Source organism: Homarus americanus, unplaced genomic scaffold, assembly GCF_018991925.1.
Source record: "Homarus americanus isolate GMGI-L3 unplaced genomic scaffold, GMGI_Hamer_2.0 scaffold11022, whole genome shotgun sequence".
Lineage (NCBI taxonomy): Eukaryota > Metazoa > Arthropoda > Malacostraca > Decapoda > Nephropidae > Homarus > Homarus americanus.
The window spans coordinates 6,648,492-6,710,961 of NW_024737068.1; the positions used below are offsets into that span (position 1 = coordinate 6,648,492).

At 40.2% G+C, this 62,470-nt stretch overlaps 1 protein-coding gene across 2 annotated transcripts; it reads left to right on the forward strand.

The window, feature by feature from the left end:
• The first annotated feature begins 1,365 nt into the window (after positions 1-1,365).
• Positions 1,366-33,113, forward strand: LOC121872926 (zwei Ig domain protein zig-8-like). 2 transcript variants are annotated; one of them, XM_042376056.1, is made up of 7 exons: positions 1,366-1,496; positions 8,477-8,649; positions 11,834-11,911; positions 21,862-22,072; positions 23,355-23,479; positions 32,360-32,528; positions 32,936-33,113. In XM_042376056.1, the coding sequence occupies exons 1-7, from the start codon at positions 1,448-1,450 to the stop codon at positions 33,058-33,060; spliced, it is 930 nt and encodes a 309-aa protein (XP_042231990.1). In that variant the 5' UTR covers positions 1,366-1,447; the 3' UTR covers positions 33,061-33,113. The 2 variants fall into 2 exon arrangements, with proteins under 2 accessions (XP_042231990.1, XP_042231991.1); XM_042376057.1 differs by lacking the exon at positions 11,834-11,911 and having other exon boundaries at positions 32,936-33,110.
• The last annotated feature ends 29,357 nt before the right edge of the window (positions 33,114-62,470 follow it).

Sequence of the window (62,470 nt, forward strand, 5' to 3'; positions counted from 1 at the left end):
TGTGTGTGTGTGTGTGTGTGTTCGAAGCGAAGTGAGAGAAAATCTGTTTTTTTTTCTGTGAGAAGAAATCAGAAGTGGAAATGGAAGAGGGAGAGGAGGGAAGGTGGGAGAGAGCGAGAATGTGAGAGGGACTGTGAGAGGGAGTGAGAGGAGGTGGGAGAGTTTGAGAATGTGAGAGAAGGAGGGACTGTGAGAGGGAGGAGGGGAGGGTGGGAGAGAGCTTGAGAATGTGAGAGGAGGGACTGTGGAGGGACTGTGAGAGGAGGAGAGGGGAGGGTGGGAGAGAGTTGAGAATGTGAGAGAAGGAGGGATGTGAGAGGGGAGAGAGCTTGAGACTGTGAGAGAAGGAGGGACTGTGAGAGGGAGGGAGAGGGGAGGGTGGGAGAGAGCTTGAGAATGTGAGAGAAGGAGGGACTGTGAGAGGGAGTGAGAGGGGAGGGTGGGAGAGAGCTTGAGACTGTGAGAGAAGGAGGGACTGTGAGAGGGAGGGAGAGGGGAGGGTGGGAGAGAGCTTGAGACTGTGAGAGAAGGAGGGACTGTGAGAGGGAGGGAGAGGGGAGGGTGGGAGAGAGCTTGAGAATGTGAGAGAAGGAGGGACTGTGAGAGGGAGTGAGAGGGGAGGGTGGGAGAGAGCTTGAGAATGTGAGAGAAGGAGGGACTGTGAGAGGGAGTGAGAAGGAAGGAAGGGTAAGAGGAGAAAGAAGGTGTGAAGGACAGATTTAGAAAGTGAGAGAGAGATAGAGGGTTGGTGAGAGAATATGGGAGGAAAAAAATGAAAATACAAATTCCATCACCCAAAATGTCAATAAGGATGGTTTAAAAATTGGCCAAAGCTGCGTTAGTGCAGTACCTGTCCATACACCCACCAGCGTATATAAAGAGAAGAATATATATATATATACGGTATATAATAGTCAAAATCCCTTACTTAGGAGAGAAATTCACCAGTCAAGTCAGGTCAGGTCGATTTAGGTCAGGTCAGGTGGAGTTGGGTCAGGCCAAGCGGGTGGTGGATTGACTTTTGTGATATTTCGTTAAAGTGGAGAGAAATAGATAATCCTTAATAATAGCCTAAAATAAACTAACTCTGTTTCGGTATAAGAAGCACCAGAATTAGTAGACGAGATTTGGAATTAATCTACAGTGACAGGTGTTGGATAATTCTATAATTAGATGAGAATAAGTAAATTAATTCTGGTACAATAAACACCGGAATTAGGAGACGAAACATCGACAATTTAGTGAGTTATAATTAATTCCAGAGTTAAATTAACACGAGCACTTTTTTTTATGTTATTGGCATAATCTTGAGGAGATAATATTTTTAGGGTAATTTAGCATTTTCTTTCAAAGGAATTAATGTCATAGTGCCAGAGATGCCATCACAGTGCCATCACCTTAACACATTTCCTTCCATCGTTACAGAGAACACAGCCGGGTGAAGACAATGCGATTCTCCACGTTGGTCACGCTACTCGTCCCCATCCTGGCCTCTGGTAAGGACGATATCCATACCAGTTTTAATTGTAAATTCGTCTTTATTGAACCCAACCTAACTTGACCTAACCTAATCCAAGATAACCTTTACTTTATCTAAGCTAGCCTAAACTAACATAGAATTTAATCTAACCTAAACTAACATAGAATTTCATCTAATCTAACCTAACATAGAATCTAATCTAACCCAGCCTTACCTTACTTCACCTCACCAAACCTAACCTACACTAACGGAACCTAAGGCATTGATTTGAAAATATAGAGGAACAAGGTATATATATATATATATATATATATATATATATATATATATATATATATATATATATATATATATATATATATATATATATATATATATATATATATATATATATATAAAACCCTTGTCTCTTAATATTTATCATGCGTAAATTAATTAATTACAAGATAACGTGTAATTAGCCAGGCATCCTACTGCTACAATATTATAACTAAACCTTATATAATTACATTGTAAACCCCAAGCTTATATAACCTTAATTAATTATGTTGAAGGTAACTCAAAACAGTATCTTTTTAAGTACCGTAAATAAGTTTTATCTTTAAACAATAATGGTTTATTTTTTAATGTCATTTTAATAGTTCGGCTTTATTTGGCCAGTAATTTATCATATTTTATTGGTTTTACTAATGGTCGACTTTTGTTACTGTAATGGTTTATTTTTTAACACTTTACACATTTAATTTTGTCGGTTTTATTTCTGAGGATATACAGTAGTTATTTTATATCAGCCAATTACTTCATCTTCGCTCTTTTATCTTTGTTTTATTTCACCTTTATTTTGGTTTTATTACATTTAGCTTTCTTTATCATAATTATTATCTTATCTCTCTTTTCTCTATCTTTATTCTGTCTTTCTGCCTTTAATTATAATTACTATAATTCTAACGTGTCTTTATTCTTAATCTATTCTTTCTTTACTCTCAACTTTCTTCTATTCATCCAGATTTATCGTCAATTTACTCAATCACAACCATTTATACCCTAACTCTCTGACTCGTATAAATCTGACTCATATATAAATCTGACTCACATAAATTCTGACCCATATAAATCTAACTCATATAAATCTGACCCATAAATCTGACTCAAACCTGACTCATATAAATCTGACTCATAAACCTGACTCGCATAAATCTGTCTCATTAATCTGACCTTCCAATTCAACAACAATACATTAATAAGTCTGTATAATTCTGACCTCAAATTATCAGCTTAAATATTATGCCTCTAATGCTAAATACTTGATATAATTCCTGGGTATTTATTGTAGATTTGTATTATAAATTCATTTTCATCCCTGGATTATTAGTGTGTATTAATGGGTAGTCGAATTTGTCACTCTGAATATAATTGGATAAAATGTATGTATGTATGTGTGTGTGTGTGTGTGTGTGTGTGTGTGATTTAATGGTGGCGTGTTTTTCGATTTTTTTTATATTGTTCAATGATTATCTATCTATCTATCTATCTATCTATCTATCTATCTATCTATCTACGACACGCTTTCTACTTGTAAACGCTCCTTTCTTTTTTTTCGCTTACTTTCTTTATTTTTCTACACAAAATAACAGGAGACAGACAGATACATTTACAGGCCGAACTATTGTGGGCCTGACGGCACATAGCAACACAGGGTGAGATAGTCAGCCCAGGGTGTCAGTCACGTTGGCCTAGCGTCACATACTATACAGAGGGTGAGACAGAGTTGGTATATCTGTTCATTTATTTCCCCGTACGTGTATATATATGTAAACGTCGGTAATTTGCATACATTAAATGTTTTTGGTCCCATTAACACACATGTATTTATTAAAGTGATAAAGATGTGAGGATTTGGGTGATGTAAGTATTTCCATGTACGAATTAAAGTTGTACATTTGACTGTTTCTACCCATGAACACATGTATGTATTTCCACACGCAAAAGGCCATTACAAACATGAAGATATTTTCTCTGTGCGCATGTTTTACCATGAAGGAAAAAACAGTGTACGTTTTATCAATGCACGAGTGAAGGACGGACACGCATGACCGTCCTTACGCACGTACAGTACGTATCCTGTACCGTGGCTGTGTAGACGTCATTAAACTACGCAGTGTTATCTTAGTGTGCATGACTCACCCCACGCTAGCACAGTGCAGTACATATACACTACCTTACTATCTACTCTATGCTTGTGTTTGTCTGTGTTTGTGTCTGTGTTTGTCTGTGTACATCTGTGTCTACCTGTGTATGTATGTGTTTGTCTGTGTACATCTGTGTCTACCTGTGTATGTATGTGTTTGTCTGTGTACATCTGTGTCTACCTGTGTAAGTATGTCTGTCTGTATATATGTCTGTCTGTGTATGTTTGTCTATGTACGTATGTGTCTGCCTATGTATATCTGTATCTGACGGTGTATATGCTTGTCTGTGTGTGTCTCTGTATATGTATCTGCTTGTGTTTGTTTGTGTGTCTGTTCAACTGACAGAAATATAGAGGTGTTTTGAACATACAGTACATCTCTATGATAATGCGGTAAGTCTCGTCGCTAGTTTGTCTGTCTTTCTGTCAGTTCGTCTGTGTGTTTGGAATGTTTACCTCATCTGTGCTGCTCCTATGTTGGGTAGGAAGGATATAAGCGTGTTTATATTTACCTGTTTATCTTTCTATCTATCTTTATTTTACTGTCTGTCTGTCTGTCTGTCTGTCTGTCTGTCTGTCTGTCTGTCTGTCTGTCTGTCTGTCTGTCTATCTTTGTATATGTGGCTGTCTCTGTGTTTGTCTCTGTCTATTCATCTGTCTATCTACGTGTTTCTGTCTGTCCCTCTATCTTTCTGTCTAGGTCTGTCTGTCTGTCTGTCTGTCCCTCTATCGTTTTGCCTGTCTGTCTACCAGGGAAAACAAGAGATGGGTGCAATTATTTTTAACATTCGATACTGTAGCGAAGTAAATGGGTGTGTGTGTGTGTGTGTGTGTGTGTGTGTGTGTGTGTGTGTGTGTGTGTGTGTGTGTGTGTGTGTGTGTGTGTGTGTGTGTGTGTGTGTGTGGCGAGAATACTTGAAAGGAGTATTTTTAGCCATATTTTTTATATACTACGACTTGGAATAGACTTGAAATGTGTGGTGGTGTGTGTGTGTGTGTGTGTGTGTGTGTGTGTGTGTGTGTGTGTGTGTGTGTGTGTGTGTGTGTGTGTGTGTGTGTGTGTGTGTGTGTGTGTGTGTGTGTGTGTGTGTGTGTGTGTGAGAGAGAGAGAGAGAGAGAGAGAGAGAGAGAGAGAGAGAGAGAGAGAGAGAGAGAGAGAAACGGACTATTAGATCGAGAACGACGCCTTTAAAACATCATTTCAACCGTTTTTTTTCACCCTAGACAGACAGACACACCCCTCTCTCTTCTTTTCTCTCCCTCTCACCAAGCAAAACTTCTCACATTCCCAGTACAGGAACATCACGTCCAGTCTACCACATTTCTCATCCTGTACTAGACTGAGTGATGATGGCAGGGTTCATACCAGAGAGAGAGATTACACATAACGAGACAAATTGACATACAAGAGATAGATAACCGTAGATAAAGATAACGAGAGAGATATACATATTATACAGAAATACATACATATCTATCTACATATGTATTCAGAAGATATACACACAATCAACCAGACAACAATGATGTAATCAACAGACCCACAGTAACGGTAGGAGACGGTCTAGCATCGATCTTTGGCCAGTTGGGGAGAGTGTGGGGAAAGGGAATGAGAGGGAGGGAGAGTGAATGAGGAGGGAATGGGAGGAGGGAGAGAAGGGGAGGGAGAGAGGGAGGGAGAGGAATGAGAGGAATGGGAGGGGAGGAAGAGGGAAGGGAGGTATGAGAGGGAGGGAGAGGAGGGTAGAGATAAGAGAGGGGGGAGGAGTGAAGCAGGGGAATGAGAGGGAGGGAGGGAGGGAGGATGGAGGGAGGGGGGAGGGAGGGAGGGAGGGAGAGGAGGAAAAAGGGAGGGGAGAAGAGTGAAGGGAGGGGAATGAGAGGGAGGGAGAAAGGAGAGAGGATGGAGAGTGAAGGAGAGAGAGGGAGAGGGAAGGAGGGAGGGATGGAGAGTGGGAGAGGGAATGAGTGGAGAGTGAAGGAGAGAGGAGGAGAGGAGGAGGAGAGTGGGAGGAATAGAGAGAAAAAGAGAGGGAAAGAGGGAGAGAGGGGAGAGGAAGGAGAGGGGAAAAGGTAAGAGAGGAATGAGGGAAGTAGAAGAAGAGGGGAAGGAATGAAGGAAAAGGGGAGAGTGAAGGAGGAAGAATGAGAGGGAGGGAGAGTGAAGGGAGGGAATGAGAGGGAGGGAGGGGGAATTAGAGGGGGGAGAGTGAATGAGAGGGAATGAGTGGGAGGGAATTAGAGGGGGGAGAGTGAATGAGAGGGAATGAGTGGGAGGGAGGGTGGAGGAGAGGGGATGATAAGGAGGGATAGTGAAGGAGAGGGAATGGGAGGAAGGGAGAGGGAAGGAGAGGGTGGGAGAGGGAAGGAAGTGGAATAAGAGGGAAAGAGGGAATGAGAGGGAGGGAGGGAGAGTAAAGGAGAGGGAGGGAGAGTGAAAGAGAGTGGGGGAGAGCAAATTAGGACGGAGAGCTTGACAGAGAGAAAAGGAGAAAAATAATTCGGGAGAGAGAAACAAACATACAAATACAGATGAAATGGGAGACAGACAGACAGACAGAGAGACAGAGAGACAGACAGACAGACAGAGAGACACGGAGAGAGTCTAGTCAAGAGAAAAAGAGGGAGAGAAAGTGAGAGATAAAGAGAGTATAAAATTATGTCCTTATGAAAGAGAAAAAAAATTAGAAAGAAAAGGAGAGAGAATTTAGTCTCCTACCTTCAAAAACCTTTCGCCAGTGTTGACGAAGAATCGGCGAATAAATGCCAGGCGCAAATCCTACCAGGCGAAATCGTTTCTCTTATTTTATTACGTACAATAAAATAATGCCAGTTAAGGCAATGGGCGAGCGAACGTTAACCAGGCGTACCTTTCTTGTGGGTGGCATTGTAGGGTCTCTCTTCCATCTCTCTGTTCTCCCTTCCTTTCTTCCCTCTCATTCCTCTCCCTTTTTTTACTTTCCTCTTATTCCTCTCCCTTTGTCTCTTCCCTCTCCCATTCATCCCCTCCCTCCTCTTTTCTTCCCTCCCATTCCTCTCCCTTTTTCCTTTCCTTGTTACCCTGTCATTCCTCCTTTCCATCTTACTCCTCTCTCCTTTTACTCCTCCTCTCCCTCTTCCCTCTTACTCCTCCCCTCCCTTCTTATTCCTCCTTTCCCTCTCATCGCTCTCCCCTCTTACCCCTCTCCTCTCCCCTCTCATTCCCTCTCACACTTCTCCCCTCCCCTTCCCTCTCACACCTCTCCCCTCTCGGCACCCTACCAGCAGCTGCCGATTAAGATCTGTCAACAAAAATCCTCTGTCATGTCAACCAGGGCGGAGTGACAGTGTCAGTGTGTCAGCGAGGTGAGGAGGGGAGAGGTACACTGCTCACCCTACTCTCTCTCCCTCCCTCACTCCCTTCACCCTGATATGTAAGGGGGTCAAGGGAGAATAGGGTGGAAACATGCAATACTCACCCTAGACAACTTTCACATCTCAACTCTGACCTCTGATACTAAATACCACTAAAACGAAGATGACTCACAACTTAGCTCTAACCTTTGACCCAATGACCTAGAACTATCATGGATCACTTAAAACACTTGATTATGACCTTGACCTCTGATCTGGTTTCCTTAAGACTATCATAGGTCATTTAAACTACGTGAATCAGACCGTAAACTCTGACTTAAGTCCCTAAAGTCATCAGGGGTTACCAGGCAATTTGATTCTTATGGTGACCTCTGACCTGATATTCCTGTGTCACTGATGTACTTTATGAGAGAGAGAGAGAGAGAGAGAGAGAGAGAGAGAGAGAGAGAGAGAGAGAGAGAGAGAGAGAATCACTGAGAGGAATAAATAGTGAGAGAAAGACATACAGAGACAGGGAGATGGCAAAGGAGATGGAAGAAAACGAAAAAGTAGAGAGAGAAAGAGAAAAGAGTGAAAGAAAGACAAAGAGAGACAGAGAATGAGAGATAAAGAGATAGAATGAAAGAAAAAAAATACATATCCAGGTTCTCTGTAGAGCAGTTAAATTCATTTACCTTGTTGGACCTTTACAAAACTCTCTCTCTCTCTCTCTCTCTCTCTCTCTCTCTCTCTCTCTCTCTCTCTCTCTCTTCCACATTCCCTGTTTCCTTCTCCTTTCCATTACTTCCATCCTTCTTCCAGTCTCCTTCACACTCCCTTATTCTCTGCCCCCCACTCTCCCTCTCAGACACATTTATCACTCCCTCTCCCTCTTTCCTTCCCTCTCCTCCAAACCCTCTCATCCTCTCTCCTTCACGCTTCCTCCACTCTCCCTCCAATTCTCCCTTTTATCACTCACTTTCTCTCTCCCTCTCCTCCACACTCCCTCCCAGTCTCCCTCTTCTCACCACTCCGTCTTTTATCACTCATTATTCCACTTACAATTATTCATCCCGCTTGGTACATCTCACTTCCTTCCTTCAACTTTAATTTCATTTTCTCAACCTGTAGTTCTCTCTCTCTCTCTCTCTCTCTCTCTCTCTCACACACACACACACACACACACAGCTTTCTCCGTCCTTCTCCCATAGCCTCTATCTTTCCCACACAGCCCTGTCTCTCTCGTACACACAGCCTCTATCATGCATCTCTCAGTTCCTATCTCACAGTTCTCTCAGTCCCCCTCTCTCTCTCAGCCTCTCTCACACAGGTCAAGCAGGTCTCTCTCTCACAGCCTCTTTCACAGTTCTCTCAGTTCCTCTCTCAGTCCCTCTCTTTTTGTCAGTCTCTCTCACACAGGTCACATAAGTCTTACAGTCTCTCTCACAGTGTCTCCCTCTCTCTCCCTCCCACAGATCTGGTCCAGCAGGAGGGGGACCTGACCACAGAGGACCTACTATTCACAGACGGTCAGCAGTACGACCCTGACCAGCCCTTCTTCGACGTGGAGGAGTCGTCGAACGTGACAGCTCTCCTGGGCAAGACGGCCATCCTCAACTGCAGGGTTAAGAACATTGGCAATAGGACGGTAAGTGTGTGTGTTTGTGTGTGTGTGTGTGTGTGTGTGTGTTAAATTATCTATCTTTCTTATCAATCTATCTACTGTATATATTAAACTCTCTCACAGGTGAATTAAATAAATAATAAAATAAAATAAAATAAATACCCGTGAAAATTCCGTTGTGTAAAGGTACAGGTGAATAATTAATTTTTACCTCAACTCTTCCGAGAAACAATTACTCTGCTCAGGAATTTTATGATATGTTACTTCATACTTAATACAAGGAAGATTAAAGTCGATTTTTATCTTATGTTTAAAAATATCACGAACGTGGAGGAGGAGGGAGACGAAATGAGAAAAGATTAGCAAGGGAGAGTGAGAGAGAAAAGGAGAAAGACAAAGAGAATGATGAAGCGTGAGAGATGAATAGTGAGGAGGATAGAGTGATGGATACACAAAGATGGAGAGAGACGGGTGAGAGTAAATTAAAGAGAAGGCGAGAAAGAAACTGAAAGGAAATTAGAGAGGGAATGACAGAGGAGAGTGTGAGTGTGAACGAGACTAAAAGAAAGAGAGAGAGAGAGAGAGAGAGAGAGAGAGAGAGAGAGAGAGAGAGAGAGAGAGAGAGAGAGAGAGAGGTTGGGTATCACGATGCTCTTGTTTACTTTAATTTAGTTAGCATAGTGTCCTCCACTTCTGGTAACCAATAACAGATCTAGAATAGTATGGGGTTACTACTTTAACCAATGCTAATGGTCCTCTCTCCTACTTGTTGGCCAATCAGACACCTAGAATGGTATATAGGTTCCTGCCTAAACCAATTGCAATGCCACTCTCCTATCTGTTGGCCAATCAGAGACCTAGAATGGTATAGAGTTCCTGCCTTAAGCAATTGCAATGCCCCTCTCCTACCTGTTGGCCAATAAGAGATCTAGAATAGTATATAGGTTCCTGCCTAAACCAATTGCAATGCACTCTCCTATCTGTTAACCAACCAGAGAGGAGCTAAACCAAAACACGCTTAGTCGCTTTAAATTCGCTACCATGGTCCCTTCTCTCGTTAATTGGCCAGTCATAGTACCTGGTGGTGGTCACAAGGTGTTTATGATCAAATATTGAACACTAGGGCCAGGAGAGATGACGGTGTGCTTGGAAGCATTAAGTACTGAGGGCTGGAGAGGGGGAATTCATGCCTGGGAGCAAGCAATGAAAGCGAGAGAGAGAAGAGGTAAGTAAATGAATAACTATAGTACGATGGTAGGAGAGAGAGAGAGAGAGAGAGAGAGAGAGAGAGAGAGAGAGAGAGAGAGAGAGAGAGAGAGTGAGAGAGAGAGAGAGAGAGAGAGAGAAAAAAATGAAAAATAAAATGGAATAATGACAAAGACAGACAGAAAGAGGACGAGAAACAGAAATAAACGGAGAGACAAATAGAGAGAAGAGAGAAACAGAAAAGAGAGACAAACTGAATAAAAAGAGAGATAAACAAAGAGATGGAGAGAGATAAAGTGAAAAGAGAGACAGAAAAGAGAGAGAGAGGTATAATGAAAACAGATAGAAGAGAGAGAGAGAGGAGAAAGAAAGGAGAGAGAGAGAGAGAGAGAGAGAGAGAGAGAGAGAGAGAGAGAGAGAGAGAGAGAGAGAGAGAGAGAGAGAGAGAGAGAGAGAGAGAGAGAGAGAGAGAGAGAGAATGAGAGAGAAAAACAATGATCTCTTGGTCGTCTGGGAAATTATAGAACAGGAGACAAAAACACATTTCCTTCACCACACCAGGAAAATATTTCTCACTGCTAAATTCCCAAGGAAGAATTAAATTGGTGTTCCTATTTCAATCTATTTTCCTTTTCCTAGTACAAAATCGAATAGGAATAAGATGTTCCTATTTGATCTCTTATGTATCTCTCTTGTTTTGTTTACTATTTTCCTCTTTATCTCTATCTTTCTTTTTCTATCTTTCTTTGTTTATCTACGTACATTTCTATTCCTCTTGTAATGTCTTTCGTCTCTATTTAAATTATTGTATTGACCTCTCTAAACATCATCTTAACCAAAGCATCTTACAGAGTGTCTCAGAATTTGTCTTTAATTTGTTCCATGAAAGTACAAGTATACCACACACACACACACACACACACACACACACACACACACACACACACACACACAATCACATGATCGAAAGTGTACCTGAATCCATAATGACCAAAAGGTGTTCTGAACCAATATTGAGCACCTGGGAAAGGGAAGGATATCTGAGTGCTTGAGAGCATTAAACATTGGGGGAGAGAGAGGGGAATCAGTGTCTGTAGGAGAGAGAGAGAGAGAGAGAGAGAGAGAGAGAGAGAGAGAGAGAGAGAGAGATAGGTAGGTAGGTAGGTAGATAGATAGATAGATAGATAGATAGATAGATAGATAGATAGATAGATAGATAGATAGATAGATAGATAGATGGTTAAAGTGAGAGAGTCAGATAGAGCAGAAGAGAAGAGTAATTTGAAAGTAAACTAGATAATTAAAGAGAGAAAGAGAAACAGTAAGAGAAAAATAGAGCGAAAGTGTGAGATACAACGTCAGGAAGAGAAGGATTGATTAAGAGAAAATATGTGAATTAGAGACAGAGAGACAGACGAAGAGATTGATTAAATGAGAGAAAGTAAGAAAATGAGAGATCGAGAAAGAATAAACAAAATGAGAGAGAGAGAGAGAGAGAGAGAGAGAGAGAGAGAGAGAGAGAGAGAGAGAGAGCCATTATCCTCAGTATCAACACACTTCCTCTACCACACTTGAAATTAATTTTCATCTCATTTCACGGAAGAATTAAATTGGAATTTCTATTTAAACTATTTAATTTTTTCTCTCAAAAGATAATTAAATTGGAGTATGAAGTTCTCAGCTAATCTATCTAATTGTCAAATGCAAAATCTAATTATGTGGTTGCTGGTTCGTTCCTTCGTCCTGTGTCAGTACATGCGGGGACCTAGAGGTAGAGGAGGTGAGGTATGGGGGGGCGGGAGGTGTAAGGGTAGTACTAGAAGGTGTAGTGGCTGGGGGTGTAGCGAGTGTCTTGTTGTATACGAGGGATGCCAAGACCAGAGTATAACCAAAAAAATACCTCCTCTGAATTGCTATACAGAGTCATTGAGATAATTTACTTCGATGCTTTTGAGTCTCCGGTAGTTTCAGTGAGTTTAAAGCCCGGATTTTTTTTTCCCAGGATCTCCCAGACACTGTTATCTCAGGATCCAAGAGTCTCTCATCATACGGGGATTTGGATTATCACCTACAACAACAAGTAATAATAATATGATAAAAAAAACACTGAAGGAAGATGAAGACACTGATGAGTAAAAAGACATAAGAAAGAAGTAGTTAAATCCCACTAGACAAAATTTTCATATTATCCTGAGTGATATAATTATGTAAATATGTGTTGCGAATCATGCCCTCATTTCTAACACAATACACTCCGTATACAACAAAGACTTAACACGACACGGTAATAACACAACACAGACTTAACACGACACGGTAATAACACAACACAGACTTAACACGACACGGTAATAACACAACACAGACTTAACACGACACAGTGCCAACACAACACACACTTAACACAACACAAACTTAACACGACACAGTAATAACACAACACAGTGCCAACACAACACACACTTAACACAACACAGTGCCAACACAACACACACTTAACACAACACAGTGCCAACACAACACACACTTAACACAACACAGTGCCAACACAACACACACTTAACACAACACAGTGCCAACACAACACACACTTAACACAACACAGTGATAACACCACACAGTAATAACACAACACAGCACAGTAATAATATAATTAATATGGTACAACTTTAAAACAAGAGACAATATCAATTTCACTAAAACGAAATAATGAGATTACAGTAATAGTATAAACTGGTCCACAGCCCTCAGCCCCATACCCTGCAGTCCTCCCCTCACAGCCCTCAGCCCCATACCCTGCAGTCCTCCCCTCACAGCCCTTAACCCTTAGCCCTCAGCTCATACCCCACAGCCCTCAGCCCATACTCCGCAGCCCTCCAACAGCCCCTCACAGCCCTGGCTTACACCTGCACTACACACCTATGAAAGAGCAAAAGTATGTATATTCAACAGTTTAGAAGGGAATAAACTATAAAATGTACATATATTATTCATGCATGACCGACAGCTATAAGTAATGTAATATCATTTACATATCATACTCCGGTACAGTCACGGACAAAACTCCTTGGACACTTTAGTCAATATCTGGCACCATTTAAATGAGTGTTGTTTAGGTAATGTGAATAATGGCTTTAACATCTATTTACTTATTTTTTTATTATAGTGCGGATTTTTTTTTTTTTTTTACTCTAACGTGAATCCTAATGAAAAGCAGCGTTCACGAGCTCTAAACCACTCGCAGGCAGGTGCCAGATAATTCAAGTGTCCGGAGAACTTGGGGATGGCACTGCACCTGTTTCGAGCAATACAACATCTGTAACTGTCAGTACCGCGTGTATGAGTATTGTAATATACATGAGATGTAGTTGTCGACAGCCGCTCTGACATCTTACGTGGCTTATTTAAGGCTTCATTTGTCTGACTGGCAGTCTACATAAGTCCGGCTGACATTTAATGTGGCTGACAGTGTGACCTACTGCAAATTTAGCCAGTGTTTGGATCAATATAATAATTAAACACAGACATACGGGTAGTTTCTGAGTGTATCAATATTCAGTAACTCTTAATTAAGAGAAATTTATATCCGTCTTGTTACACGAATGTAAGCGTTCACTTCTCTCTATACACAGTTCCCTCCAGTAAGAAAACACATATGAGGAGAAAAAGAAGAAAACTGAGAGACAAGAGACAAGAACGAGTAAGTGAGAGAGACATGAAGAGATAAAGAAGAGCACTGAGACAAGAACGAATGTGTGTGAGAGAGAGAGAGAGAGAGAGAGAGAGAGACAGTATCATCATTATTTAAACTCCTAAACAAAGTCATGGGAAGTTGTCACATAATAATTAACTTGAATACTTAACGACTAAATACGACCTGAAATGAACAAGAATTTACAACCGGTGTGTGGAGGAGAGTTAAGATACATTGAACACTTGGAGTGATGAATGAAGTGTAAAATACAGATAACTGGTTCAATGTTTTCCTCTGACGTTGATGGCCATTTTGTAGGGATATAAAAAGATGTTTGTGAGGAGGTCAGACCAGTAGTGTTACCTTACCAATATAAACAAGACCAACAAGACCAAATATAGACTTATGGGTCCACCAAGATAGCCAAGACCAGTACCATGACCTTACCAATCAAAACAAGACCAAGAAGACCAAATATAGTCTTATGGGTCCACCAAGATAGCCAAGACCAGTACCATGACCTTACCAATATAAACAAGACCAACAAGACCAAATATAGTCTTATGGGTCCACCAAGATAGCCAAGACCAGTACCATGACCTTACCAATCAAAACAAGACCAACAAGACCAAATATAGTCTTATGGGTCCACCAAGATAGCCAAGACCAGTACCATGACATTACAAATCAAAACAAGACCAACAAGACCAAATATAGTATTATGGGTCCACCAAGATAGCCAAGACCAGTACCATGACCTTACCAATCAAAACAAGACCAACAAGACCAAATATAGTCTTATGGGTCCACCAAGATAGCCAAGACCAGTACCATGACCTTACCAATCAAAACAAGACCAACAAGACCAAATATAGTCTTATGGGTCCACCAAGATAGCCAAGACCAGTACCATGACCTTACCAATCAAAACAAGACCAACAAGACCAAATATAGTCTTATGGGTCCACCAAGATAGCCAAGACCAGTACCATGACCTTACCAATCAAAACAAGACCAACAAGACCAAATATAGTCTTATGGGTCCACCAAGATAGCCAAGACCAGTACCATGACATTACAAATCAAAACAAGACCAACAAGACCAAATATAGTATTATGGGTCCACCAAGATAGCCAAGACCAGTACCATGACCTTACCAATCAAAACAAGACCAACAAGACCAAATATAGTCTTATGGGTCCATAATAAGACCAGTACCATGACCTTACAATCAAAACAAGACCAACAAGACCAAATATAGTCTTATGGGTCCACCAAGATAGCCAAGACCAGTACCATGACCTTACCAATCAAAATAAGACCAACCAGACTAAATATAGTCTTGTAAGATTCCACCAAGATAATAAAGACCAGTACCATGACCTTACCAATCAAAATAGAATATAAGACCAAATATAGTCTTATGGGTCCTAGAATGTGAACCGAGTACCATGACCTTATCAATTAAAACCAAGACCAACAAGACCAAATATAGTCATATGGGTCCACCAAGATAGCAAGACCAGTACCATGGCCTTACACGAGCAAAAACAAGACCAACAAGACCAAATATAGTCTTATGGGTCCACCAAGATAGCCAAGACCAGTACCATGACATTACAAATCAAAACAAGACCAACAAGACCAAATATAGTCTTATGGGTCCACCAAGATAGCCAAGACCAGTACCATGACCTTACCAATCAAAACAAGACCAACAAGACCAAATATAGTATTATGGGTCCACCAAGATAGCCAAGACCAGTACCATGACCTTACCAATCAAAACAAGACCAAGAAGACCAAATATAAACTTAAGTAAGGCTCCCACTCAGACCAATGAGACCATACTTGCCAAACGATGGTCCTTAAAACACAAAAAAGGGGAATGATTTAACTGCTGGAAACTCTATACCATATTGTTAAACTTCCTGTAAAGCTTTGTAACTTGTAGGGGTGTGTGTGTGTGTGTGTGTGTGTGTGTGTGTGTGTGTGTGTGTGTGTGTGTGTGTGTGTTTGGCTACTGGCTTCTGAGTTATGAAATTGCCTATAAGAAAGTTAGATTATTTTAACAGTGTGTTAAAGTGCTCATTGGTTTTAAGTAAAGAGCCACACACGGTAATCAATAAGTCTCTCTCTCTCTCTCTCTCTCTCTCTCTCTCTCTCTCTCTCTCTCTGTAAACATAATCATACTTATTTAATTTAATCTGAATAAACTAATATACACCCTATTTATCTATTCTATATATATACTATTTATATATGTGTGTGTGTGTGTGTGTGTGTGTGTGTGTGTGTGTGTGTGTGTGTGTGTGAATATATATATAAACACAAACCATCTCTGCAAACTCTTCGTCATCAAGCCCCGTTGTTGTGTGCAAGCAAAAACGAAGATTTAATTTGCACCACCCTATACGTCACAAGTTTACACACACCTTGGAAGAGCGAGATTAACTAAAAGCCTTGCAACACCCTGTAAGCCTTGGACTTATGGCACCTGGAGTAAATGAGAGAGGTTGGCGGAGAGAAGAGAAAGATGGGGGGAGAAAGAGAGAGAGAAAAAAAGAGTTGGGGAGAAAGAAAGACACAGGAGGATAGTGAGAGAGAGAGAGAGAGAGAGAGAGAGAGTAAATAAATAAAAAAGAAAGAAATAAGTGTCATGCAATTCACAGTTATAAATAATAGCCAGACAATCTCTCTCTCTCTCTCTCTCTCTCTCTCTCTCTCTTTTCTCCCTCCCTCTCTCAGCTATCATCGTCTATTGTTCCCCTCCTTCATCATCCGTGTATCGACCACACCCATCTTTGTCTGTCTCGCTGCTGGTGATTTAGGAGAGACCAAATGTTCGTGGGGAGAAAGAGAGAGATAGAGAGAGCAAGCGAGCACGGGAGAGAGAAAGAGAGAAATAGAGAGAGCGAGCGAGCACGGGAGAAAGAGAGAGAGATAGAAAGAGCGAAGGAGAGTGAGAGGAGAGGAGAGATAAAAAGAGAGAAATCGAGATAGAGATATTTCGTTCAATATACACCTAGAGAAAAATGGGAGCACATGAAGAAATCGATAACTCGATAATACGTAAGAAGCTATAAAGAGAGGGAGATAATTACTTAAAAAGGTAGAGTGGGAGATAAAGGGAGACAGAAGAAAAGAGAGATAACTCAATATAGATATACAAAAAGATAGAGATAATTACACACATAAATACAATGAGAGATAGAGAGAAAGAGATAAAAGAGATAAAGAGAAAGAGACAGAGAGAGGGAGAGAGAAACATACACAGAAGATTAATAAAGACCGTATGTACTGTGTGTGTGTGTGTGTGTGTGTATGCCTGTGTGCGTTCCTGCCAGTGTGTACATTATATGCGTGCGTGTGCGTGACAGCTGATGACAATGGCAAGAGATGCATTCTGCGCCACCCTGTACAATGAATGATGAATAATGCTGGTGAATGGCAGTAACTAATGATCGTCAAGGAGTTTCTGAAGACGTCATTGGATGATATATAAAACAAATGAGGTACGTCGGGGCGTCTCTCTCTCATGAAACTGTGAATAATAGATTTTTTTTGCGTCACAGTATAGGTGGTTGTTGTTGATGATGATGATGATGATGATGATGACGTTGATGATGATGAATCAAGGGAATGAGAGAAGGAAGAGGGAGGGAGAAGGGGAAGAAAGGCAAGGAGGGGGAGGGAAGTGGGAGGGAAGGAAAGATGGAAGGATTGAGTGAATGAAGTAGGAAAAAGGAAGGGAGAAAGGAGGGATGGAAAAGGGGGTAAGGAGAGAGGTAAGGAGGGGGGAGGTAAGGAGAGACTGAAGGAGGAAAAGACTCTTGAGGGAGTGAGAGACTGAAGGAAGAGAGAGGAAGGAAGGAGGGAGGGAGACTGAAGGAGTGAGAGACTGAAGGAAGAAGGAGGGAGGGAGGGAGGGAAGGAGGGCTGATCACTGCTTTAAGAAGGTAATGTGAAGGTTCATTGTGAGTCATTGTGAATGATACTCACGCGAGGTGCTAGTGAGAGTGAGAGAAAGAGTGAGAGACAATGACAGAGAGAATGAGAGACAGTGAGAGAGTAAGGGAGGGAATGTATGTATGATAGAGATAAAGAGAAGATGTAAGGAAAGCTGGAGAAAGAGACTAAAGGACTGAAGAAAGAAACAGGGAGAAAAGATAAAGCGAACGAGAAAGAGAGAGTATGAAAAGAGAGTCAGACACGGTGAGATAATTTACACTCTAACTCATCCACCACCCACCGCATTCACCAATCTACTCACTCACCCACACCTCATCCACCCACCCGCTCACCCACACCTCATCCACCCACCCGCTCACCCACACACCACTCACTCACACACACTCACCCACCCAACCAGCTCATCCACCTACCCACACACTCACCCGCCCATCCATCCACCCACCCGCCCGTCCACTAATGTTGACTGAGCATACGCCAAGTGTCAATTGTAACTGAATAATACACAATATGACAGTGTTCCCAGACCCGTGTTCATCCTGTAATTCCCGCTGTCATGAATAACGTATGAATGACGTCCTGCTCAGTTCTGCGTAAGCACTGTAATATATATATACCAAGGTGGTCGATCCCCGAGTGTTGGGTCAGCTCAGGTAAGGTCAGGTCAAGGTCAGGTCACGTCAAGTAGGTTAAGGTCAGGTTTGGCTTATTTATTTCAAGTTAGATTGGGTTAGGTACATTAGATTATCATTAGGTTAAGTTCGATTAAAGTTAGGTTATTTTAAGTTAGGTTAGGTTAGATTAGGTTAACTTTTTTTTATTTCTGGTTTGATTAGTTTATTTTAACATAGGTTAGGTTCGAGTCAGGTAATTTTGAGTTAGGTGAAGGGATAACTTAGCTTATGTTAGTTTCCGATAGACTTCATTAGTTTCAATTAAACCACGAATTGTAATGTTAGGTTAAGTAAGGTTTATTTAGGAATATTTAAGTTAGCTTAGGGTGGGTTAAGTTAGGCTAAGTAAAGTTAGGTGTGTTAGGTCACTTAGGCCCCAGTTCTAACAGGCCCCAGATTTAACAAACCCCAGTATTAACAGGCCCCAGTTTTCTGTTAAGGTAATTTGGTGGATGTCCAGAAATACATATTTAGTTGGGATGATTATTTTATTTTTGTGACACCTCTCTCTCTCTCTCTCTCTCTCTCTCTCTCTCTCTCTCTCTCTCTCTCTCGCTAGTGACGGCATAAGTAAAACATATCACCATAAAGGAGAAACTTGAGCCCAGTGTTCACATTTCAGGAGCGTCGTCGCTTTTACGTCCCAGGGAGATTATGAGGAACCCCAGTGATGATGACTTGGTATTGAAGGGGGGAGGGGGAGAGGGAGAGATTGATGTAGAGGATGTGGGAAAGAGAGAATAAGGAGATCTTGAGGAGAGAGTGTGTAGTTTACGTGACTTCTAATATTAAAGGAGCTTGGGTTAGGGGAGATACAGAGAGAAATGGGAAAGAGAGCAAGGGATGGAAAGAAAAAACAAAGAATAAAAGGAAAGTTAAATATAAAGAGAGGAAGGGGAGGTAGAGTGAGAGAAGAGGAATGGGAAAGGAAAAAAGGAGAAACAGTGAGGAAATGAATGGAAACAGAAATAGGAAGGAAAAGAGAGATAAAGAAAAAGAATAAAGTGGAGAGAGAGAGAGAGAGAGAGAGAGAGAGAGAGAAACTTAACCCTGGCACCAATCTCTAGACAAGTGACAAATTGAACCAGGGAGACAGTGACTCGTATTTACCATCGTCTCAAGAGTGATGCTCCCTCACAGTTAGTCAATGTTTACTTACTGGGTCATTGTTGACATCGTGGCGTTCTTGTCAAGTATGTTTTGATCCGGTGAGGGGGAGAGCGGATTCCTCGAACTATAAAAACTGTCGAATGGGAAGGAGTAAGTGTATTCTGGTTTGTATGAATGTGTGTAAATATACAGAGATATAATCAAATGTATAGAAAAATAAAGAATAATACAACAAATGTCTGTTTGTCAATAAAATAAAAAATAAAGGAATTAACGTAAGTTACATAGGGCCCAGTAAGGTTATGGCGACTGAGCATTTAAATCTTTTTGCTTGAAACTCCTAAAACTTTCTTCATATCCAGGAAAATGTTGCCCTGACTAAAGCTCGGATTCCCAAGGCATCGTAGATTAGATTTCCTCGTAACCTGAGAGATGAGAACGCCTCTAAATGACTCACTTAAGGCTACGACACAAAGATGGATGGATTCTCAGAAGTTTGTACGTTGATTTTTTTCCCTTACGTGGAGATAAGACAATGCATCTTACCGGTTCAATTTAATTTACGATACATATAAACTGGACAAATGGCGTCGAAAGTACATAAGGACTAATTTAGTTTACTAGATAAGCATTCTTTCATCCTCTCCCCTTCTATCCATTCATCGACGTGAAAAAAAGAATACTTGGGAATCTCTGACCGAATCAATCTTTGTGTCGTAATATTAGTAAATCATTTAAATACATTTCTTTCTATCCAATTATGGGGGAGAAATTTACCGTAAGAATCGAAGAGAATCCATATTTGCCTTCGGATAAAAGCAGTTCTTACATCTGCAGTTAAGAGAAAAATTGAACTTACGAACCTTTTTTGAGATTTCGACGGCCAGAGTTTTACTGCCAGTTATCGCGACCCATATTTTATAACTTAATCCAACTCTATCCTCTTGTCTTTTTCTTGATATCATCTTTATCACCTCTTCTCTCTATCCTCATTCTGTGTCTCCGAGGCCATACTAGTCTTTAGTTTAAGATTGGTTCTCTCTTTAATATTTATCTTTGAAGCCTGACTAAAATAATTCTTTTATTATTATTATTATTATTATTATTATTATTATTATTATTATTATTATTATTATTATTATTATTATTATTATTATTATTATTATTATTATTATTATTATTATTATTATTATTATTATTGTTAATTATTTATTGTTATTATTATTATTATTATTATTGTTATTATTGTTAATTATTGTTGTTCATGTGCTATTATTATTATTATTATTATTATTATTATTATTATTATTATTATTATTATTATTATTATTTATTAATTATTATTATTTAATTATTGTTATTATTATTACTATTATTATTATTATTATTATTATTATTATTATTATTATTATTATTATTATTATTATTATTATTATTATTATTATTATTATTATTATTATTATTATTATTATTATTATTGTTATTATTATTATTATTGTTATTATTATTATTATATTATTATTATTATTATTATTATTATTATTATTATTATTATTATTATTATTATTATTATTATTAATATTATTATTATTATTATTATTATTATTATTATTATTATTATTATTATTATTATTATTATTATTATTATTATTATTATTATTATTATTATTATTATTATTATTATTATTATTATTATTATTATTATTATTATTATTATTATTATTATTATTATTATTATTATTATTATTATTATTATTATTATTATTATTATTATTATTATTATTATTATTATTATTATTATTATTTTTTTTTTTTTTTTTTTTTTATTATTATTATTATTATTATTGTATTTTATTTTTTATTATTATTATTATTATTATTATTATTATTATTATTATTATTATTATTATTATTATTATTATTATTATTATTATTATTATTATTATTATTATTATTATTATTATTATTATCGCTTTGTTATTAATTTATTATATTCGGTATTTATTGACTTCTTTTCATCATTCATTTTCTTGTATTAAATATTACAAGTGTTTCCTCCAAAAACCCAAATTAAAACGTGATCTCTCTTATATCTCTCGCTCTCTCTCTCTCTATCTCTGCCTCTCTATCTCCAGACGTAATTGTCATCAAACCGCAAATTTAATCACGTCTTTTCCAAGTGAGAGTTTTCCCGATTTCTTTTATTCCAACTTTCCTATGGCTTAAAAGGCAATTTTCAGTCTATCTATCTATTTATCTATCTATCTATCTATCTATCTATCTATCTATCTATCTATCTCCTTCAAAATCTTATGGATAAACCGAGAAAGATTATCATTCGCCACACACACACCACGTACGTCTCTCTAACTTTTTTCATTCCCTAACCTGTCTAACTTTCTCACAGGTGTTATATGACGCCTTGACATTCTCTCTCTCTCTTTAACTGTATCTCTCTCTCTAACTCTCTTTCACTCTCACAGGGTTATGGATCTGTAACCTGAGCCTCTCTCTCTAACTATCTCTGTCTCCCTCTCTCTCTGACTCCCTTTAACTCTCTCTGTCCCTCTCTCCTTCAGGTATCATGGATCCGTCACCGCGACATACACCTACTGACGGTGGGCAGGTTCACCTACACGTCAGACGAGCGTTTCTCAGCCCGGCACACAGCGGGGTCTGAGGACTGGCTGTTGATGATCCACTACCTGCAGGAGAGAGACGCTGGCATGTACGAGTGTCAGATCTCCACTACACCTCCACAGAGTCACCATATACACCTGTCTGTTGTAGGTAAGGAGAGGGGGGGGGGGGGGGAGAGGAGAGAGAGAGAGAGAGAGAGAGAGAGAGAGAGTACTACCCTTTGACCTCTGCCTGTGACGTGTGTGTGTGTGTGTGTAGGGGAGAACATGTGGTGATCCATTGGTTATATTAACTTTCAATAAGAGTTTAACGTTTATTTGTATTAATTATATGATCCTCCCGGCTACTAATTTAAGTATTCAGACACAATGTGTATGTTTGATCAGTAGCCGCTCTAGTGAATAGTGTATGAATTATATATTATTCAGTAAAGGCTTCATGAGATCAGCGGCTGAACTGATGAATAATTAATTAACGGGATTAATTAGCTGGTCATTTGAGAGTACAATAAAATTAATTACTTCTTTGTATACAGTTAAGAGATTAGGGCATAAATGAGGATGAAAGGTGCCGAGTTTTATGTATACTGCAAATGTGTGTGTGTGTGTGTGTGTGTGTGTGTGTGTGTGTGTGTGTGTGTGTGTGTGTGTGTGTGTGTGTGTGTGTGTGTGTGTGTGTGTGTGTGTGTGTGTGTGTGTGTGTGTGTGTGTGTGTGTGTGCGTGTGTGTGTGTGTGTGTGTGTGTGTGTGTGTGTGTGTGTGTGTGTGTGTGTGTGTGTGTGTGTGTGTGTGTGTGTGTGTGTGTGTGTGTGTGTGTGTGTGTGTGTGTGTGTGTGTGTGTGGTGTGTGTGTGTGTGTGTGTGTGTGTGTGTGTGTGTGTGTGTGTGTGTGTGTGTGTGTGTGTGTGTGTGTGTGTGTGTGTGTGTGTGTGTGTGTGTGTGTGTGTGTGTGTGTGTGTGTGTGTGTGTGTGTGTGTGTGTGTGTGTGTGTGTGTGTGTGTGTGTGTGTGTGTGTGTGTGTGTGTGTGTGTGTGTGTGTGTGTGTGTGTGTGTGTGTGTGTGTGTGTGTGTGTGTGTGTGTGTGTGTGTGTGTGTGTGTGTGTGTGTGTGTGTGTGTGTGTGTGTGTGTGTGTGTGTGTGTGTGTGTGTGTGTGTGTGTGTGTGTGTGTGTGTGTGTGTGTGTGTGTGTGTGTATATATGTGGCGGTCAAATATAAAATGAAACAGATATTCCATACCACTTACAGAAATATAATAAATTGTATACTAACTATACAGGTAGAGACAGGGAGATATAAAGATATTTAACAAGGCACGAACTAATAACTCCCTTTCTAACCTCATTCTCCGCCCTGTGTCCCCTTCTAAATCACTTGCCCTATTCGGTTCCACTATTTCTTCTCCTTCATATTCTATTCTCCATTTCTTTTCCCTGAGACAGAGACAGTGATCGTGGGAGGACCAGACGTGTACATCAACACTGGCAGTCGCTTAGCTCTGACCTGCAGTGTTAGCATGCCAGAGCCTCCTGCCTTCATCTTCTGGTACCATGACGACAAGGGTTCCTTTCCCCCCCATCTTCTCTCTCTGCACTATATCCACAGTCTATGTGGACTGGCCTATTTATTTCCTTCTCCCCCAAAACAGCCGGAATTTAGGTAATGGATTGCCATGGGTGGTCCTAAAATCCTGGTCCATTGAATAAAGTAAAACGATCTTTCTATTAATAAAAATAATTTATGTGTGTAAGATTATTTTCGTCACTTTTAGTTACAAATGAAAATAAAATATCACTCGATTAATGAATAAACGACAATGGGTAATTAAAGAAAGTTCTCAGACGAGAATCCTTGCATTTTGCGGCCCAGTGAATGCCATTAAGTAAACAGTTATACACATATACGATATTGTCTTTGGTAATGTCACAAACAGGAATGTTATTTGACAACTTACGCACACACTGTTCTTGAAGTCAGTCATACTGTAGTGTCATCCTCATGTCTGAAGGCTAGCAACCACGGTCCTCCTCTCTAAATATTTTCGGACAGTCTTTACCAATCCTCCTAGATTCTGCATCTCTCTGGAATCCACATCTTTTAGTGTCTTTCACCCATCCCAATTTCTGTCCCCCCCGCATGGCCTTCCTACCTTCACTTTTGACCCAACAAAAAGAAGTCGAGTGGGATCATTCAGTTGGACTCCTGCCCATCCACCTATCAGGCATGTTCTCGTTCAATCATTCATAACATAGAATGCGTAGCGAAATGTGGTGGCTCAAGATTTTCCTGGAAACACATTTTCATTCGGTTCAACAAAGCAGGGAGTGATTGTGTCCTGTAGCAGAACCAAATAAAAGTGTCCAGTTATCTTGCCATCGGGGAATACTGGGTCAATTAGTTTGGAATCGTGAATACTGCCACAAATAGTTGTTTAGGATTCGTTTACAAATGTCCTTCAGTTCCTTCGGTTACAAGATAAGGATTTTCATCTATCCAATACATACTGTTATGTCTATTAACCTGACCCTTAGGTAGAACGAAGCTTCATCACTTCAGAAAAAGGACTGAACTCAGGTAGGTTTTGGGCAAGTGTTATTATATTTTAAACCATTCCCATAATTTATATCTTGTGTCATAATCAAATCCGTGCTCATCCTCCACTGATTGGAGCGTGTTCATATTACGTATTCTAAGACAACTGTAATGTTAAATGCTCAGTTCCAGCACAACTTTCCTACTTGATCGTTCTATACTCACTATTACTTTGGGTGTTTCGCTTCATTCTCCTTACATGTGCTTAATCTCTCTCTCTCTCTCTCTCTCTCTGTCCTATACACTTCCTTCTTCTCTTATCTATCAAGGACACGTCCAACAGTCCAGTGAGCAGATGGTGGTTCTTTTAGATCTCTTGGATGAAATCCTGTTGCCACCTTCTTCTGATTGAGACCCTAACACAACAAAAATTAATTCCACAGGAAACAGAATTAGCCAAACAAACAGTAAATTCTGGCATTGCTAAGTAGGGTACAACTTCTGGACCACTCTATACATACTAATACACATATTTATATACCAGTACATAGAGAGCCATTTCTCCATCATAATGTTAATGAACCAACGAGACAAGCTCAAACATCACCAAGGACGTAAAAATAAACAAACGAAGCCCCGAATACCTCCTGGAGTTGACCGTCTCAAATGTCACTGTAAAATGACCTCATCAACAACACGGTCACCACACCACACTCTCCACTCGGCCTCCTCTTACACGGGTACACGGAGGGTGGAGTGGCGCTGCCACCCTCGCGTGTTTTATGACCTCTGACGGGGGTGAAGGGGAGGGGGTGGGTGGAGGTGGGTGGAGGTGAAGGGGTGAAATTATAGAGTTTTCCTACTTAGTGGTGGTGGTCGAGGAGGGGAAGGAAGGAATACACACATTTTACTTCTCTTCTTTCTTCTTCTTTACAACAGGTACAATAATGCTGTTATAAAATGCCTTACTGCGTCGTTCTCGCTGCAGGCTGGCACGCGGATACCTGAGGCTTACTGCTGCTGAACTCCGCAGTAATCCGGCCTGTGCCAACCTGTTAGCTATTTCGCTGATCGAGGGAAACCTTGACTCCCTCCAACTCTCTCCTTCTTCCATTCACACTCTCTCTTTTTCCTCTTCCTTCCATCATCTTTCTTACTTCCTCCTTCTCCCCCTCTCTCATTCTTTTCCTTCTGCCTTATTACCCCTTCCCTCTTCCTCCCACTCCCTTCATCTCTTCCACTTCCTCTTACTTCTTTACTATTAACTTCCCATCCCACTCCCCATCTCTCTCTCTTCCTCCCTTCTCGCTCCATCCCTTACCTTCCCTCTTATTCCCACCCAACCCCCCTCCCTCTTTCCTCTGACTTCCTCTCCTCTTCTCACTCTCCCCTCCCGGATAATCCTCTCAGAGATATACCTCCATGGGACTTCCTCTCCTCCCCATCCCACCTTCACCCGCCCACCGATCCCAGTTACTGAAAGTCGCATTTCTCCCTCAGTCCCTTACCTTCCTCCTTCCACCTTCCCCCCGCCCTCCCTCTCCCTCCCTCCCTCCCTCCCTTCCTTTCCCTACCTCTCCCTTCCACCTACCTGATCCCATTTCATAGTAGTCGTCCCTCCCCTCACGACCCCTCCTTCCCATTCCCCATCTCCTTTCTCCCCCATGCACCATCCACCTCCCACTTTTCCTCCCTTCCTCCTCTCCGTCCTTCACCTTCCCCTCCCACCTCCCTCCCCCCATCCACCGGAACTCAGTTTGGAAGTCGTCTCTTCTCAAGCTCCGGATCCGGCCATGAATAATACCGTAATCTTATCTTTCCGACAGCTGGTGAATATAGCTGGACCTTCGCCTGGGGGGGTGAGGGAGTAGGAAATGTGGGGTGTGAGGGTGAAGGTAGACAGAAAGGTAGGTGAGAGACTATGGGAGGAGGGGAGGGGGGGGAAAGAGGAATGAAGAGAATGGAGGGGGGGGAGGGAGAGGGAGTAGTGAATGAAGGAGTGGATATTGTGGGGGATGGGAGAGGGAGGGAGGAGTGGGGGATGTGAGAGGAGGGAGGGGAGGAAGAAGGTGGATAATGTGGGGATGGGAGAGGGAGGGAGGAGAGTGGGGGATGTGAGGGGAGGGAGGAGTGAAGAATGTGATAATGTGGGGGATGTGGGAGAGGGAGGGAGGAGAGTGAGGGATGTGGGAGAGGGAGGAGGGGAGGAAGAAGTGTGATGTGTGGGGATGTGGAGGGAAGGAGGAGGTGGGGGATGTGAGAGGGAGGGAGGGAGGAGGGATTGTGAGAGGGAGGGAGGGGGAGGGAGGGAGGTGGATGATGGGGATGTGAGGGAAGGAGGAGGTGGGGATGTGAGAGAGGGAGGGAGGGGGGGAGGGTTGTAGAGGGAGGGAGGGAGGAGGGGAGTGTGAGAGGGAGGGAGGGGAGTGGGGATGTGAGAGGGAGGGAGTGAAGAAGTGTGAAATGTGAGGGATGTGAGAGGGAGGGAGGAGGAGTGGGGATGTGAGAGGGGAGGGGAGAGTGAGGGATTGTGAGAGGGAAGGAGGGGGGTGAGGGAGTGGAGGGAGGAGGGGAGTGAAGAAGTGTGATAATGGGGATGTGGAGAGGGAAGGGAGGAGAGGGGAGATGTGGAGAGGGAGGGAGGGGAGGAGGGATTGAGAGGGGAGGGAGGGGGAGGTGTGGATAATGTGGGGGATGGGAGGGGAAGGAGGAGAGTGGGGGATGTGAGAGGGAGGGGGGGAGGAGGGGGGTGATAATGGGGGATGTGAGAGGAAGGAGGAGAGGGGATGTGAGGGAAGGAGGAGAGTGGGGGATGTGAGAGGGCGGGAGGGGAGGGGAGGGATTGGGGAGAGGGAGGGGAGGGGAGGTGAGGGGAGGAGAGGGAGGGAGGGAGTGGGGAATGTGGGAGAGGGAGGGGAGGAGGTGGGGGATGTGGGAGGGAGGGTGAAGAATGTGATGTGTGGGGATGTGAGAGGAGGGAGGAGAGGGGGATGGAGAGGGAGGGAGGGTGGAGGATTGTGAGAGGAGGGAGGGGAGTGGGGGATGTGAAGGGAGGGTGGAAGGTTGTGATATTGGGGATGTGAGAGGGAGGGAGGAGAGGGATGTGGAGAGGGAGGGAGGGGAGGAAGAAGTGTGATAATGTGGGGGAGGGAGAGGGAAGGAGGAGAGTGGGGGATGTGAGGGGGAGGGAGGGGAGTGAGGAGGGTGATGTGGGGGATGTGGGAGAGGGAAGAGGAGTGGGGGATGTGAGAGGGAAGGAGGAGAGGGGGATGTGAGGGAGGGAGGGAGAGGGGATTGTGGAGGAGGGAGGGAGGGAGTGAGGGGAGTGTGAGGAGAGGGAGGAGGGTGGGGGATGTGGAGAGGGAGGGAGGAAGAAGTGTGATAATGTGGGGATGTGAGGGAGGGAGGAGAGGGGGGATGTGGAGAGGGAGGGGGGAGGAGGGATTGTGGAGAGGGAGGGAGGGGAGGGGGAGTGTGAGAGGGAGGGAGGGAGTGAAGAAGTGTGATAATGTGGGGGGATGGAGAGGGAAGGAGGAGAGTGGGGGATGTGAGGAGGGAGGGAGGGTGAGGTTGTGAGGAGGGAGTGAGGGAGTGTGAGAGGAGGAGTGGGGATGTGAGGGAGGGGGTGAGGTGTGATAATGTGGGGGGATGTGAGAGGGAGGGAGAGAGGATGTAGAGAGGAGGTGAGGTTGTGAGGAGGGAGGGAGGGTGTGGGGATGTGAGAGGATGGAGGTGGGGGTTGTGAGGAGGGAGGGAGGGTGAGGGGTGTGAGGAGGGAGGGTGGGGATGTGAGAGGGAGGGGGTGAGGGGGTGTGAGGAGAGGGTGAAGGGGTGAGTGTGTGGGGAATGTGAGAGGGAGAGAGGGAGAGTGGGATGTGGGAGGAGGGAAGGATGGAGGAGTGTTTTCCTCCATTAAGACCCTCCAATTTCCTGTATCTTTAAGGACAAAACCTCAGTAAACAGACTTAATTATTCCCAATACCTGTTCTACCTCTCCTTGCATCATTTATCTACTAATTATATTGTACCTGTGTGCTTTTATCTGTATTTATTATTTCTATCTCTTATTCATAATGTTTATCATTTTATTAGACGTTTTTCTTATTATAATATTCCTCCTCTATCGCCTCTTATTAAGTTTATTCACGCCTATTTTTTTCTCTTTTTCCTTTTCTACCCCTTCTCCTTCTCTTCCACCTTCTTCTTCTCATTTTCCTCCTCTTCCACTTTCCTCTCCTTCCTCCTCTTCCCTATCTCCTCCTCCTCCTCTCTCATTTTATATAGTAATTTCAACAGTAATCATTCTTAATTTCTTCTCAGTCCTCTATCGCCATATCACTTTCTCTTTCAATCTTTATCAATTTTCTCTTACTTCCACCCTCCCGCCTGCCCTCTCCCACCTCCCTCCTACCCCACCCTCTCTCCTACCCCTCTCTCTCCTCCTCCTATTTACCCCTCCCTCCAACTCCTGTTCCCTCCCCTACCCCGTTCCTCTCCTCCCTCCTACCATACCATTCCCTCCTCCCTCCAGCCCCTCCTTCCTCATCCTACCTCCTACCTTCTTCCCCACCTTTACCTCTCTCCCCTACCCTCCCTCCCCCTCTTCCCCCTCCCTTTTACCTATTTTCCCTTCCCCTACCTCTCCCCTCCCCTCCCTCCCTCTCCCTGCAGGTAAGTCAGTTAAACCTACACTTTTCCATGGTCAATGCTTCTCTGTTGATTCTCTCACAGTCACACAAGCAGAAATTAATCTACGTTTTCTCTAGTTTTCTTTCTCTCTTTCGTTTTTCTATTTTCTCTCTCTGTGTCTCTCTCTCTACCTGTCTATCTATCTCTTGTTCTGTTTCATTCTTTCTATCTCTATCCAGCCATTTATCTACTTTTTCTCTCTCTGTTTTTACTCTCTCTCTCTTTCTTTCCTCACAAAACAAACACCACACACACACACACACACACACACACACACACACACACACACCTCACTATAATCCCTGCAGAGCCTCAGTCAACTCACTTCCTGGCCTTGCAACAATCACAATATTGCAAGGTCAACAACATCAGCAAGTGCAGTATTGCCAAGGGCTTAACCTCGTAGTGAGGGGAAAAGCACAAGGGTGATTTTTAGGCCTTGTCAATGGTTTTTGGTCATAAAATCGGTCATTTTCTCGAGGGTTTCAGGTCACGAATTTGGTCCTTTTTGGATGGCCTCAGGTCGTTCGGTCATTTTCTAGAGGGTTTCAGGTCACAGATTCGGTCCTTTTGGAATGGTGTCAGGTCACGAATTCGGTCATTTTCTAGAGGGTTTCAGGTCACAGATTCGGTCTTTTTGGATGGCCTTAAGTCACGAATTCGGTCCCTTTTTCGGGATGGTGTCAGGTCACGAATTCGGAAATTTTCTAGAGGGTTTCAGGTTTACGAATTAGGTCTTTTTTATGGTCTCGGGTAAAAAATTCGGTCCTCAGGTGAGTAAGGGACTACCTTTTAAGGATACTGCGACGGTGCGACGGGGAGAGACGAGAAGAGTTTGCTTCTGACTGTAGTGGCGGGACGGGAAGACTATCCACTGAGAATCATTTAGACGGGAAGAGATAGACGGGCTTTTCATTCTAGGTCTCACTGTCTCCATAACACATACTGAGAGATAGTAAACACAGAGAGACATGAATTAGTTAAAACCTCCACAGTAACTCACTCTCTCTCTCTCTCTCTCTCTCTCTCTCTCTCTCTCTCTCTCTCTCTCTCTCTCTCTCTCTCTCTCTCTCTCTCTCTCAGCTGATGAGTTACGACCCTCCCTCACAGTAACTCACATTCTCTCTCCCTCTAGCTAATGAGTTACGACCCTCCCTCACAGTATCTCATTCTCTCTACCTCGGCTGATGAGTTACGACCCTCCCTCACAGTATCTCACATTCTCTCTACCTCGGCTGATGAGTTACGACCCTCCCTCACAGTATCTCACATTCTCTTTCCCTCAGCTGGTGAGTTACGAATCTCCTCACAGTAACTCACATTCTCTCTCCCTCAGTGATGAGTTACGACCATCCTCACAGTAACTCACATTCTCTCTCCCCTCAGCTGATGAGTTACGGCCCTCCTCAGTATCTCACATTCTCTTTCCCTCAGCTGATGAGTTGACCATCCTTCACAGTAACTCATTCTCTCTCCCTCAGCTGATGAGTTACGACCCTCCCTCACAGTAACTCACATTCTCTTTCCCTCAGCTGGTGCGTTACGAATCTCCTCACAGTATCTCATTCTCTCTCTCCTCAGCTGGTGAGTTGCGACCCTCCTCACAGTAACTCACATTCCTCTCCTCAGCTGATGAGTTGACCTTCCCTCTGCATTTCACATTCTCTCTCTCTAGCTGTTGAGTTACGACCCTCCCTCACAATAACTCACATTCTCTCCCCCAGCTAATGAGTTACGACCTTCCCCTCATGGTAACTCACATTCTCTCTAGCTGTTGAGTTGGCCCTCCCCTCACAGTAACTCACATTCTCTCTCTCTCTCCGTGATGAGTTACGACCCTCTCTCACAGTATCTCACATTCTCTTCCTCAGCTGATGAGTTGACCCTCCCTCAAGAAACTTACATTCTCTCTCCTCCTAGCTGATGAGTTACGACCCTCCTCTGTACATCACATTCTCTCTCTCTCAGCTGTGATGAGTTATGACCCTCCCTCATAATATCACATTCTCTCTCCCTCAGCTGATGAGTTACGACCCTCCCTCATAGTAACTCACATTCTCTCAGTTAATGAGTTACGGCCCTCCTCACTGTAACTCACATTCTCTCTCTCTCAGCTGATGAGTTACGACCCTCCTCACTGTAACTCACATTCTCTCTCAGCTGATGAGTTATGACCCTCCCTCTGATAAATCACATTCTCTCTCTCTCAGCTGATGAGTTATGACCCTCCCTCATAGTAACTCACATTCTCTCTCCCTCAGCTGATGAGTTACGACCCTCCCTCATTAACTCACATTCTCTCAGTTAATGAGTTACGACCCTCCCTCACTGTAACTCACATTCTCTCTCTCTCAGCTGATGAGTTACGACCCTCCTCACTGTAACTCACATTCTCTCTCAGCTGATGAGTTACGACCCTCCCTCACAGTAATCACATTCTCTCTCTCTCTCAGCTGATGAGTTTACCCCTCCTCATAGTAACTCACATTCTCTCTCCCTCAGCTGATGAGTTACGGCCCTCCCTCATAGTAACTCACATTCTCTCAGTTAATGAGTTTGACCCTCCTCACTGTAACTCACATTCTCTCTCTCAGCTGATGAGTTAGCCCTCCTCCTAGTAACTCATTTCTCTCTTCTCAGCTGATGAGTTATGACCCTCCCTCATAGTAACTCCATTCTCTCTCAGCTGTTGAGTTACGACCCTCCCTCACTGTAACTCACATTCTCTCTCTCTCAGCTGATGAGTTATGACCTCTCTCATAGTAACTCATTCTCTCTCTCTCAGCTGATGAGTTGACCCTCCCTCATAGTAACTCACATTCTCAGCTGTTGAGTTACGACCCTCCTCACTGTAACTCACATTCTCTCTCTCTCAGCTGATGAGTTATGACCCTCCCTCATAGTAACTCACATTCCTCAGCTGTTGAGTTACGACCCTCCCTCACTGTAACTCACATTCTCTCCCTCAGCTGATGAGTTACGACCCCCCTCCTCATAGTAACTCACATTCTCTCTCCCTCAGCTGATGAGTTACGACTCTCCCCTCACGTATCTCCTTCTCTCACCCTCAGCTGTTGAGCTACGACCCGCCCTCACTGTAACTCACATTCTCTCTCCCTCAGTTAATGAGTTACGACCCCTCCTCACAGTAATTCACTCTCTCTGTCTCAGCTGTTGAGTTACGACCCTCCCTCCTGATATCTCACACTCTCTCCCTCAGCTGGTGAGTTACGAGAGGACGCGTGGCGGAGTGGTCGTGTCGACGGAGAAAGGGGTCGTCACCACCTCACGACTCCTGGTACAGTTCGCTGAGACGCGACACACAGGCGTCTATACCTGTTCACCCGCTAACTCCAAGCCCAAGAGTGTCAACGTTCACGTGATTGCAGGTGTGTAGAACAGTTGTTAGGTTAAGGACAGGTATTTACTGGTGAGTTAGACAGTTATTAGGTTAATGACAGGTGTTTATGAGTGAGTTAGACAGTTATTAGGTTAAAGGCAAGTGTTTACAGGTGTAGGACAGTTGTTAGGTTAATGACAGGTGTTTAAAGGTGTGTAGGACAGTGGTTACCTTCATTAGATTAATGACAAGTGTTTACAGGTGTGTGAGACAGGTGTTAAGTTAATTACAAGTGTTAACAGGTGTGTTGGACAGCTGTTACCTTCTATATCTATATCAGGTATTTTTTATATAAATTCTTTTCTGAAATGTTTATCATACTACTTTACGTGATCTCTCTCTCTCTCTTTTCTCTCTCTCTCTCTCTCTCTCTCTCTCTCCTCCTCTCTCACACAGGGGACCAGCCGGCAGCCATCGTGCACGAGAACAGCGGCCTGGGACTGGTGGCTACGCTCACTCTCCCCCTCTCACTCACTCTCACATTCCTCTCCACCCTCCTGCTCTCCCTCCTCCTCTCATAATACTCTTTCACCCCCCTCTCTCTCTCCCTCACTTTCATCCCATTCCAAACCTCTTCCTCTTTTTTTATCCTACTCTCCCTCCTCTTCCCACTCTCACCTTTCACTCTCTCACTCTCTTCCCTCTCCCTTCCTCTCATCGTTTTCCTTCCCTCTCTCGCCAATTTCTTCTCCCATTCTCATCCCTTTCCCCCACTTTCACCTGTCCCTCTTTTTCTCATCCGTCTCACTCCCTTAGTCATCCTTAACTTTTCCACTCTCACCCCTCTTCTTTCCTCTCATCCCTCTTCCCCTTTACAATCAAATCCCTTTCCCTCCCATTCTCATCCCTCTGCTTCCCATTCTCACACCTCTCACCCCTCACACCTCTCACTTTCACACCTATTTTCGAACACCTGTATATGGAGATGTGGACAAGTATACGAAAGCGGAAGGACATGGAGCCGTGTCCGTGGAGTGGATACGCCGCCGCAACAAGGACACGCCCCCAGCCACGGGCATTCAGACTTAAGGACATTCGGGGTTCTGAAACGTCGGTGTGTGTGTGTGTGTCCTTGAATGGGTCTATTTCCATCGTTTCACATCTCTACTAAAGTCCTTTTGAGACTTGAAACGTACGGATCTTTTCCATTTTTTTATGTACAGTGACTGATTTTATCGTTCAACCTATTAGTCTACGTCATTGTCATAGTGACGATACATTTTAGATAAGAACTAACATGTGTGAACGGAATGATTCCCTCTCGAATGTAAACATGACACGTGATTGGACAAAATGTTGATGTGATCTATGACGTCATCATTGAACTCGAACGTGATTGGTATTTCGAGGCTGTGACGTAATTGTAAACTCTTTTTCTCTCTACCAGCGTCATCATACGTATATAAACATTATAGTGCTGTGTGACATAATTTTCATAGAAGCCAATAAACATCATAGTGTGCTGTGCTGTCATAGGTTCGTGTGACGTCATTATCCTGCCAGAGAAGCTACATGATTTCTTATGACGTCTCTTCTACAAAATATTGACCGTTTAAGGAATATTGTGACGTCAACTTCCCAAAACAAATGAGCGGTCACAATAACATGTGACGTCACCTCCATAAACCAATGATTATCCTTCGGCATGATGACGTCAGTTCCTCTTATGAATCTAGCCACCATCATTCATTACCTCTGAATGATTTTTTTATGAAGAAGAAAAAACAAGACTTTACCCCCAAAAAATGAGGAAAACCCAGCAAAAACAGTAATAATTTCCACCTTAACGATACACAAGATAACAGGAAACATTCGAAGCAGTGTAATAAAATCAAATGAATTGTTGAATTGTCTCTTGTGAATTTTCCCGACGAATTATTTTAGTCATTCAAAATGGACTGAAAAATTCTTGTGGTAGTTTTCAATTATTTTAACTAATATTCTATGTTTTAAGTGATTACTTCAACATGTCTAACACCATATGTAACTTACCTTAGATTTTAATTTACTAACAAAAATTATACCTTTTTTTAAGAACTTAGAATTACCTTAGAAAATCATGAACTTGAATGTGAAAAACCCAATAAATATGACGTAATAGTGACGTCATCTCTTAAGTAACCCCATGTAAGATGACGTAATTATGACGACATTTAGTAAACAATTCAAGGAACATGACATTATTCTAACATCATCTATCAAGTGACCCACGTAATATGACGTAATAATGACGTCACCGGAGGATTGTACAGTGTTTACAAATAATCACACCTGGCCAGTGAGGTCATTAGAGCCGAGGACTTTACCTGTTCATGGCAATTGTACAAAGGTTACCTGTATTTCCTCTCTAAGCGGAGATTGACCTACGGAAGTCTACCCCCGGATTATTCGATCTACGGGAGTCGACCTGGGGGATTCTACCTGGGGAAAGAGACCAATAAGAGATTTGACCTGAGGGACTCTACCTGAGGATTCGACCTGGGGAAAAAGAGATGAGTATCTGATAAGACAAATCGACGTGTAGGAGTCGACATTTAGGAGTCGACCTGTGTGACTCTGCTTGAAGGTATCGACCTAGAGAATCGACCTGGAGTTTTCTACCTACAATAAATAGACCTATAGAATCGACCTGGGGGTACACAGCTCACAGAAATCGACCCATAAAATCGACTTGGGGGTAATATCCTAAAGGAACCAACCTGGGGAATCGACCTGGAGTACTCTGCTTACGGGAATCGACTTAGAGCTTCGACCTGGGGGAAATCGACCTGCAGGGTGAGTGTAATCAACCCCACCCCATCACCCCCCAATCAGCCCACCAATTTCTATGTGTGTGTGTAAAGTCCAGCTATAGAAAATAGAAATAGAATTAGATTTTGTTTAGATTTAGCTATAGGTGTTTATTATCACACTGTGTGAACCAAAAAAATAGTAATTTTGTTCGTTAATTTTCGATTTTTTTTCATGCCAGAGTTCATTTTGTATGCCAAAATTCAGACTTCGAATCGAAATATAATGAAGATATCTCTCTCATAACTTCACATCACTGGCCTTCTCTATAACAACATTCACTGATATAAAACTATACAATTATCACCTGTTAACTACTTATACATATATGAAGCCAATTTATATATAATTTATATACCAAATGGGGTAAATATGATATGTTCCCAGTTTATGCAACACCGTTAATCATGTTTCAGAAGACTTAATCATTTTCTTGTATAATTAAAAATATATATAGTTTTTATATACGTATATTCCTACATTATTAAACATTTATTAAGTAAATTCTTATTCAGCATTTCATCATATTTCCAGTTTGTATAACAGTTTGAGTTATATATTATAAACAAAAACTATATTTTTTGGTTCTATCATTTGATTAAAATAGAGGAAATGTTTTAATATATTCCTGAATAACTTTGGGAAAAAATTTATGACACTTGAATTTTTAGCGAGTGAAATTTATTTAAAGTTTCCTTACATATTCAAACTTTATGACAATTATTTAATTCTTGTGTTTATATTTTGTTGTTACTGAAATAAAATATAATGATTTAATTCCTGAGTTATATAGGAAAATTGTCTTTATTTTTGTTGTTACTAAAATAGAAAGTAATGATTTAATTCCTAAGTTATATAATATTATTTTCCTAATAAAACCTGAAACTTTCATGTGGGTAAAAATAACCTAGAGTTTAATAATATATTTTCCGGAATTTATGTAATATTCGATTATCTGAAACGCATCATTAATCAACAAGGAACAATTAGCTTAATCCATTGCTAAATTAATTACGAACTGATATAACACGTGAGAACTAAATGGGTTAATTAATAATTACTTGGATTTAATTCTATTTAGTTCCAATTAATATGATAATCTGAATCATAAACTCATTTTATTTAATTATCAAAAGAGTTTAGTATATTTAATCCATTCCCAAGTTAATCTTAATTATTTTTTTTAATAATTTAAATTGTATGGGCATAAATTATATAATAAAACCCAAGATTAATATTTACTGTAATAGGTCAATCGTATTTACTTTCGTTTTGTAAATTGTAAATACGTGTATTGTCCAATATCATATTTTTACAATAAAAGGATTACCAATCGAGTCTGTGTTTTAGTTGTTGTATTCCTGAATAATACAGTAAGTTGTGGTTGTATGATTGGAATTCTTGTGGTGTTTAAGAAAATAAAAAGTGGAACTGTATTAGGATTGAGGAAATGTATCTTATTTTTACTATATATTTTTTTCAGTCGTGATGATTTGGGTTGGTTACTGAGAGAGTGAGATAGAGAGAGAGGCAGAAGGACAGGAAGACATACAGGCAGACAGGCAGAGACAGACACAGACAGAAAGATGGACAGACACACAGACAGACAGACGGACGGACGGACGGATAGACAGACAGACAGACAGACAGACAGACAGACAGACAGGCAAGCAGACAGACAGACAGGGAGGGGAAGAGAGAGAACGATATAGACAGACAGGAAGGCAGATAGACAGATAGGAAGAGACACACAGACAATGTCATTTAAAGAAGGAAGGTGGTTAAGTATCAACAAATTAACACATATTGTATTCTAGGTTTCCTCAGCAAGTCATATAACTTAGTATATCCACAAGATATATTTTGGGGGTAATTTACAGTATACCATGATTTATATTTACACTTCTCATACAGATATATGTGTGTTATATAAGGATATTCTAACTTGTTATGCGGTATACATCGGTTATATCATGTGGTATATTTGTGATATAATACAGAATACGTCCATGTTATATAGATATACATTTTTCGTTATATCATGTGTATGATTTTCGTTAAATAAAATTACTTATTAATTATATCAGTTGGCATAGTCAATTTAGAGTATAAGTATAATCAAATGATATCAAAAGGTTATAATCACATCATATACTGAAGCAGTCCCGAAATATCTCGTTACATCAGGTGGCATAATCAGGTTTTAACAAATATTATTAAGTTATATCTATGTAATTTCCTTATATAAGATATATAAGCACTTTTTATCGATGGCATAATAGCGATATTATATCAAGTGTTATAAGTATATATCAGGTATTTAATCGCGTAATATCGTGTAGTATAATCGCGATTTATCAGATACAGACCTCATACAACACATTCCCATGAATTCAGGTGGTATAATTGCAATATACCAGAATATATTCTCTCTGATGGTCTAATTACTCTATACCAGGAGAGTATATTGTCACTAGCATACTACATAATTATGCAAGCAGGATTCATACTACTATAATACAGGTTATGTAAATGATTCGTGAGACTTGCCTAGGACACGGTCAGATAAATGAGGTGTAGGAGAGAGAGGGGAGAGAAGATAGAGATGAGAGAAGAAGAGAGGGAAGGGGAGAGAATGAAAGATGAATGTGTGTAGAGAGATTGAGGCAGGGAGAGAGATAATGTGTAGAGACAAATGAGGTGAATGAGAGATGACTGTGTAAAGAGGGAAGGAGAGATAGAGGGAGAGAGAGAAACACCAATACACATGAAGACAGAAAAAGAGAGAGAGTATGTACAGGCATGAGAGAGAGAGAGATAAAGAGAGACATGCGTACACAGAAAGACAGAGGATACATAGAGCGAGATAAACAGGCAGGAGACAGAGAGAATGGGTGAGGAGAGATAAAGATATAGAGAAAAACAGAAACACGACGTGAGAGGAAAAAGTGAGGGAAAGAGAGATAGTTATAGAGAGATTCACACGCCATCTAGGTAGGTAAGGAGAAATATATTGAATAAAGAGACCCAGTAAAGGCTGGTTTATACGAGGTGACACACTCGCTCTCTCTTTGACCGGGCTGTGTCATATATACAAGAATATAATGATCAGAAAATACAGAAAGGGGAGAAAGAGAAAAAATAAAGATAAAGAGAGATATGTACACAGCTTTGATTTAACAGCAATAAGAGCAAAAAGACAAAAATATATATATCAAACCAACAAGGAACCGTCAACACCACCAACATCAGCTGATAACAAACATTTTCTACAGGACCTCAATCTAGCGTTTTCAATTTATATTTTTAAGCAGGGACTAACTCTCTCAGGCAGGCCACGAGTCATCTTGTTCTCGAGATTAATGATGGAGTCAGCGCGTCCCGAGCCTGCCTTCGCCCACTCAGCGCTCCTGGGGTTTTAACGACCAATTCTATTGTTAGAGTCTACTTGTTTCAGGTTTCCGGGAAGAAATGTTGTTAGTTTTAATTCGCGAGAGAGATAACAGCACAGCAGGAGAGAGCTGGTTCATTAAACAGAACTTCATTGTGTCTTGATTTTTTCGGGTATATGAGAGAATTGGTGTTATTTACTTCGATTTATTTAACCCCCATCAACAGGTGTACACAAGGTTATAGAATCTGTGTTTGTCTGTTGGTGTTGCTGGGGTTAAGTAATGAAGGAGAGGTAGGTTACACTCCTTCGTGTCTAACTGCGTTCTTAGTTGCTTTATTTCTCCATGAACTATGTGCTGCGAGTAGAAGGTACAGAGAGAGAGAGAGAGAGAGAGAGAGAGAGAGAGTGAGGGAGGGAGAGAGAGAGAGAGAGAGAGAGAGAGTATGCAAGTCAGAACGAATATAAAGAAACGTCCCACTGAACTTTCTTAGATCATCCTGTGCATGTCAATTCACACTTCTTATTGAAAAAGACGATACTGGGAATAGAAAAACAGAACCTCCACAGTTCACCTCCAGTGTCCGTCCCCAACAGAAAATGGTCAATGTTAAAGGAAAAAAAAAATATCACAAACATGGCCGTGAAACCATTTATTTTCCAGGCGAGAAGAACCAACCAAACAACGCCTAACCTAACCTAACCTAACCTAACCTAACCTAACCTAACCTAACCTAACCTAACCTAACCAAACCTAACCTAACCTAACCTAAACTGATATCACTAAATTAATGTTGTCACAATCAGAAATAACAAAATGAATAATTCATCGATCCTGTGGGTGGTAGTTTCTTCAGCATTAGCCAGCTTCCACCACACAGCACTATCATACAGTACATCACTACCTCCATACATCACTACAACACACCACTACCACCATACACCACCGTACACCACACATCACCATACACGACTACTACCACACACCACCACCATCACCATGCACCACTACCACCACACACCACTCCCACCATACCACTACACACCCCCAGTGCCACCACCACCACCACCACACACCACCACCACCACCACCACCACCACCACCACCACCACACACACATACCTCCACCACTACCACCACCACACACCACCACCGCCACCCACCATTAACACCACACCCACCACATACCTCCACCACCACCACACACCACCGCCACCACCACCACCACCACCCACCACAATCACATACCCACCACTACCACACACCACCACACACACCACCACCGCCACCCACCATCAACACCACACCCACCACATACCTCCACCACCACCACACACCACCGCCACCCACCATCAACACCACACCCACCACATACCTCCACCACCACTACCAACCACCACACACCTCCACCACCACCACACACCTCCACCACCACCACACACCACCACCGCCAACCACCACACACCACCACCACCACACACCACCTGCTGCCAACCACCACACACCTCCACCACCACCACACACCACCACCACCACCAACCACCACACACCTCCACCACCACCACACACTCCACCACCACCACACACACCACAATGCCAACACCTCACACACCACCACCACACACCACCACCCACACACCTCCTCCACCACCACCACACACCTCCACCCCACCCACACACCTCCACCACCACCACACACCATTCACCACACACCCACATCAACACCACACCCACCACATACCTCCACCACCACCACACACCACCACCAACCACACACACCTCCTCCACCACCACACACCACCACCGCCAACCACCACACACCTCCACCACCACCACACACCACCACCGCCAATCACCACACACCTCCACCCTACCATGAACTGCCATCATGCAGTTTAAACTCACGGAAAAGAGTGAAGTTTTCTCATTATCACAAAGTAATTAAAACTGTCATCATTCCAGCCACGAAGAACAATAAAGGTAGATGCCAGAAAATAATAATAATAATGCGAGTGATGACGTGTTATTAATGACGAGTGATGACGTGTTATTAATAAGATACGAGTGATGGCGTGTTATTAATGACGAGTGATGACGTGTTATTAATAAGATACGAGTGATGGCGTGTTATTAATGACGAGTGATGACGTGTTATTAATGACGAGGGTGACGTGTTATTAATAAGATACGAGTGAGTGATGACGTGTTATTAATGACGAGGATGATGTTATTAATGACTGACGTGTTATTAATAAGATACGAGTGATGGCGTGTTATTAATGACGATGATTATTAATAAGATACGAGTGATGGCGTTATTAATGACGAGGATGACGTGTTATTAATAAGATACGAGTGATGGCGTGTTATTAATGACGAGTGATGACGTGTTATTAATAGATACGGAGTGATGGCGTGTTATTAATAAGATACGAGTGATGACGTGTTATTAATGAGATACGAGTGATGACGTGTTATTAATGACGAGTGATGACGTTATTAATAAGATACGAGTGATGGCGTGTTATTAATGACGAGTGATGACGTGTTATTAATAAGATACGAGTGAGATACGTGAGTGATGACGTGTTATTAATGAGATACGAGTGATGACGTGTTATTAATGACGAGTGATGACGTGTTATTAATAAGATACGAGTGATGGCGTGGACGTGTTATTAATAAGATACGATGGCGTGTGATGACGTGTTATTAATAAGATTGACGTGTTATAAGATACGAGTGATGACGTGTTATTAATGACGAGTGATGACGTGTTATTAATAAGATACGAGTGATGGCGTGTTATTAATGACGAGTGATGACGTGTTAATAAGATACGAGTGATGACGTGTTATTAATAAGATACGAGTGATGACGTGTTATTAATGACGAGTGATGACGTGTTATTATAACGAGTGATGACGTGTTATTAATTATTAATGACGAGTGATGACGTTTTATTAATAAGAAACGAGTGATGACGTGTTATTAATAAGATACGAGTGATGGCGTGTTATTAATGACGAGTGATGACGTGTTGTTAATGACGAGTGATGATGTGTTATTAATAAGATACGAGTGATGGCGTGTTATTAATAAAATACGAGTGATGACGTGTTATTAATGACGAGTGATGACGTTTTTATTAATAAGATAAGAGTAATGACGTTTTTATTAATAAGACATTTTTTTAATTATGGAATGACATGAAACAGAGAATGGGTTGTGTATTGTTGTTGTTGCTGTGGTATTTATGTGTTGTGGCATTGTGGCTAATGAACAAACAATACAATCGTTTGTGGTGTTGTTAGTAGCAGCTGATGAAAAAAAAAAGAAGATTATTGCTTGTTGTGGCTAATGAGCATCCAAACAAATATACTGGTGGTGTTTATTAAAGGTAATGGACGAATATTATATCATCATTATTTGTTATCAACCCCTGAACAAGTGATTCAGTAATGTTTGTTGTTCTTTTGTTACACTCAATAAATAAATATTACCTTAGTGTTTCGTTCTGCGTGTTCCATATAAGTATTATTATGCTTTAAACACCTGATAGTCTGATACATACCCATATAAGGCTTCACCACATAAGAATTAACTACTATAATACTTGACCCCTATAAGACTTCACTATATAAGCTTCACCACATAAGAATGAACTACTATAATACTTGACCCCATAATACTTGACCCCATAATACTTGACCCCTATTATACTTGACCCCTATAAGACTTCATCATATAAGACTTTACTATATAAGACTCCACCATACAGAGAACCTTCCCATAAACCTTCAAAAACACACAAAAAACAGAATATCACAAACAAGACAAAACATTAAGAAAAAATATACTTTATACAGTAAGAAGACTCATAATGGATAGACCATATTGACGCTGAACACTACCTGAAGACCATCCAACGAACATATATGGAAGGTTTCAGCAGTTGTGGAGGAATAGTTGAAAATGTGATATGTAAATATTTTTTTTCCTTTTATAGACAGACAGACAGACAGACAGACAGATAATTGACTTAAACGGTGATCATAATTTTGTTTCAACTCAATGTGAATGATCTCAAATTACCTCACAATTGAACACTAATATTATGAACATTACAAAATCTAATTAAAACGCTTCACAGAATTATATTTTCTCCTTTGATTTACTGTAATAGGAATTAATTAGTAGAAAAAATCATTCATTCATCAGCCAAACTTAATTTTTCCATAAACAATATTGCATATTAAAATAGGTGATCTCTTAACATGTAAATTGTAAATATTGTTTTTATTATTTTAGTTCTTAAGCACAGATCACCTTAAGAATAGCCACACCAGTTTACTTCACCTAAAGATTAATCACCCTAATGTTATATGGGAGGAAGAGGTTTGGCTAAGTTAGGTTAGGTTAGGTTTGGTTAGGTTAGGTATCTTGGGCGGAAAATTCCTACTGTAAAAGTTAAGCACTACACTAGTCAACAAAACAACTATCTATATCAGTGTTATGTTGAAGATAATATATTCACTATTTTATTTAATCTCTTCATCCCAATTTGTCTTAATGTATCATATATTTTATGTAATGCTGACGATGAGCTCCAACCACACAACGGTATAGAAAAAGCAGCACGGTACAGGTTGGCTCACAGTGTATTTGTTGCCCTGGGCTAGAATATGTGTCGTCGTATTAGTCGCAGTTCCTTTCATCACAACAACTACAGGGTGAATGCAAGGTTGCTTTTGAAGTCCTTTATATATATATATATATATATATATATAGGTCTTCCTCCAATGACTGCTTCTGAAACCTTTACCTCCAATGAATATGTTGAAAGGTATCCTCTTCCAATGATTCAATCCTCCACCGACCTCCTCCTCTTCTTCCAACAACCACTACCAAAGATCTCCTTCCGCTCCCGTCCCTCCAACGAACATCACCAAAGATCTCCCCCCCCCCACTCCTCCAAATACCTCCCCCTTCACCCCTCCAACAAACACCAACAAAGATTTCCTCCACCTCGCACCCCACCAAATACCTCCTCTCCTGCCCCTCCAACGAACACCTCCAAAGATCTCGCCGTCAGCCCATGGGCCAGGCAGAGGCTTCCCTAATTCAGCAACGTGTCAGCTAAATTGGATATAATGCTATTTGGGAGTCTACCTTACTTGTGGCGAGGTAAAGGAGGAGGAGGAGGAGGAGAGAAACATAGGAGGAAGGAGAATGCGAAAAAGAGATAGAGGAAGCATATGAAAGGAGAAGAGGAAGGGGTAGAGGTGTGAAGAGGATGAAAATGAGAGAGAGGGAAGGAAAAGAGAGAGAGAGGAAAGGAGAAGAGGAAGAAATAGAGGAGAATATAGGGAAGGCCAAGAAGTAAAAGTAAGAAGTTAATGAAGGTAACGACAAATGAACGAGAGAAAAATAAGACGAATACGAATAAGAAATAGCAGAAGAAATAAAGGAAATACATGAGAATAACATTAGTAGTAATAATGAAAACGAAGTAGAGAAGGGTGAAATAGAGAAGAAATAGACTAATGAGTCTGAAAATTATACAAAAATCTATTTAAATCAATACCCAAAGAGAAGTTTTACCTAGTTCCACTTAAGCTGTTAAAACGAAATACACTTAAGAATACTAATCGTAAAATCACAATATATATATATATATATATATATATATATATATATATATATATATATATATATATATATATATATATATATTATATAGTATATATATATATATATATATATATATATATATATATATATATATATATATATATATATATATATATATATATATATATATATATATATATATATATATATATATATATATATATATATATATATATATATATATATATAACTATTTAAAAAAGTTATACAATAAAATTCTTTAAACACTATTAACTTTACGTGGCCAACGAAATTATTATTTACAAGGTCAGGAAAATAAAAAAAAATTATCCTCCAAAATAGTTCGCGTATTAAAGTCAGAAATATTATACAGTATACAAAGTTTTTTATATAATTTCATTTTATGAAGTATATTGTTTACACGGTCAAAAATATTTATTATTAACAAAATTGGGAGAATAAAATTCTTGAAAATAAATATTATCTTTCATATGAAAATATTACTTACAATTTTAGAAGAACAAAAGTATCTCAAAAAAAATATACTCGTTTATACTGACAAAAATACTGCTTAAAACAAAAACGAATTTCTGTAACATAATATTGAGTTCTAAATGTAAACAAAAATACATTATTTAAAAAGGTTAGAGGAACAAATCTTGTACAAGTTAAATCATCTATTATTAAAACGTCTATAGGACCGAAACCCCATAATAAATTCATTAAAGTTAAAAGTTCAGCAATTTTATTATTTAAAGGTCTAGAAACACGAAGATCCCAAGAAGATGTAATACTATAAATAAGAAAATAAATTTAATGACAGAAAAATAAACGAATTTAAAATGTCTTGAATCCAAAAGTCACTTAATATTCCTTTTTTTCCTTCATATGATCTTTAGTACTTTATTTCTATTTAACAAATGACGTGTTGGAGATATTGCTTAACGCATCACAGTAAGGGTACGATGGGCAAGTGGGAGCAGGTCTCGCTTCTTGTCCAAGGAGTTACTAGTTCGATCCCAGGGCATTTTCAGTCCACCCACCGACAAGGACCTTGAGTTTCTTCTAGACCTCAGCTAACTTAGATAAGATTGTATTGTAGACTGAGGTGACAATGGTGAAATTATGAATTCTTTGGCACACTGGTGAAGGTCTGCAGAGGATGTTTATAATAAAATAGTTTTACCTCATATGTAATAACTACCAAAAAACTATAAGAAAAAAAAGTTATCACTCTGCTGTAAGAAAGTTTTATGTTTTTTAAGACTTAACCCTTACAGTGTTCAGGGCCAGTATTAAGTCCGCTCTTAATCTATGCGCAAAATCTTAGTACAAACTCGAATTTTCGTGCATATATTTTTAATTGAAGTGCATTTGTAGTGATCAGAAAAACTACAAGTGTTGTTTTGGGAAAGTTAGTACATTACTGTACAAGGATTACATCTTTGAGCTGAAGATTATTTCCATCTGTGTTTACCTTACAAAAAGACACTGCATTTGCTTTCGTGCTAATCCGAGAACACCCCACATTTGTGTGTACGAAAAAAAAAGGGAATAGGACTGATGAAAGAAAAAATGAAATGTGATGAAAAAATGCTTTGGGGTCCTTTTCTAGAAGAACTAAAAAAAATAGTATTCTGCTTTCTATAGCATTAAAGGAAATGCTTGAACTTTATCAAGACCTGATAAACATTTGAACTGATCTTTTTTGTTTTAATTATGTTATAATAAGATATAATTATGTACTTTCCTTCAATCGTAAAATCGTAAATATCACAAAATACATACAAATTCAGTCTTCACATGAAAAAGAAATATTTGCGTGAGTACTGAACAGAAAGATATACAGTACTGCATTTCCTTTCTTCAACTAAAAAAGTGTGCATAAGCGTTGCACCGAAATTCATATGCAAATAATATTTTAGCTGACCCTAAAAATAACTTTATAAAACTGCTGCACTAAAATATATACAGTACAAGAATCTTATACCCATCCAAAATAAACTTTGCATTTCATAATTACATAATTAGATTATCTTTCAACTGAAAATAAAGTCTGCATGTGTTGCATATGTATTTTATCTGTGCCCGAGAAAAAAAAATGTTTTGCACTTAAAAGCAGACATAAACTTTAACTGCACTTCAAATAAACTTTATATATCATAATATTGAGAAGAAATACATATGTATGTCATCTGCATTTGAGAAAATACATTTACATTGCACTAGAATACATGAACCTTACCTCCATCTGAAAAAACCCCCACTATAATACCTCTACAAACCTCATTCTAAGTGTTAATTATACTTTAAATTACACCTATACATTGTAACCTACCTAACCTCAACTTAAAGCTAACAGTGTTACAAGCCTTGATTTATCTCAGTACATGACGTTATCACCGCTAGGTTTCTTGTACTGTACGGTCCGCAGAGTTAGTAAGATGCATGCAATAAAAATAATGTCTGCTCCCTGATAAAGCAAGGCTCAGGATTAAAAGTTTGTCCCCACTTTATAAAACAATGAAGGATAAATTTAACTTGTATCTTAAAGCTCATTAACTCTTTATGTTTATATCAAAGTACTCGTTAAATTTTGTTTTAGTGAATTATAGTAAATTTTCAACACGACACAAATCATAAATCTGGATGTGCATATTTAAAACTGCACCCTTGTATAACTTTACATAGTATAACTGATATAAAATATGACGAAGTTTTAAACAATCAGGATTTTGTACTTACCACAGATGCTTCTGAAGTTGTAGCCTGTAAAACCATAAACCAGCATTAGAAACATTTTTACGACAGAAAGCTCGTTTAAAAAATATATTGTAAAACAATAAGCTCCGTCACAATATAGTAGTTGTATCACTCAGAATTTTTATTAAAAATAACACTACACTTCAGGTAATGTACCAAGAGCCTTCATCCCAGATAATTAAAAACCAATCATCGACCAGTTACTAGAAATTCTATCTCACCTGTACAACTAAATTATACTATTGTCTTTAAATATAAGAATTAAATTTTCAATACATGTTAGAACTTAATTAAATGTTATGTGTTACTTTCAAACGAACAGTAAAAATGAGTTACGTTCCTGTAGGAGCAGTGAACTGATAATTTATTTCTATTCAATGGAACCTTCAATGATTCTAGTGATTGTAACAAACCATCACTGTTCTCTCCTTTTCCTCCTACACCACTGCCGACGTGCCTGTGTCATTCTAGCAAATTAGAAGCATGTCTATGATTCTAGATGGAAGGGACCATTGACCATCGCCATCAGAACTAAAATTTTGACATTATCAATTATGGTTCGTTACCCCCGAAATTTAGATCGGTGATATTTTCTTTTTAATTCAACAGACAGTGCCATTCAGGACTTCTTTGTTTAGAACAAAACACCACAGTTTGCATAGAAACGAATCACAATGCTAAGATATAGTTCAAATTTGTACTCCATTACAAGTACAGTAATTGAATTAATAAAAGATTATTGCAAATAATAAAACATGTAACTAATAAAGCAAATCACAAACTTTCAAAATAACTAGCAAACTATCCGGCTTCACTCAGGTGAAGCATATAACCTTGACTGTCACAGTGTGCCTTCCCTAACACAGGCAATCACTTCAACCTAACCTAACCAAACCTAACCTAACCCAACCTTACCCTTACCTAACCTAAACAAACCTCCCTAACATGGGTAACCAACTCAACCTACTCTAACCTAACCTTACCTCAAATATCCTCCCTAACACAGGTAAACCACCTAATCTTAACCTAGCTGTAACTGTCACAGTTTGGCATCCCTGACAAGGGTAACCACCTCCCACAGTCGCCTGGGCCACCTGGGGGTTTGTGGTCAATAGTAATACTAAGGCGCACAACCTTGGGACCCATGTAATGTGTTTGTAAAATTTCATGTCTCTAAATGCTTCTGTTTTGGAGCTATGGTTGCAACAGTCAGGCACACAGACAGCCAGACATACACCAAGAGGTCCGTGGTCAGTAGTAATATCAAGGTGCACAACTTCAGGATCCATGTACAGCATTGTTTGCAAAGATGTATTCGCAACCTAGTAATATATAAACACTGCACACATGCCTGCATGCACGCACACACATACACACAGACACACACACACACATACGAGGGGTGATCGAAAAGTTCAGTGAATGGTACTACCAACAAGGAATAAGTGGATAGTGGTAGGCCTGCGGCGGGCTAACATTATCCACCCTACCACACTCTTTCCACGTTAACCTGGCCCATAAGTCACGCCCCTCTTCTATACTAATAGCCGATTGGTTTATAGAAAATGAAAAACTAAAGGTGTCCACAATTGGTAAGCAGGTCTGTTATTATTTAAAATAATGTTAAATATCTGGACTATCAAAAGGCAAATCATTTCAAGGCATTAGCACTTCAGAGAGGATATTAGAAAATTTTAATTATCTATTGTAAGAGGTTGATATAAATATGCGCCTATATACGCGCAGTCTGGTGGGAGGTAAAATGCTCAGGGGGAACCAATCAGCTATTTGTAGCTATAGTATGTTTCCCAAGTAATACTTGACATGAGCGATCTGGCCTTCGGAGCTACCTGACGAAATTTCGTCATTGAAGATAAGTTTTTTTTTTATATTGAGGAACATACAATAAACTAAAAAGGAATGTGTTTTAAGCCACTTTACTTTTACGATCTTTGAAGTATTTCCATGCTTGAAAGAGCTGCTCTTGACCCTCCATCCGGCCGATGGTTTCTTTTAGACAGAAAATGTTGTTGCTCTTCCAGGACAATCTTTTTTTTTACATAAGATGGTGACCAAGTATCAACTCCTCAAGTTCTTTTATTATGAGGCAATCCCTCAAACAGCCTGAACAGATTAAACACACAACCAAAACAAAACATCACTCTTGAAATTACTGTGGAAAAAAAAAGTCATTTCAAATATGGCACCGCTGGCACCCAAAACATCAGTAGCTAACAATTAGTTATCAAGTGGCAAAATATTCAGTATTATTATCGTTTCGGTCATCCAGCGATTTTTTGGATTTTAATTTTGGGATCAGTGGTTTTGACAATTCTAAGACAATTTTCTTCTATAGAATTTCTGCCGCTCATGATTACTTTCAGAGAAAATTGCAATAAATTGTTGAAAAATCGTCATAATATTTCTAAATTCTTGTTGATGTTAACACCATCTGAGAGAGCTCCTGTCTGTTCGTTTGTTGGTTACTATGCTGTATTACGCAGGCACTAGAGTCTGACACATGTGCAGTTGTTCTTTGGACGTTGATTGGTGAGTATGATTTTGGATCAACCAATCACAGCTCGGTATAGGCCCTCCACCGCTACCCGCTTGAGCCAGCTTCAACCAGTGCAACCTGTGGAGGGCGAGGAGGACCCCAATGACCCCATCTCCGAGTCTTGAGTCTAATTAAGGTAATCACACAGGTGGATAGGTTAGGTTGTGATTTTTCCCCACCCACCGAAAACCTCTGGCTCCCACTGGGGGTTCCCTATTATCGTTAGATAAGGGAGGTATCTCAAAAAAATAGTGATTAGCGGTAGAAATGAAGGTCAGATTCGTTCAAAACACAGGAGAAACATAATTTTATCTTCCAATAACTTAGAAAAAATATGACGCTTTTCTTTTTTTGCGATTTTCTCTGAAATTATGAGTGGAGGAAGTTGTATAGAAGAAAAGTGGCTTAGAATTGTCTAAACTACGGATTCTAAAATTTAAAATCATAAAAATCACTTGATGACCGAAACGATAATTTTACCAAATATTCTTAGTCTGTAAGCTTTCATAACTTACCAGACCTCACCTAAAATACTACTATTATTTCCTATTTTATTCTCCTAAAATAGAATAGAATTCCTTTCTGAGAAAAGAACCATTCCTACAATGTAAACCTGACACTAGTGGAGGCCGTCTTCCTCTGCCCATTTCATAGGTCAAAACTAATATCTAGCAAAAAAAAAAGTATTCATCTTGCTATTATGTTTTTCGGTGTAAAAAAGCTTTTATCTTCTATGGAGAAATTTCGTCGGGTAGCTGCTAAGGCTGGAACAATATCTTGAATATAATACTACCAAAAATATTAAAAAATTACTCACGGTCGTCTTGTTGGTGGCGTCATTCTGAGGTCACTAATTATCACGTAAGCGAGATCACTAATTATCACTAAGCGAGATAAAAAATTATCACTAAGCGAGATCACAAATTATCACTTACCAAGATCATTAAATTCCACTCAACCAGGACCACTTATCACTAAGTCACAGTCATTAAATATCTCAAAAATATATTACTCACGATATTATCACGTATCACCCTGAAGATGTGTCTGATATTATCGACATTTTTACCAATAAATTCTTAAACACCCATAAGTCTGAGAAAAGTTTGTTTGCATCACACCATTTGATCTTGGTACTTTAATCTTTTTCTAATCTTTCTAAAAGCTTTTTATCGTTAGAAGTATACGAAAGTTAAATAATATTCATAAAATAAATATAAATAGATGGGTGCAAGAAATATAACAGGTGTCATATATCTTTGTAGTAATAAATATTTCATATCTTATAGGAAAATTACGGGTACACATCGAGTATGCTTAGAACGTCATAATTTAACTGCTCATAAAATATTTGCTACACGATCTAATGAAACACGTATGATTAGATTCATATATATATAATATTACTGTTAATACTAGAACTAATACTGATATTAATATTGTCACAACCACAGGAAACTGTTCATGTTTATATGGAGTACTGTAATAGGGCAAAGATTATGGCAGTATGTCGACTTGACTCACTTGTTAAACCTGACGTAAAAATGGATGGTGAAGAAATTATTTTACACGTATGTATGAGTGCTGTTAAATCTACAAATATAGTATTGTTACACGAATGGGATTTGTGCATTTGGCCTCTTTATACCTTACAACACCCCTAAGGAAGGTGGATAACTTCGTTGGCAACTGACAGTGCCCATTGCCACCGCATTGCCGTTAATGTTTTTATTGTTTTAATATTGGCAAACCAGATCTGAAAAAGTGGCTACAAACACTTCAGGGATCCCACAAGGTGTTGTCACCAAGTTTCATGAAAATCGGTAAAGCAGTTTTTCGGCCTTTCGGGTGTGTGCTTTGGAACATAAGGCGAACGCTGGCCACTCGTAGGGATTCACGGGCCATTGCAATTATTATTATATCATTTTAAGAAGCAAAAAGTAATATTTTTCTTTTCGTTATCAGCAACCTCCATTACCTATAGGTGCAGCATTTAGTAATGTAGCATGCCTGTATGAGCTGCAAGGGGGGCGGGGCTTGTGCCGTCAGCCACAAAAACGACAAGAGAATATTCTTTCAATATACTTTGTTGGGGTAAATAATCATGTGACAATAATCACTCAGATTATTATAAAGGCAGATGCAAACCCCCATGCTTGACCCGGAGGTATCAAGCATGTAAGCTTTAATAGAAGATTACATCATCCATCGTACGCTATAACGTTCACAAACTGACCTTTTGTTTATTTGCCATTCATATATGTTTCTTCAGATATTTTTTAGAATAACTTAACCTTAGAGTGACCATAACTATACTATCATTATTAATACACCCTCGCTATATATTATAATATATGTATACAAAATCTCAAAGCGCTAGTAGCTGAAAACGTTTAGAGTGGAGGGCGGTGGTCGCCAACCCTTAGACATTGTTTACATGTGTGCATATCTATCAACATGTACAAATATTTTAATGCCATTTCTGACATAAAAATGGCTGTGTGTAAACGACGTGTTTGTCATGTGCTCGATTGTGTGTTTGTGTGAGTGTGTGTGTGTGTTTGTTTGTGTGTTCGTTATGTTTGGTTGGTTCCTGACAATTGTTTTATTCGAGAATTAATTGGTTTGCATTTCATAGGCACTTTACTGTGTTTTGTTTGTGGAACGAGATATATACAAGGTGCGTATCTCTCTCTTATCTCTCTCTCTCTCTCTCTCTCTCTCTCTCTCTCTCTCTCTCTCTCTCTCTCTCTCTCTCCACCCCCCTCCTCTCTCTCTAATTCTACACTACCTTCATCCAACTCTTCCTCTCTCTCACTCTCTCCATCTACCTTTCTCCTCCTCACCTCTCTCTCTCCTCTTCCCTTACCACCCTCCATACTATCTCACTCTCTCCATCCCGCCTTACCTCCCCTATCACTCTTTCTTTTTGTCCTCCTCCGCCACCTCCCCCCCCTCTCTCTCTCTCTCTCTCTCTCACCCTGATAGCATTAAAGAGGGGCTACACACTACACTCTACGGAGGAAGAATGGCTCCCTTGGCCATGCCATTTAGGGCCGGACTTAATTTGGAGAGAATTTCATGTTTTTTAATGAAAATAAATCGTGGGCTTGGAGAGAGAGAGAGAGAGAGAGAGAGAGAGAGAGAGAGAGAGAGAGAGAGAGAGAGAGAGAGAAAGAGAGAGAGAGAGACATAAGTAAAGCGAAAGAAAGAGGTAAACAGAGCTACAGAGGAAACAACAGAGGACGAGAGAAAGAGAGAAAATTGAGAAACTGAATGACATGGAAAAAAATAAAGGTGAGATAAATACAATAAAAAAAAGACTGAGTGAAAATAGAAAGCGAGAGAGAGAGAGAGAAAGAGAGAGAGAGGGAGAGAGAGAGTTAGTATTCTTGCCACGCCCCACCTTCGTTATAGAAACATTGTGTGTTAATACAGAGGTCCGTGGCCAGTGAATTCCTGCTGTGGGGAAAAACTTGTAGGGAAATGACCTGGTTTTAGAGAGAGATAGAGAGAGAAGGGGGAGGGAGAGATAGAGAGGGTAGAGGAGAGAAATAGATAAGGGAAAAGAAGAGAGGAGATAAATAGAGGTATAAAGAGAGGAGGGAGAGCGATGTGAAAGAGAGAGGTAAAGAGAGGGAAAGAGATAAGAGGGGAAGAATAGAGAGAGTGAGGGGAAAAGAGGAGAGAGGTAAAGACAGGTGACAGAGTAGAGAAGACAAGTGGAAAGGAGAGAGAGAAAAAAGAGGGAAAAGGGGGAGAGAGAGAGAGAAGGAGGGAGGTGGGGAAAAGGGAGAGAAGGAAGAGGAGACAGGAGAGAACAAAGGGGGAACACAGGGAAACAGAGGAATAAGAGGATGAGAAGAGATAGAGAGAAAGAGAAATGGGGGGGGGGGTCATATCACCAGCTCATCGCCACACTCACGAGGACACTATCAACACACACAGACCCTTAAATTCAATATCTCAAACCTGGCTTCTCTCTTAAGTTCTCGCGCTCAATATTCTCGCAAACTAATGAAGGAGAACATTTGTCTCATAGCTAAGGTGAGACAGTCTTGTATAATCTCATGTCTCCATTTAGGGAAAATTTAACTTAGGAACCTTTATGAATCCATATATGTATCGTAGTTAAATGTGCTTTAATATTAACACTTATGAGGAAAATTTAACTTGGGAACCTTTATGAATTACTTTCTGTATCTTAAGTGATTAAGTTAAATGGGTTTTTATATTACCATTTACGAGAGTTTAATTGTCTTAATTGTCTCTGAGAATCAGTTTCCAGTATTAATCCAACATGTAGTACTCTTGGCCTGAACCATCCGGTCATTACTTCTAACTACCCAAACTTAGCCACTCAGCGCGGCTTCTGATTGGCTCGTTATCTCTTAACTATCGGGTATTAAGTTTTATTGGTCCAAACTTTGAGATATTAGAAGATATTGTGAATAATGAACGACTTCAGAGAATTTCCTGCAGTTTAGGTTAAATGTTGAAAATAATGGTGTTGGAAATATTGGAAATTATTATAATTCATATGTATTATAATTGATTACTATTATTATTATTATTACTTTTATAAGTAGTAGTAGTAGTAGTAGTAATAGTTGTTGTTGCTGCTGTTGTTATTGTTGTTGTAGTAGAAGGACGGAGGGGAGGAGGAGAAGGAGGAGGAGTGACAACAGTACAAAAACATACATATAATTTTCACTTCATTTGATACGGACAAAAATATTCCCTAACCATATTAACCTAACCTAACCATATCACCTAACCTAACCTAACCTAACCTAACCTAACCTCCAAACCATGAACTTAAGGAACCAAGGTGAAAAAAATACCTGCATTAATTACCATCATTGTATTATTATTCGGTGTAATCTAGTTACAGTAGCCATAACAATACAATCAAAGGGTAATACATTATACATCTTAATTATAGTTGTATAATGTATAATGTATAATGTTTTAATAGTTGTTCTATATTGTATGAACTATATTACTGCACCTGGGGAAAGGGTTAAATACAGGTGTTTTATTTGAAGGTAAAAACAATTTGTAATGGGTTTATTTTGTGTTCTGTGTTTGTTCTTTCTATTAAACCTGCCACGACGTATTAGAGGTGAGGGACTTTTTTATCTGTCTGTCTGTCTTTTTTCACTCTTTTAGTATCATGTATCTATCTATCTATCTATCTATCTATCTATTTATTCTATCTCTTACCCTGGGCAAGGTATGAATTAGCTGCTATAAAAACGGGAAGAGGAGAAAAACGATGCATTTAGGGTAGACGTGTGTGTGTGTGTGTGTGTGTGTGTGTGTGTGTGTGTGTGTGTGTGTGTGTGTGTGTGTGTGTGTGTAAACGGTTTATTAATAGAGTTGCAGCCGGTTGCTGAAAATATACAGACTTACATTTTTAATTTAGACATAATGATACCACTGTATTAGACCTAATTACAGGGCTGTGTGCAGTACATAAATCAGGGTTGTTTTATTATTTAACAATAGATGGGATGAATTGCTGACTATTATATCTATCGGTGTGGGCTCTTATGGGCTGAATTTTGTTGTGGCTTGGACTGCGCGAGTTGGGTGGGGGCTGCAGGTGGCAGGAGGTGTGATGGCGAGGAGGTGGTGCAGTAGTCCACTGCCAGAAGCCTTTCAGTGCTTGGTGGTGGAGGTCACTGAGGGATGGCATTTCCAGGGTGGAAGAGCGTTGGTGTAGCCGGAGTATTCTGTATGAGCATGATTCTGGGCCCCTTTCTGTACCTTCTCTAGCTGACGTTGTTGGGTGGAGTTGAGAGAGAAACGACAGGCTGGTGACGCATACGTTAGTTTGGGAGAATAAAAGGCATTGTAGATGGTCCTCAGCTCTGGCGTGGGTGTCCCAAGTGACCTAAGTCGTCATGCTGTATGAGGAGGTCAGTACAGGCTTACCCTTGATTATGTTGTTTATGGGCCTTCCAGTCAGTTGCATTACAATGTAACACCCAGGAGTTTTGGCAGACTGCACTAACTGGAAAGATAGGCACCCACTGTGACTGCTGGGGTTGCACTGGAGTGGTGGCAGTATTGATGTGTATTTTGGTTTTTAGTGTGATTTTGATGGTGACCTTGTTCTCCGTAGTCGCCACCTGTAGCCTGTCCAGGAGTGCCTTGGAGCGATGAGTAGTCTGTTTTGGTGTTGTCCGCTAGAAACCCCCACAGTGCAGTCATCCACATGCTTCCACCTGTGAGGTGTCCGACAGAGCGTCGTTGATCAGGATGAGAAGCACAAGTGGTCCCAGTCCCCTAGGGAACACCGCAGGTGGTGTTGGAGTGTAGATACCAAGCCCTGATACCTCACTGCTTGGCGACGTCCGCAAAAGAAATCAGTGAGCCATGAGAGACCAGCCCCAGGTTGGTGGGCAGCCAGTGCAATAGCCTTGTTAGTAACAGTGCAGTGATCAACAAGGTCAAAACTCCTGAAGTCCACAAGGGCAACGGCCAATGATGTCTTACGTTTCTGCAAGTTTTTGTGCAGAAAATCCAGAAAGCTCACCAAGCAGTGTGATGTAGAGGAGGTCCTCATATTGCCAAATTGCTGTGGATCAATTGACTGATAGATACTGGCAAATGCCCACTCAAAAACAAAGTCCTCACAAAGTAGACTGGGTATGGGGGTAATGGCAACTGGCCTGAGGTCGTGAGGGGACTGTGGGGTTGTGACCTTGGGGATGGGGGTGACAAATGCGGTTTTCCATTCATTAGGGCATTTGCTTTGTCTGGGGGATGCATTAATAATAGAACAGAGGGGGGTGGCAAGTTCGACTGCAAACTCCTTGTATATTTTGATTGGGAGGTCAATTGGGGTCGTGGAGCGTTTGGATTTAAATTTCAGGAGTTTGTTGGCGATTTCATATGGTTGGACACTGGGAGGGTGGGAGGGGGAAGGTAAGTAAGCTGGGAGGAGAGTGAGGTCAAGACTGGGTAAGGTATGGCATATGGTAGCAAAGTGGTTATTAATTATCTCAGCCGCCTCCTCACTAGGTAAATGTGAGATGAAAGGAAGTGTGGAAGACTGACGGTTGAGACCACAGAAATCTTTTACCATGGAGTACCACTGACCGATGCCGACTTCCTTGAGGCCGTGCACTTTCCTGGGATAATAAGTCTTCTTGGCAGACTTGATTTCCCTGATGACCTGGTTACGTAGACTTTTGTACAGGCGGTGGTTGGTGTAGTATGCCTTGTTGCGCTGCTCAATAAGTCTTTTTATGCGGGGTGTAATCCACGGGACATCATCGGGTGGATCCTCAGTGTTTTGGCTGGAAAGAAGTGGTGGTAGGCTTTGGTGATAGTGTCCAGGTAATTATCCCACTTGTTCTGCACATCGTCTACCGTGATCACTTCAGTCCAGGGATACCGGGTTATCCATTGTCCAAAACGCCGCATGGCAGAGTCTGGGGTAGGTCGGTAAGTTCTGGCGGCAACTGGCGGTGGTGAGAAGGTGGGGGTAGGTGACCACAGCAGGGACAGGTGGGGGCTGCGTCCCATGGAGGCAGCGGCTGGGGGGGAAGGTAGTGGTTACCGAGATCAGTCATAATGAGGTCAAGGGTGGCATTGCCATGTGTGGGAAACTCTACTATTTGTGTAAGGTGGAGGTGTTGGGTGATGTCACTGATGTCTAACTCATTGAAGTCACCGCATATCACTAGTTTAGCACATGGGAATCTGGATCTCAGGGAGTCAGCAGTGTCAGACAGCAACATAAGTAAATTTGCTGATGACACTAAAATAGGACGTGTTATCAAATCTGACGAGGACTCGGCAAAACTACAGGAAGATCTAAAAAAAATTTTCGAATGGTCTGACAAATGGCAGATGAAATTCAACGTCGACAAATGTAAAGTACTCAGTATAGGAGATGTAAACAGGGAAACCAGATACCAGATGAACAGCGATGCCATAGAGAAATCCGACTGCGAGAGAGATTTAGGAGTAATGATAAGTAGGAACCTTAAGCCAAGTAAACAATGTGTTTTTGCTCGTAACAAGGCTAATAAAGTACTTGGGTTCATACAAAGGAGTTTTAGTTACAAGACTAGCGAGGTCATCCTAAAACTGTATCTAGCTCTTGTGAGACCACACCTGGATTACGCAGTTCAGTTCTGGTCACCGTATTACAGAATGGATATGGAATCCTTGGAAAGAATTAAGAGGAGAATGACAAGACTAATCCCGGGCATTAGGAACCTTGAGTATAGAGACAGGTTAAAGCATCTTAATTTGCACTCCCTTGAGAGACGTAGAGCGAGGGGCGACCTGATAGAGGTACATAAGTGGAAGGCAGGGCTAAACAAAGGTGACATTACAAAGGTACTCAAACTATCCAACCAGGAGCGAACTCGTAACAATGGTTTTAAATTAGACAAATTTAGATTTAGGCGTGAAATAGGTAAACACTGGTTTGGAACAGAGTAGTGATGAAATGGAACAAGCTACCAAATATCATTAACTCGAATACGCTGAATTGTTTCAAATATAGGGTTGATGCTCATATGAGCAATAGGGTTGGGTGTAAACGTGACTGTTTCCAGCATGGGCCAATAGGCCCGCTGCAAGCCTTCCATTCTTATGTTCTTATGTTCTTGTGTGTGTGTGTGTGTGTGTGTGTGTGTGTGTGTGTGTGTGTTGGGGGTTCGTGTGATAAGACCGTAACATTAACAAACTTTATAAAAAAAATAAGGAAAAAATAGAAATAGGAAGAGAAATGAAACGAAATAAATATAGAGATTAAAAAGAAAGAAAGAAAAACCGATTTTAAATAAGAAAAAAGTAAATAGAGACAATAAAATAAAGGGGATAAAATTCGAGAGACAGATAGTGTAAAAAATATATAGAGAAAAACGAGAGAAAAAGAAGAAAGACAGATAGAGATAATGCGAAAAACGATAGACATAGAAAGACACAGAAAAAAGAAGAGGCAAGGAGAGAAAAGAAGAAATGGTAAGATAAAGAGCGAAAGGGAAAGGAAAAGAGAAAGAATAAAAAGAAAGAGAAAAGCAGGCCCACTTGGTCAATCCCATTATACTTAGTGAAAGTTTGGGGTGAGACTTTCTATTACTTGGGGAAAGTTTAAGTAATTAGCCTCACTGGCTACTCTCTGTTAAGTCTTAAGTATATTTTTGGGTGTTAAGTAAACTTTAGCCATTATAAAGTTGAAAAAGTGAGAGAGATTGAGAGACAAGCAGATAGATAGAGAATGAGAAAAGGGAAAAGAGGGGGATAAAGAGAAATAAATAAATGATATGAGATGCAATACATAAAGATATAGAAGCAGTAGTAGAGAGAAGAGAGGGAGAGAAAATGTGTGAGAGAAAAAGGGAGAAGGGGAGAGAAAAAACACACAGACAGATAGACAGACAGACAGACAGAGACAGAGAGACCTACAGGGCGTCTTGGCAGCGTTCATCGGTTGGCTGTCGTGTGAACATCTTAAGAACACATCACCAAAGAAACAAGATGTTGTGAGGTGCCCCCCTCCCCCCCTCTCTCTCTTTCTCTCTCATATCCTTTAACTCCTCCCTTCACCTTTCTCTTATCTTCGTTTCCATTTGTCTTTCTATTTTCCTCTCTCCTTTTCCTTCCTTCTCCCTTCTCTCCTTTTCTACCTTTATTCCCCTCTCCCTCACTATCTTTCCATCCCCTTCCTTCGATTTTGTACCCTATCTTCCCACACTCCCCTACCCCTCTCTCCGTCTCTTTCACCTACCCCTCTCCCCTTATCCCTCACCCTCCCTCTCTCCCTTACCCCACACTACTTCTTACGCTCACCACACACTCAACACCTTATCCACGTCACAGTTCGTTAGACAGTTGATTCCGGATCTGGATTTAAAGTCTCTCTCTCTCTCTCTCTCTCTCGTATATTATTGTACTTTATGATATTATTAAAAACCAAACATATACAGTATGTATGTATGTATGTATGTGGAGACCTGTGGTGTAATGGTTAGCATGCTCGCTTCGCAAGCGAGCGGACCTGGGTTCGATTCCCGGGCAGGGTAAAACTATGGGCAAGTTTTTTTTACGCCATTTGCCTCTGTCTACCCAGCAGTAATTAGGAACCTGGGTGTTAATCGATTTGCGGATCGTGTTCGGGGTAATGGTTAGCCAGTGCAGTTGGTGAGTTGTCAGGTCTTCTCGGACTATTCATTGCCACAGGGTCATGCAGCTTGTTAACTTAGGGCGTGGTTATTGTGTTGGCGACAGCTTCTACACCTTGAACAAATTCACGCCTAGGCGGCCCTTGGGCCCGCCATCCTCGTTACATGAGGGACAACCAATATTTTTGGTATGTATGTATGTATATATATATGTACGTATGTATGTATGTATCCAGTTTCATCTATAATAGCTTCCCGAGTTTTAGATAACCATTTAAAATTTAACAAACAACAGATTTAGACAAATAAATCCGTTTTACATTAATATGAAATTATAGTATTGGCTCAGCACGGTACACATACATGTTTCCCATTAATATTCTATCTCTCGGCTTAAACACATGGTGGACTGACACACACAGAGACGGACAGACTGACAGACAGATAGATAGACAGACTGACAGACAGGCTGACAGGACTTACTGTAAATATGTAAAGATGAAAATATAAAGATAAAACAATAAAACGAATCAGAGACCCATAGGAAAACAGAGAGGCAGAGAGAGAAATTAAATACTGTATAAAGAAATGAAAATAAATAATAAAAAAGAGAGAAAATTTAAATAAACATGAATAAAAGTATGAAAGAGAAACAGAGAGAGAGAGAGAGAGAGAGAGAGAGAGAGAGAGAGAGAGATCAAATATAAATCAATATACATATAAAATGGATCTGAGAGAGAGACAGACGGACACAGAGAGAAATTTAATATAGATAAATGGAAATACGAAATTAATTTAATAACGTGACAGAGAGAGGAGGGAGGAGAGGGGGTGGAAAGGAGAAGAGGTTGTGTCAGCTAAACATCTCAATAATATATATCCTAAACTACTTCAGCAGGAGAGATAGTAGGCAGAGTCATATACTTCGATATTGAATGAAAATGAATATATATATATATATATATATATATATATATATATATATATATATATATATATATATATATTGGGATTAAGTTGCTGATTCAGTAACATATATCCCAAAAGAGTAATATCTTATGTATATGACTCAATTTAAGATCTCTATATAATATTTTTTACATATTCTTTCACACACACACACACACACACACACACACACACACACACACACACACACACACACACACACACACACACACACACACACACACACACACACACACACACAATTCCCGATTTATATAACCAAGAACATGATAAAGAACAGACGGGATCCTTGTACCACGAAGGGGAAATATTTTTTGGGGGAAAATTCTGTTTATTTTCTGGTAAAAAATAGTTTCTTTTTAGAGGGTAAAACATAGACTTAACCTGGCCGACGTGTACAGCTTTAAGCTATACCGGAGAGAGAGAGAGAGAGAGAGAGAGAGTGTGTGTGTGTGTGTGTGTGTGTGAGCTTCCACCACCACCTACCCCCCCCTCCATCACAACCACTACACCACAGAAGGATTTAAAACCTCTTCAACTTTCAGACTAAAAATATCGAGAAACCTGAACAAGATTTATTAATATATATTCATAAAAGGATTAATTGAAATATATTCATAGAAGAATTAATTAAATTACATTTGTTGAAATATTAACCTTATTCATACAAAAATAATTACACTATGGTCATAAAGGTAGAATTAATTAAAATTTATTCATAAAGGGGTTAAATAAAATGAATTAACAAAGAGATTAATTAAACTATATTCATTAAAAAATATTTACCTGAAATATATTCAAAAAAGAATTATTTAGCATATATTCGTAAGACAAAAAATAATCAGAATATATTAATCACAAACAGCATAATTAAAATACAATTATAAAAAAATTAATATACCCATAGAAGAATTAATTAGAAGATGTTCATAGCACAAGAAGCAGAGTGAACATACTCAGACATTCATTAAACGAATATCAACCCGTAAATATCTATAATACAAGGAACGTTTAAAACACAGTTAAGAAATGATTAATTGTAATATAGTCACAAAAGAATTAATTAGATTGTATTCATAAAATAATTAATTCAGGGAAGGCTTCACCTGTCTCACACACACACACACACACACACACACACACACACACACACACACACACACAATTCCAACATTTCTAAATCATTTTCTTCACTCTGTTGGATCGTTCTTAATCTTCTTACTTTGTGTAAAACTAAATGAAAAATGGAAAGCAATTACTCACTATTTTTTTTTTATTGCAATACAGGAAACCAATTCTCAAACTTCAGGTAGTTAAGAATGTTATCCTTTTGTGACGATATATCTAACCGATTCACTTTACTAATAACACAATGATATATTTCTCAAGATTCGTAAGTTAATTTAATTCTCGTAAATGTAAATGTGGTGACGTATGTAACTGAATCACTTACGACACAGTGATGGATACTTTAAAGTTTTGTAAGTTGTTTTGCCTAACTGGTGATGTTAGAACGTGTATAGTTATCTCACTTATATAACTTACTTACGACACTTTAATTGATGCTCCAAGGTTCGTTTATTAAGTATATTCTCCTAAATGGACATGTGGGAAGGTTTAACTGCCATACTTCAGTTACAAAGAAACAAAATGG

What these genes read in the sequence shown, in the direction of transcription:
- LOC121872926 (XM_042376056.1), top strand. Translation starts at nt 1,448, where the DNA reads ATGCGATTCTCCACGTTGGTCACGCTACTCGTCCCCATCCTGGCCTCT. An exon ending in ATTATCACCTACAACAACAA is followed by an intron (nt 11,912 to 21,861) that starts GTAATAATAATA and finishes TCTCTCCTTCAG; the next exon opens with GTATCATGGATCCGTCACCG. An exon ending in TATACACCTGTCTGTTGTAG is followed by an intron (nt 22,073 to 23,354) that starts GTAAGGAGAGGG and finishes TTCTTTTCCCTG; the next exon opens with AGACAGAGACAGTGATCGTG.